At 34.2% G+C, this 71379-nt stretch overlaps 3 protein-coding genes, 1 long non-coding RNA gene and 1 pseudogene across 5 annotated transcripts in view; 2 read left to right on the forward strand and 3 right to left on the reverse strand.

The window, feature by feature from the left end:
• Positions 1–40293: 40293 nt before the first annotated feature.
• On the forward strand, positions 40294–45480 carry LOC131610437 (protein FAR1-RELATED SEQUENCE 5-like; annotated as a pseudogene).
• LOC131610439 (uncharacterized) lies at positions 43705–44595 on the forward strand. The gene is made up of 2 exons (XR_009286485.1): positions 43705–44108; positions 44199–44595. It is a non-coding gene; the product is annotated as an uncharacterized LOC131610439 (long non-coding RNA).
• A 155-nt stretch (positions 45481–45635) lies between the features above and the next one.
• LOC131610438 (uncharacterized) lies at positions 45636–49505 on the reverse strand. Its single transcript, XM_058882392.1, has 6 exons — positions 48440–49505; positions 47219–47861; positions 47046–47146; positions 46865–46954; positions 46656–46783; positions 45636–46171 (listed from the first exon to the last, which is right to left on the reverse strand). The coding sequence occupies exons 1-6, from the start codon at positions 49025–49027 to the stop codon at positions 46027–46029; spliced, it is 1695 nt and encodes a 564-aa protein (XP_058738375.1). The 5' UTR covers positions 49028–49505; the 3' UTR covers positions 45636–46026.
• Positions 49506–53677: 4172 nt separating this feature from the next.
• LOC131610440 (transcription elongation factor SPT6 homolog) lies at positions 53678–60295 on the reverse strand. The gene is made up of 15 exons (XM_058882393.1): positions 60197–60295; positions 60040–60108; positions 59831–59939; positions 59642–59699; positions 59435–59565; positions 59110–59356; positions 58826–59017; positions 58617–58742; positions 58127–58513; positions 57927–58031; positions 57069–57851; positions 56436–56580; positions 55178–56349; positions 54857–55066; positions 53678–54778 (listed from the first exon to the last, which is right to left on the reverse strand). The coding sequence occupies exons 5-15, from the start codon at positions 59494–59496 to the stop codon at positions 54017–54019; spliced, it is 4191 nt and encodes a 1396-aa protein (XP_058738376.1). The 5' UTR covers positions 59497–59565; positions 59642–59699; positions 59831–59939; positions 60040–60108; positions 60197–60295; the 3' UTR covers positions 53678–54016.
• Positions 60296–70769: 10474 nt separating this feature from the next.
• Positions 70770–71379, reverse strand: part of LOC131610441 (receptor-like cytoplasmic kinase 185) — a 5679-nt gene continuing 5069 nt past the window's right edge. For both annotated transcript variants that reach the window (XM_058882395.1, XM_058882394.1), the window contains exon 8: positions 70770–71327. In XM_058882395.1, the coding sequence (XP_058738378.1) occupies positions 70947–71327 (381 nt within the window). In that variant the 3' untranslated portion in view covers positions 70770–70946. The remainder of the gene's footprint in view (positions 71328–71379) is intronic.

The raw sequence follows: 71379 nt of genomic DNA on the forward strand, positions 1-71379 counted from the left end.
TTGTTTCATTCAATCGATAAACTCGGACACCTCCTATGTTTGGATAATACAACATGTCAACAAGTAAGAGTGTGTCTAACCATATATTTATGCCTAGATCAGTCAAGACCGTTAATTATGAAGTAACCCTTGAGTAAAGGTTTGCATTGCAGGTTCATTCTACGACATCTTGATAGTATCCTCAGTAAGATCAATTACGTAAACTTACCGCTTAAACACGCAAATATCCATCACACTAAGAAAGGTATCCATAATTGGAAATGGTATTGGAAAATTAACACCTCCACAGAGAAATGGCTTCCGACTAAACTTTGATAAGAAGACGGTTTTATCTGGGAAACTAGCCGCCCCAATTATTTGAGCAATGTCGATACCAACTTCATCCGTCATGAACACGCTGCCGGCTAGTGAAATAGTGAGTTTGCTAAAAGTAAACCAACAGGGCAAGGAATACAATAAATGATGGTTGAGAGTATCCACATGTCCATAAGAAATCACTAATCTAGGTAAGGCATTTGAACTTTCTTGAATTCTTATAATCCAAGGATTCTCTTATTGTGTCCCGGGCTTAACAAGGTAGTAGGTATGTTTACTAACCTTTAGAAAATCACCATTGGGATGAGTATGATCAGCTCCCTCCATAGGAGGTCCTTAAGGAACATGCGAATATCAAACGACAAAAAGATTGTCTGCCCGGTTAGTCGCTGGAAAGTCGCCTCTCCATTGCTGACATATGGAGCGGAAACAAATGGAGTCGGTTTTATCATAGAACCATTTCCATATGACATCTAAAACCTCCAAGGAAGTGCAGACCAGCATCTTGGCTTCATTGCAGCGAGAAACAAAAATCGGAATGTTGAATCCATGTTAGGGAACGAAGCCATATCGATTAGGGTTTAAAGATTTTGAAGGAGAGACAAAGGTTTTTCAAGAGAATTAGGGTTGAAATGGAAGGATCGGAGGATTTTGAAGATTTTAAACGAGTGTCGAAAGGTTGAAGGGTTTTGAACTTGCTATTTTCTTTTTAATTTTGACAAGCTTCAATTCAAATTTTACATACATTTAATCATATTATATCATACTAGCGTCTAAACGGGCACTCCCGTGCCCGTTTATCCGTTTTTTTTGTTTGCTCACGCGTCAAAACATAAACGCATAATTTTTGTGTAAACTTTGTGATATGCACTCATGTTTCTATTTGTCCATTTTTTTAGTGCGCACACCTAAGAAATTATAACTCTCTCACTACAATTATTAATGGAACGAAATATAATAAAATATGATCACTTCAACTACAAACGCCTTACATATATAAACCCAATAAAAAAGAGAAAATAAAATATAACAAAATAGAATAAAATATGATGTTTGTCAAAATAAACCTAAAATGAATAAATTTTAATTTACCTTTATTTTAAAAAGATGTCAGCTATAAAATCAATTTCCCGCGTTAAAGAGAGATTTTTTCTATTTTGTATAAGCAGAGTGAAATACAATATAATAAAGTAGAATAAAACAGAACAAAATAGAATAGAATATGATGTTTTTCATCTTTGTCCAAAATGAACAACTTGAAATATATATAGAGAGAGAAATATGACACTTTATGAAGAGAGAGATAAAGAGTGTATCTAAATAGATTTATTTTTAGTAGGACTGTATAAATTTTTTTCCAAAAGACATAAACGTTTTTGGCCAATAAAAAAAACGGAATGAGATATGTGGAGGGTGGGATAGAGTATAATGATAAAATATATTGAAATTAAACATTTATCATCTTAATTTTAATAAAACTAATTATGTTTAAATAATATTATTTTTAATGGGACGTATAACAAAAAATTGGATAAAAGAAGTGTTTTCTCAATAGAACTCTATTAGTTAAATACCAGAGAATAATAAGATTACTTTTAAAATATACATTTATCATCTTGATTTTAATTCTACTAGTTGCATCTAAATAATGTTATTCTTAAGGCACCGTACAATAAAAATCTCGTAAAAAGATATAAACTCAATAATTTTTCTGTGATGTGCGCATTAAAAGAAGCGGACAAACGTACACCGAAATGCCATTTTTTTCTGTAAGACAGGAGATCCCGGTTGAATACTAGTAAATATAATGTAAATAGATTAATTTTTTTAATAAGAAATCTGCGTGAATATTTAATTATGTAAAAATTTATTATTATAGATTAAAATGACTAAATTACTGCAAAAATATATATTTTAATTTTACAGAATTATACTACTTAAATGATCATATGATTCGATTATTTGGAAATACTTTTGTTTTATGTTTTTAATTGAATTAATATTTATAATTGTATCCCTTAAATGCACCGTCTAGACACACGTAGTGCAAACGACGTGTCATTCGCAGGAAGATAACCATATTTTAAGCGTCATAAATTTCCAACCATATCTTTTCTGTTTCATTCAATCGATAAACTCGAACACCTCTTATGTTTGGATAATACAACATGTCAACAAGTAAGAGTGTGTCTAACCATATATTTATGCCTAGATCAGTCAAGACCGTTAATTATGAAGAAACCATTGAGTAACAGTTTCCATTGCAGGTTCATTCTACGACACCTTGATAGTATCCTCAGTAAGATCAATTACGTAAACGGACCATTTAAACATGCAAATATCCATCACACTAAGAAAGGTATCCATAATAGGAAATGGTATTGGAAAATTAACACCTCCATAGAGAAATGCCTTCTGACTAAACTTTGATAAGAAGAAGGTTTTATCTGGGAAACTAGCCGCCCCAATTATTTGAGCAATGTCGATACCAACTTCATCCGTCATGAACACGCTGCCGGCTAGTTTCGAAATAGTGAGTTTGCTAAAATTAAACCAACAGGGCAAGGAATACAATAAATGATGGTCGAGAGTATCCACATGTCCATAAGAAATCACTAATCTAGGTAAGGCATTTGAACTTTCTTGAATTCTTATAATCCAAGGATTCTCTTATTGTGTCCCGGGCTTAACAAGGTAGTATGTATGTTTACTAACCTTTAGAAAATCACCATTGGGATGAGTATGATCAGCTCCCTCTATAGGAGGTCCTTAAGGAACATGCGAATATCAAACGACAAAAAGATTGTCTGCCCGGTTAGTCGCTGGGAAGTCGCCTCTCCATTGCTGACATATGGAGCGGAAACGAATGGAGTCTGTTTTATCATAGAACCATTTCCATATGACATCTAAAACCTCCCAAGGAAGTGCGGACCAGCATCTTGGCTTCATTGCAGCGAGAAACAAAAATCGGTGTAATACCCCGTATTAATTAAATGCTCTAATGTATTAACTGACACTGAGGTTTTATCAATTGATACGTTAGAGATACTTTTGGACATTAAGTTAGTAGTGTAACTTAAGATATTTTTCTTATATCCTTTCCTTTGGCTTTTCTTCTTCATTCTACATCAAAAAGAGAAAGATAGAGAGAAGAAGTAGAGAGAAGGAAGAGCAAAGGAGAAAGAGGAGAAAAGCTTGGATCTTCACCATTTCTCCGCCGAATCAACTCATCTTCGACATCAACGACTCTTAATCGAGGTGGGTTCTAGTTAGAAACTATAGCTTTGATTGTGGATGAGAAATCATAAGTTTTGATTTAGGGATTTTGTATAGAGGAAATCTAGGTTTTGGATCGAATTCATCTATGATTATGAATAAGTGTTTACAATCCATAAATATATCATCTATAGGTTGTATCTATGCCTTATTATGATCTGGAACAGGTGTGAATGGATTTAGATGGTTTTTGAACCATGGATCTGTGTATGAGGCAGAGCTGAGAACTGAGTTCTCGCGCGCTTCGCGGCGCGAACGGGGCTGCGCGGCGCGAACTATGCAGGTTTTTAGGGGTTTTGCTTCTGCCTTCAGTACGCGGCGCGTATTGGGTGTCGCGGCGCGAACAGTTTGGAAATCTTTAGAGTTTTGCTACTGCCAGAGGTTGGCGGCGCGTAGATTAGTTAGCGGCGCGAACATTGTTGGAAATTATGATGGTTTGCTTCTGCCAGAGGGTTCGCGGCGCGACCTAGTTGTTGCGCGGCGCGAACTGAAGCTTTCTTAACCAAATTTTCTTAGATTAATGAGCATTGTTTCAATCGTAACCTTTTAACCGTAAAACTGTTTTGACCGCCGTTCGAAGCAGTAATAGGCTAGGAGTGTGTACTTTGTAGTAGTGTAGATTGTGGAACCATGAGGACGTTATGCTCTTGGTATGATGCTTATGTACTCTATAATTGTTGTTTGAGTTCTATTGTTGGTGGATTTGGTAATACCTTGTTATATGTGTTTATATCGAGAGGGTTAAATAACTACATTGTTATGTGAATAAAGAATAAGTGAGGAAAACTAGGAATTGTTAGGTTGTGTAGCTTAACAAAGAAACCTAGGATGAGACATTATATGGAACATACGTGTTGGAATCTTATGAGGAAAGGCTAACAGGCCTAGTGGTTTGCGGAAGCGATCACCATTGTTGATGTATTAATCGGAACCGTTGTATTTTCTTTATTTCTTTATTTTTCCTTTGAATGCTAACAGGCATTCACCGTGCAGAGAGGCACAATAATCTTGGCAGGTTTGATTCCCGCTGTTGTGTACGAATGGAACCTACGGGTAGAGACTTGTGATGGTGTACGGGCCATGTGAAGTGACGATTCATGGGGAAAGGCTCATGAGTCCGAATCCATGTCGTATGTCAAGATTTTTCCAAAGGATCCATGACTCGTGCCACCTCCTAGACGTAGAAGGGGACGGGAATATGGGGATGCCTTGGTATTGGTTTCCGATTAGTAATCTTGCGTTGAGTTGTTGAACTCTAAGTATGATTCCATATAATGATAGTGTGAGGACTCAAGGTCTAGTTCTTCATGACTTGAGACTTATAGGTTAGAACCTTGCAAAGCCGAGAGGATCCATAGGATAGGGAACTCACTGGGATTTTATATCTCACCCCATTATATATTGATTTCAGGTACTACAGGTTCCGCGAAGGGTAAGTTCTGTGGACCTCCAATTTTTTTTAATTCCGGGCCATACCTCTGTTCTGTAGAGATACGTGAACTGACTCTTTTTTATCGCTTAATGCTTTCGCATTTTTGAAAATTCACAGAGTCGCCATCGACCTTTTATTTTATCCAATTAAGGAAAGGTTTATAAAAGAAACAGAAAAAAGACCTTTAAGAAATTCTGGGTAAGGGGGTAGGTTATACAAAGGGAAGGTGTTAGCACCCTTTGTATCCATGGTTATCCATGGGCTCTTAAGTTTGCTTAGCTCACTTGTTTTTCGATCACTTTTCAATTGCTTTAGAATGCTCATATGTGGTTTCAAATATCTTTGTAAATTGAATTTTGTAATGATCCGTGTGTGGATATATACAAAATGCTTGTTTATCTTTCGAAAGATGTTTTGAAAAGAACGTTAACTTTGTAATAATCCGTGTTTGGATGTATACAAAGTATTGTCTACGGTATGCGGGCAAAATTACCGATAATAACCCTGAAAATCATTTAATGCACAGAAATAGGAATATTTGACTGGCAGAAAACACACAAAATATTATCTTAGTAATTAAGCAATATTATGACAAATAGTACAACATTTAATACTGACAGTACAAATATCACATACTATATTGAACAGTACGACGAATAAACGGTACATTTAAGAAATAAGAAATACGGCAAATTTTAAGAATGACGATTAATGACCCATGCTATGAACAATAACATGTAGATGATTGGGAGTGCAACCATTGCAGGTCCACACTCTTCAGGACTATGCAGGCAGAAGAAAGTCATGATCACCGTAGCAATGGTGATGACTGTAAGAAACAGTGTCTCTATCCACTTTGCCATTCTTGTTAGGGAAGAAGAGAAAATAGATATGAGGTAGGAATTTGAAAGATGAGTTGGAATTTGATGTGAGATTTTATGGAAGAAAATGAGAGGTATTTATAGAATGGAAAGAAGGAAAGAGACGTTGGGGAATGATGTGATTCCGTACAAAAGGAAAATTTGAGTGGAAGTAAGATTTGAAAGAAAGTGTATGATAGTGTTGGAAAAAGGAGAGATTTGATTTTTGAAAAAGAGATTTGAAAAGATTTTTGCAAATAATGGAATATAGTACAAAAATTAGTGGGAAACAAAAGATAATAATAATCTACTTGTTACCAGTACAGTCTGAGTTTCCTGATTCTGCGCCTGCAAAAAGATTTAACTCTGTACCAATTGTGTCAGTACTATTTATCTGTAAATAAATAAATAGCATGTGTGAAGTAATAAACAGTATTTGGTGTTTGCGTAAGAATAAATTCAACTGCAAGCCAAATTACTGTATAAGAAAAATTCTAAAAACTAAGTATTTCATATGTCAGGATATTTGTTGAAATAAAAATCCATGATTATATGAGACCCTTAATTTTCAGATTGGAGTTTTCTTGAAAAATATGTGGGCAAATTTTGGGGTATAACAGTTGCCCCTATTCAATCTTCTTAAACCTGAAGAGATTGTCTGAAATCTGAAGGTAGAAGATGATTGAATATTTAGATGCCCTGAAAATTTGCACTTACCTTGATCAGAAGAGATGTTGGAAGTTGCATTTGAATGTCGTCTGCGAAATGTTGTTGGCAGATTGAAACATTACCTGAGATGGGCTTTCAGATGCCACCTGGTAAATGGGTTGAGGGTTTGTTCATCAGAATGAATCCATTGATTATATCTTGATGAAGGATTTGAAAGTCTTTGTGTTGACTGTTTCGGAACCGTCCAAGGTTACCGCTTTAAGTCTTGGAAGATAATCGTTACGGAACTTGTCCAAAGTTTTTCCGATTTAGATTTTGGAAGTTGATCATTGTGGAACCGTCTGAGGTATCGCTTTAGATCTGCAATGTTAGATCGTTCTGGAACCGTCTGAGGTATCGCTTTAGATCTGCAATGTTAGATCGTTCTGGAACCGTCTGAGGTATCGCTTTAGATCTGCAATGTTAGATCGTTTTGGAACCGTCTGAGGTATCGCTTTAGATCTGCAATGTTAGATCGTTCTGGAACCGTCTGAGGTATCGCTTTAGATCTGTGATGCTAGATCGTTTTGGAACCGTCTGAGGTATCGACTTTGATCTGTGATGCTTGTTTTTGAGTTGGTAAGTGATCAGAATGAATCTTCGGCTTGATTATATCTGAGAGAACCGTTCATGGAATTCAGGTGAACACGGCATGTGATTGAGAACATCTTTGTTGAAGATATCTGCCTACCTGAAAAATCAAGTTAGTGATATGCAATGTTTATGATGCATGTAAATGTGAGATATTCCCGGAGAAATATGCATGTTATGTTGTGCATGATGTATGATGTATGATGCATGATGTATGAATATGATGAATATGATGTATGAATGTATGAATGTGATGTCAAGCTTCTAATTGGAAAAATAAATTCCCACTAGTCAGCTGGACATGAATGTATTGTGATCGTTGATGATCTTTTGTCTTGCTTGAGTACCCTCGTCTGGGGAAATTCTTTGAGAACCCGGGTATCCCGTTGAAGGATCTTTGACTACTGCTTGGGGAACCAAAGGTAACTGGAAGTTCTGATGCCCTTTCAAATGGGAATGAGGAAGATGCATAATCCTCCGATGCACTATCTGACCAAGTCCGGGTGCGGGGATCACACCTTCTGAAGATAGTAATCTGGAACAAACCTGCTGGGGAATAAGACTTCTTTTGAAGAGAAAATCTTTTTGAGGAATTTGCTGAGAAATGCGTTTCTCTTGGTGATTTCCTTCTGATGGAATGATGTCCAGATGATCGGGACATTTCCTGAATGCCATTCCTGTTTTTCCTGGTAAACATCAATCATATTCAAATGCATATGTTCATTCAAAATTATCATTGGGATGCTTACGTATTTAAACAGAAGAAATGAAAATAGTGATTTTTGAAAGAGCTGCATTGAAAAGAGCCATGATAGGCGGGTTAGCACAGGGAGACAACAATCCTAGAAGTAGGAAACTGTCAGAAAGTTTTGAAAAATATTTATGAAGATAAATAGCTATGTGAAAATGATCCAGTCAAGTTTCAACTCTGCTATTGCCAATCTGTCTTCGAGCATCTCATCCCTCACTTGTTGGAAGAAAGTGATTAGACTGATCGGTGTCTTTGAGGTGTTGAATCTTGATGGTGAGTAGGCAGCTGAACGGAACACAGTTGTATGCTTCATTCCCTAACTTTTGCCTAGGCCGCCCTTTCAGGTTTTCAGCCTACCGGGATAGTATTTGTTTAGTCTCTAATTTTTGCCTGGACCGCCCTTTCGGGTTTTCAATCCACCGAGACGCTCATTTTTGCCTAAGTTGCCCTTTCAGGTTTTCAACTTAGCGAGCTGTTTTTTTTTTTTTTTTTTTTTTTTTAAGAGAAGTATTTTTTGACTATGTCAGCATTCACAGGGTGTGGGAAATCCTCGCCATCCATGGTGGTAAGCAACATGGCGCCGCCGGAGAATATTTTCTTGATTATGAATGGTCCCTCGTAGGTGGGAGTCCATTTGCCTCTGGGATCACCTTGTGGTAAGATGATGCGTTTGACAACCAAGCCACCAGTTTGGTATGCTTGACTTTTGACTTTTTTGTTGAAGGCTTTGATCATACGCTTTTGGTATAGCTGACCATGACAAATAGCTGCGAGCCTTTTCTCATCAATCAAGTTTATCTGGTCCAACCGTGTTTGAATCCAATCGTCTTCGTCTAGATTGGCTTCTTTCATAATCCTTAGGGAAGGAATCTGAATTTCAATTGGAAGAACTGCCTCCATACCATAGACTAAGGAAAATGGAGTTGCCCCTGTTGAAGTACGCGCAGATGTGCGATAACCATGAAGAGCAAAAGGTAACATCTCATGCCAGTCTTTGTAGGTTACTGTCATTTTTTGTATGATTTTCTTGATGTTCTTGTTGGCAGCTTCCACCGCGCCGTTCATCTTTGGTCGATATGGAGAAGAATTATGATGTTTGATCTTGAACTGTGTGCAAAGTTCAGTAATCATTCTGTTGTTTAGATTTGTGCCATTGTCCGTGATAATCCGTTCAGGGATGCCATACCGACAAATGAGATTGTATTTGATGAACCGGGCCACCACATTTTTGGTGACAGAAGCAAATGAAGCTGCTTCTACCCACTTTGTGAAGTAGTCAATAGCGACCAGGATAAAGCGATGTCCGTTGGAGGCAGTAGGTTTGATTTCTCCAATCATATCAATACCCCACATTGCAAAAGGCCAAGGAGCCGTCAGGACGCTTAATGGAACTGGAGGTACATGTACTTTGTCAGCGTATATCTGGCATTTGTGACATGTTCGGGAGTGATGATGGCAGTCTGTTTCCATGGTAGACCAGTAATAACCTGCTCTAAGGATCTTTTTAGCCATTGTATGTCCACTGGAATGAGTACCAAAGGCACCATTGTGTATTTCTTCCATGATCTGTTCTGCTTCCTTCTTGTTTACACAGCGAAGTAAAGTCGAGTCATGGTTGCGTTTGTATAGGGTTCCATTGCTTAGAAAGAATTTGGCAGCAAATCTCCTTAGAAACTTTCTGTCATTAATGGATGCCCCTTCAGGGTACTCCTGAGCTTCGAGATATCTTTTTACCTCATGGAACCATGGTTTTTCCTCGGTTCCTTCGGTATTGATCTCATTGCAATAGGATGGTTCATCTTGCCTGTAGATGGTGATCATAGGCGCCTCGTTGTCCCACCTGACTTTGAACATGGATGACATGGTAGCTAAAGCATCAGCTAGTTGATTTTCCTCGCGTGGGATGTGTTCGAAAGTGATTTCTTCGAAGTAAAGAATCAAACTCAGCACATATTCTTTGTAAGGAATTAGATTTGGGTGCTTCGTGTCCCATTCCCCTTTGACTTGGTAGATTACCAAGGCCGAGTCTCCGTAGACTTCCAGGAATTTGATTCTTAGATCGATTGCAGCTTTGAGACCCAGAATACATGCTTCGTATTCGGCTATATTGTTAGTGCAATTGAAGCATAACCTGGCAGTGAATGGTGTATAACCTCCTGCGGGGGAAATGATCACAGCTCCGATGCCATTGCCAAGTGCATTAGAAGCTCCGTCAAAAACCATAGTCCACCGGGATCCTGGCCCGGGTCCTTCTTCTGGTCCTGGTTGTTTGTAGTCATTGACTAGCATAATGTCTTCGTCTGGGAAGTCAAAGTTCAATGCTTGATAATCATCCACTGCTTGATGAGCCAGATGATCAGCTACCACACTTCCTTTGATTGCTTTTTGTGAAGTGTATTGAATGTCATATTCTGTTAAGATCATTTGCCATCTCGCTATTCTTCCAGAGAGAGCAGGTTTTTCGAACACGTATTTGATGGGATCCATCTTGGAGATTAGGAAAGTGGTGTGATTTAGCATGTACTGTCTTAGTCGGCGAGCTGCCCAAGCTAAGGCACAACAAGTTTTTTCGAGTAGTGAGTATCTTGTTTCACAATCGGTAAACTTTTTGCTAAGATAGTAGATTGCGTGCTCCTTTCGGCCGGATTCGTCATGTTGTCCTAGTACACACCCCATTGAGTCTTCTAACACAGTTAGGTACATTATCAGAGGTCTGCCTTCCACAGGTGGCAACAAGATTGGAGGTTTTTGGAGATATTCTTTGATTTTGTCAAAGGCTAACTGGCATTTGTCATTCCACCTTTCCACTTGATCTTTCTTCAACAGTTTGAAGATCGGCACACAAGTAGTAGTCATGTGGGCAATAAATCGGGCGATGTAATTCAGACGTCCCAAGAATCCTCTGACTTGTTTCTCGGTACGAGGTATAGGCATTTCTTGAATGGCTTTAACCTTGGCGGGATCAACCTCAATACCTTTGCTGCTGACGATGAAACCTAAGAGTTTGCCGGATCTTACTCCAAAGGTACACTTATTTGGGTTCAGTCGCAACTTGTATTTCTTGAGTCTGTCAAACAACTTGTGTAAATGACCCAAATGTTCTTCCTCGGTGTTGGATTTTGCAATCATGTCATCGACATACACCTCTATTTCTTGATGAATCATATCATGAAATAGCGCTACCATTGCACGTTGATAGGTTGCTCCTGCGTTTTTCAGACCAAAGGGCATTACTTTGTAACAAAAGGTTCCCCAGGGTGTTGTGAAGGTTGTTTTTTCCATGTCTTCGGGTGCCATCTTGATTTGATTGTACCCTGAGAATCCGTCCATAAAGGAGAATACCTTGCATTGTGCGGTATTGTCAACCAGTACATCGATGTGTGGTAAAGGGAAATCATCTTTGGGACTTGCCCGGTTCAGATCTCTGTAGTCCACGCACATTCTGACTTTCCCGTCTTTTTTAGGTACAGGGACGATGTTAGCTATCCAAGGAGGATAACTTACAACTTTTAGGAATCCGGCATTGAACTGTTTTTCAACCTCGTCTTTGATCTTTTTTGACATATCAGGCCTACTCCTTCGTAGTTTCTGTTTGACTGGAGTGCTACCTTCTTTGATTGGTAGGCGATGAACTACGATGTCCGTGTCAAGGCCTGGCATATCCTCATAGGACCAGGCGAATATCTCGACGTAGTCTCGCAGCATTTGAATCAGTCTTTGCTTGACGCTGTGTTCTAAATCAGCCCCTATTTTGACTTCTTTCTTTTCTTCGTTGCTGCCCAAGTTGATGACCTCAATTGGCTCCTCGTGAGGCTGTATGGCCTTGTCTTCTTGTTCTAGCAGCCTTGCAAGTTCTCTTGGCACTTCACAATCTTCCTCACTTTCGTCCTCAGTTTGGTAGATCGGATTTTCAAAGTCATGACGGGCAATAGCAGAATCGTTGTTGACTGGATCCAGAGTGTATGTGAATCTGCAAGTTAATTATGTGAGTGTGTGTGAAGAAAAAACATAGCTATTAGAAGGCGAAGAAAGAAGGAAAAAGGATCACAAAATTTAAATATGCAAGCGTCCCATGATTTTATTGAATGCACATGATCATGATATGATAAGCCCTTATAGAAGGACCAGTGTGCTAAGGCACACGGCTTTCAAGCTCATGGTTCGATTGTTCAGGAACCACTTTTATCTTTGCACAATATACACAAAGAAAACAGGAAATGGCATTTACTCCTGGTCAAAGGAGATCACATCCTCAGCTTTCCAGTTGTTCAATCCACTGTTGTGAGCAGGGGGTACCCAGCTGTTCCAGTTGCAGTTGTCTTTTTCATCTCCCACAGCATTGATTTCATTAGTGGGAAAATGAGCCGGTGATCCTTCGGGATAAGGGATATACTCTGCTGGATACGAGAGCCCAGGCTGAGATATCTCTGTCGGCTGAGCGAGATGCTCGATAAGGCCGTCCCATGAAGTCGGGATGATGTCTTGAATAGAGACTTGTGCATCTTGGTGAGGAGTGTATGCTGACAGAAAGCAACCCTCGTTATTTGGTATTTCCCTGGCTTTTTCAAGAGCGAAATTGTCATCGTAATGTTCATCCCATCCAGTTGGGACAATGTCCTCCATGGCAATTTGTGAGCTCGGAGGAGCGGAATATTTCACCATATAGTCATATTTGCCGCTGGGTTCTCCTAGCGTGTCCCATACTTCTTTGGGTGGATTTTGATATTGCTCAGTGGCGGGACTTGTGAAAATTTGATCATTTCCAACTTCATCACCCCATCCAGTCGGGGTAAGGTCCTCCATAGCAATATAAGAATTCTGAGGTTCGGCATACTGATAATTATACCCGCCGTTTGGTTCTCCCACAGCATCCCACATTCCCATGGAAATGGGTGGAATTTCATCTGGATATGGCTGAATGATATGGTTCAAGAACACTCCTTCATCTTCAATAGCGTTTACTTCTTGGCTGACGAAGTGTGACATTAATCCTCCAGAACGAGGACTTTGATCATTCTTTTGATTTTCACTATCATAGCCCAGACCTAGCTTGTCAGACTTGTAGGGTATATCGGGAAGCTGTCCCCATACTGTGCAATCACCCTGTTCAATCATGGCTTTGGCATCTTTGAGAGAAGCCATAGTTGTAGTTGGAGTAGCAGGAATATGCTTGGTGGTAGAGACATCTGGAGAGACCACCTCAAATGATTGGCATGGAGTTTCGATGAATTCGTCCTCCAACTCGACATATTTGGAATTGCTTAGGTGACTAACCACATATTCCTCTTCGCCATAGACTGTGACAATCTTTCCTTTTACTGGATATTTTAACTTCTGATGCAGGGTAGAAGTTACAGCGTTTGCCCCATGTATCCAAGGGCGTCCAAGTAAACAGGAGTAGGCTGGGTGAATTTCCATTACGTAAAAGATAGAATCAAAGATTTGAGAACCCACTCTGATTGGGAGATTCACTTTTCCGTATACCGTTCTGGTTGACCCGTCAAAGGCTCTTACCACAACATCACTTGGTTGTAACACAATTCCTTCGAAGTCAAGCTTTTCTAGTACTGTTTTCGGTAACACGTTCAGAGAAGAACCGTTATCTACTAGCACATGAGATAGAGTGGTGCCATTACATTCAATGGAGATATGTAAGGCTTTGTTGTGATTTTTCCCAGCAGGGGTTAGATCCACATCAGAGAAACCGAGACCATTGCTCACGGTTAGATTGGCAACACAATTCTCAAATTGGTCGACTGAGATCTCTTGAGGCACATGCGCAGCTTTTAGGAACTTCATCAGAGCTTTGGCATGAGCTTCTGAATATTTTAGCAGAGATAGCATTGAGATTTTTGAAGCAGTGTGCCCCAGTTGCTCAACAATATTGTAATCACTCTTGCAGATGATTTTCAATATTTCCTCCATTTCTTGCTTTGATGGATCCTCAGCAGTGATCTCCACCGGGGTTTGAATTTGTTCAACTTGTGGCTCTTTGCCTCGAGCGTTGACATTTTGATTAGGAACTGGGACTCGGACTGGACCAGCAGCAACATTTGGAGAAATTTCTGGTGAAAAGATTCTTCCACTTCTCGTGATCTTGCTGGTACCCACAATATTACCCACAGTTGGAGTAGTTAACTTTGCGGTCTCTTCAGTCGAGGTACCCTGCTTAACTCCATGAATGTAAACATTAGTGTCATATCCCCATGGGACAGCTTTGTCTGAGGAGTATGGAAATGGAGTTGGACTAGCAATGACTACTGATGCCACTTTGAGTGTAGCAGAAATTTTGAATGGAGCCTTGGCAGAGATTTTGAATGGTAAGCTGGAGATCACTGAGGCATCCTCTATTCTTATCCCGTTTGCAAAGACTTCGCACAGCACGTCCATAGAAGGGAGCCTCTCAAACATAATGATACGGCGATCCATCCATTTTTGAATTCCCATCCTCAGATTTTCACAACCATTGGGCAGGCAGGAGCAGTAAAAGCAGTCGGGGTCACACCCTGGAAAGTAACCAGCTCGGATTAGCTTTCCTTTGACTTCGCAGAGTGGAGTTGATAATTCGTTCACATCATAGATGTAAACAGTGTCCAGGATAGCGTTAACAGTTTTGTCATGCTTTGGCATAGGTGCAGTGATGACATTTGGAGTTTCTGGAGGATCGAACTCAATTTCACCAGCATCTATCATATCTTGTATTTTATTTTTCAGGGCCCAGCAGTGATCTGCGTCATGTCCTGGACAGTTTGAGTGATAGGCACATGTCGCATCAGGGCGATAATTCGGAGAGGAAGTGTTGACATTCCTTGGAGGACCTCTTAAGGTGATCAGATCTGCTTTTAGCAAGTGCTGCAATGCCTGAGAAATTGGCATGTTGATTTTGGTGAAATTTCTTCTTGGTGCATCTGGTCGATGCGTATATTTTGGCTGTTGATCTTTTTGAGGTGCAGATGCGGAGATCAGAACTGCCCCTACAGATTGATGCTGCTCACTTTTGCGACTTTTCTGAATTTGTGTTGCATTGACCTCATTTCTCCCGCTGATGGGCCTTTTTGTAGTACCAGAGGTGGAACCTATTTGAATTTTTCCATTTTGAATGCCACTTTCGACACGTTCTCCGGTCAGTATCAGGTCAGTGAAACCTGATGATGAGCTTCCCAGCAAATGGCTATAGAAAGGGCCAGTTAAAGTGCCCATGAACATGTCAACTAGTTCGCGATCAGATAAGGGTGGTTGAACCCTTCCAGCCATATCTCTCCACTTTTGTGCATATCCTTTGAAACTTTCTTTTGGTCCCATAGACATGCCCCTTAGTTGAGTACGGGTTGGCGCAAGATCAGCATTGTATTGGTACTGTTTGTAAAAAGCAGCAGCTAATTCTTCCCAAGTATGAACCTTGGTATTTTCCAGCTGATAGTACCACTCGAGTTGTGTACCCGACAGACTTTCTTGGAAGAAGTGAATCCACAATTTGTTATCCGTTGTATGAGGTTGTATCTTCCTCACATAGGATCTCAGATGTAGTTTCGGGCAAGAAACTCCATCATATTTTGCAAAGACAGGAACTTTGAATTTTGGAGGGATAACAACATCCGAGATGAGCCCCAGATCATTGAAATCTAAGCCAGGTATTTTTTGTATCTCCATAGCTTTCATACGGTCTTCCAGCTGTTGGTATTTTTCATCATCCGGTTCGTCCCCAGAATGATCATTTTCTTCATTTGAAGAGAGAGAGGGTTTAGCAGAACCCTGGTTGCTTTGATTGTCTTCTTGTTCATCATCACCGACTGTTTCAGGGATCGGTGGCTTTTTGAACTTTTTGACTGGGATTTTGATCTTCCTTTTCAGGTGACTCACGCCTACAGATCCTTTGGGCTTCTTTTTCTTCTTGATTATCAGGGCTTTCAGTTCTTGCTGCCCCTTTGCCAGTTCCAGAATTGCCACTTGAACTTGGGCATTCTGTGCTTCGAGATTCTTGATGCTCATTTCGGATTCCATCTCTTCTGACTGAAATAAACAGCGAGAAGATGAGAAATCCGTCATGTGAACCTGTTATGCAATGTGTATGACTGGATGCCATGTGTATGCAATGTATGAAATGTATATGCAATGTATATGAATGCATGAAGTGAAATGTGTGTGCAATGTTTCAAGGATCTTAGAGTTTAGATTTGTTAAAGAAGAAACAAACGTTAGTTAATCAATTTATTTCTTTTTTTTTTTTTGCTTCTTTTTTCTTTGCCTCATTTGGGCTTACAAGACAGAAATAAAATAAATGATCCTTCAGGTCTCCCGTGGACGCTTTCTCTTTGCCCCCAGGAATGTGTTGATCTGCTGTTCTTCTTGAAGCTGTCCGGTGAGCTCCAATATCCTTCTCTCATAGTCTTGACAGTATGATTTGAAGGTGTCTCTTTCCTCTTTGAGTTGAACCCAAGATTTTTGCAACTCTTCTAGGTCAGTTGGCATGTCCGGGTGTAGAATAACTTGAGGTTCATATCCTTCGACCTCTGGTTCAATAGTCACAGGTAGAACAGCAGGATATGGCATAAGGAGTTTCTGAGCATGAGTACGGACCCATCTGAGGTAGGGTTCCATAGGAATAGAATTCCATTGCCCCAGAGTTTTGCTTTCTATTCTATAGACACTGCCCCATGCATGTATGAACCTTCGTCGGTGTCTATGAGAATCATTCTCGTAATCAAACACAATGCCATGGATAATCATGTCATGAGGACCGTTGCTCCTTGCATATCCGAATTGGCGTAGAGCTAAAGAGGGATTGTAAGTGATGCCTCCTTTGATGCCAAGGAGTGGCACATTAGGGTACTCTCCACAATGATCAATGATAGTAATGTCTCTTTGAAAGAAGTTGTTCCACCGGATATCTGAATGAGACAAAGACATAATCCTGCGAGACCAATGCATTCTTTGTTCATTTCTCAACACTGATCGGGGAAGATGAAATGTAAACCACCTAGCCAGTAGTGGTATACAGCACATGAGAGTTCCTCGTTTCTTCATGGTACGAGTGTGTAGAGAATGTAGAATGTCTCCCAGCAATGTTGGTACCGGGTTACGGATTAGGAAAAGGTTGATGATGTGTACACTTATGAACTGGTCGGGATTAGGGAATAAAACCAACCCATAGATCAAAAGTGCCATAACTTCCTCAAAAGCTGGATAACTTTTGTTTTCTAGCAGTAGTCGAGCCTTTTCCAATAAGAACTTGGCAAGTAAACCCTTAACTCCACTCTTTGTTTCCCAATTGGACTCGATTTCTGATTTCCGCAGATGTAAAGCAGCAGCAATGACTTCAGGTTTTGGAATCCTTTCTAAACCAGTGAAAGGTAATTGATTTCGAACAGGCAATCCCATTAGTTCAGAGAATTCTTCCAAAGTGGGTACCAACTGGTAATCAGGAAAGGTAAAGCAATGATGTTCAGGGTCAAAGAACTGGAACAGGACCCGTATCATGTCTTCTTCAAATTTTGAGGTAACCAAATGGAGTAGGTGACCATGCTTTTCAGTGAATTGAACATTCCTGGGGAATTCTGACACTAAGTCTTTTAGTTCAGATGGTACCGTTGAGATGTTGATTCGGATGTAATCTTTGGTGGCGGGAGCCATTACCTGCAAAAACAAAGGTAAACTCTTTGATCCTTGAAGTGTTTGGTGCAAAAAATGATATGCTTATGATGCAAACATGTGGCACACAAAAACAAATCAAACAATAGCCTTAGGTTTAAAGGCTTGCATGGAGCTGATAGGTGATACCCTCCCCACTGAAGTTGAGTTGGTTAAAACCTGTCCTAGAATTGGATTCGGGTTCTATGATCCTTGGAAGTAACATCTCAATACGGCGCTCGAGCGGCCGATCAAAATATTCCTCGAGGATAACTAACTTCGATCAATTTCAAAGCTAGCCACTTAAAAGGCCACAAGTCAAGTTCAACTAAAAAGGTTCTAAGACAAATTAGTGTTTAATGACATTTCGGAAGCCTAATATACTCCTTGATCGTTTTCAAGGGACATCAGTATAAACCAAAGTATCGCACTAACGATGACTACCAGATCAACCGTATCGGTACATGCCGTACAGTTTCCTTGGTCTATTGTCATATACTTAAGGTATCTCGAGATTCGGGTTAGAATCTTTCACACAAGCAAAATACCCAAACAAACCTTTGAAAAATAGAGCAATCAAGTCAATCAATTGAAAACATCGAAGTGATCTATTCTCTTAAGGTAACCCCTTTTGAAAACATTTTGTTTTTGAAAGTATCTCCCCAGCAGAGTCGCCAGTTCTGTGGACCTCCGATTTTTTTTAATTCCGGGCCATACCTCTGTTCTGTAGAGATACGTGAACTGACTCTTTTTTATCGCTTAATGCTTTCGCATTTTTGAAAATTCACAGAGTCGCCACCGACCTTTTATTTTATCCAATTAAGGAAAGGTTTATAAAAGAAACAGAAAAAAGACCTTTAAGAAATTCTGGGTAAGGGGGTAGGTTATACAAAGGGAAGGTGTTAGCACCCTTTGTATCCATGGTTATCCATGGGCTCTTAAGTTTGCTTAGCTCACTTGTTTTTCGATCACTTTTCAATTGCTTTAGAATGCTCATATGTGGTTTCAAATATCTTTGTAAATTGAATTTTGTAATGATCCGTGTGTGGATATATACAAAATGCTTGTTTATCTTTCGAAAGATGTTTTGAAAAGAACGTTAACTTTGTAATAATCCGTGTTTGGATGTATACAAAGTATTGTCTTTTTGAAAGTTTTGTTTTGAAAAACAACAGTGTATGAGAATTTTGTTTTATGTGAAAAATGAAAGTTTATTTACATGACTTGTTAAAAAAACATAGACATAATAAATAACTAATATTTACGGTATGCGGGCAAAATTACCGATAATAACCCTGAAAATCATTTAATGCACAGAAATAGGAATATTTGACTGGCAGAAAACACACAAAATATTATCTTAGTAATTAAGCAATATTATGACAAATAGTACAACATTTAATACTGACAGTACAAATATCACATACTATATTGAACAGTACGACGAATAAACGGTACATTTAAGAAATAAGAAATACGGCAAATTTTAAGAATGACGATTAATGACCCATGCTATAAACAATAACATGTAGATGATTGGGAGTGCAACCATTGCAGGTCCACACTCTTCAAGACTATGCAGGCAGAAGAAAGTCATGATCACCGTAGCAATGGTGATGACTGTAAGAAACAGTGTCTCTATCCACTTTGCCATTCTTGTTAGGGAAGAAGAGAAAATAGATATGAGGTAGGAATTTGAAAGATTAGTTGGAATTTGATGTGAGATTTTATGGAAGAAAATGAGAGGTATTTATAGAATGGAAAGAAGGAAAGAGACGTTGGGGAATGATGTGATTCCGTACAAAAGGAAAATTTGAGTGGAAGTAAGATTTGAAAGAAAGTGTATGATAGTGTTGGAAAAAGGAGAGATTTGATTTTTGAAAAAGAGATTTGAAAAGATTTTTGAAAATAAGGGAATATAGTACAAAAATTAGTGGGAAACAAAAGATAATAATAATCTACTTGTTACCAGTACAGTCTGAGTTTCCTGATTCTGCGCCTGCAAAAAGATTTAACTCTGTACCAATTGTGTCAGTACTATTTATCTGTAAATAAATAAATAGCATGTGTGAAGTAATAAACAGTATTTGGTGTTTGCGTAAGAATAAATTCAACTGCAAGCCAAATTACTGTATAAGAAAGATTCTAAAAACTAAGTATTTCATATGTCAGGATATTTGTTGAAATAAAAATCCATGATTATATGAGACCCTTAATTTTCAGATTGGAGTTTTCTTGAAAAATATGTGGGCAAATTTTGGGGTATAACAGGTAAGGAGAAAGAAGTTTGATTTCCTTATTCCTTGTACTTATTTTGGATATGGCGAAGCTTCCGTTGTGGAGTTCTTTTGAGATCATTGTTTGATCTAGTTCTTAGTATTTTACTTTTGAACATCTTGTATGTATTATGCCATTGTGTAGGACTTTTGTATTTGGGCACTAATATGTATAATGTGTTGACTAGGAACTTATTGGTATTTCAGTACCAAATACTTGGATTCATGTATATTTATATGATTTGATGCATGTAATTATATATGGGTGTTACAATCGGGATGTTGAATCCATGTTAGGGAACGAAGCCATATCTATTAGGGTTTAAAGATTTGGAAGGAGAGACAAAGGTTTTTCAAGAGAATTAGGGTTGAAATGGAAGGATCGGAGGATTTTGAATATTTTAAATGAGTGTCGAAAGGTTGAAGGGTTTTGAACTTGCTATTTTCTTTTTAATTTTGACAAGCTTCAATTCAAATTTTACATACATTTAATCATATTATATCATACTAGCGTCTAAACGGGCACTGTTTATCCGTTTTTTTTGTTTCCTCACGCGTCAAAACATAAACGCATAATTTTTGTGTAAAATGTGATATGCACTCATGTTTCTATTTGTCCATTTTTTTAGCGTACACACCTAAGAAATTATAACTCTCTCACTCCAATTATTAATGGAACGAAATATAATAAAATATGATCACTTCAACTACAAACGCCTAACATATATAAACCCAATAAAAAAGAGAGAATAAAATATAACAAAATAGAATAAAATATGATGTTTGTCAAAATAAACCTAAAATGAATAAATTTTAATTTACCTTTATTTTAAAAAGATGTCAGCTATAAAATCAATTTCCCACGTTAAAGAGAGATTTTTTCTATTTTGTATAAGCAGAGTGAAATAGAATATAATAAAGTAGAATAAAACAGAACGAAATAGAATAGAATATGATGTTTGTCATCTTTGTACAAAATGAACAACTTGAAATATATATATATAGAGAGAGAAATATGACACTTTATGAAGAGAGAGATAAAGAGTGTGTCTAAATAGATTTATTTTTAGTAAGACTATAAAAAAATTTCTAAAAGACATAAACGTGTTTGGGCAATAAAAAAAACGGAATGAGACATGTGGAGGGTGGGATAGAGTATAATGATAAAATATATTGAAATTAAACATTTATCATCTTAATTTTAATAAAACTAATTATGTTTAAATAATAATATTTTTAATGGGACGTATAACAAAAAAATTTTGATAAAAGAAGTGTTTTCTCAATAGAACTCAATTAGTTAAATACAAGAGAATAATAAGATTACTTTTAAAATATACATTTATCATCTTGATTTTAATTCTACTAATTGCATCTAAGTAATGTTATTCTTAAGGCACCGTACAATAAAAATTTCGTAAAAAGAAATAAACGCAATAATTTTTCTGTGTTGTGCGCATTAAAAGAAGCGGACAAACGTACACCGAAATGCCATTTTTTTTCTGTAAGACAGGAGATCCCGGTTGAATGCTAGTAAATATAGTGTAAATAGATTAATTTGTCAGAATTATACTACTTAAATGATCAAATGATTCAATTATTTTGAAATATTTTTGTTTTATGTTTTTAATTGAATTAATATTTATAGGGGTATCCCTTAAATGCACCGTCCATAAGGATGAAAGTTTAGACACACGTAGTGAAAACGACGTGTCATTCGCAGGAAGATAACCATATTTTAAGCGTCATAAACTTCCAACCATATCTTTTGTGTTTCATTCAATCGATAAACTCGGACACTTCCTATGTTTGGATAATACAACATGTCAACAAGTAAGAGTGTGTCTAACCATATATTTATGCCTAGATCAGTCAAGACCGTTAATTATGAAGAAACCCTTGAGTAACGGTTTCCATTGCAGGTTCATTCTACGACATCTTGATAGTATCCTCAGTAAGATCAATTACGTAAATGGACGCTTAAACATGCAAATATCCATCACACTAAGAAAGGTATCCATAATTGGAAATGGTATTGGAAAATTAACACCTCCATAGAGAAATGGCTTCTGACTAAACTTCGATAAGAAGAGGGTCTTATCTGGGAAACTAGCCGCCCCAATTATTTGAGCAATGTCGATACCAACTTCATCCGTCATGAACACGCTGCCGGCTAGTTTCGAAATAGTGAGTTTGCTAAAATTAAACCAACAGGGCAAGGAATACAATAAATGATGGTCGAGAGTATCCACATGTCCATAAAAAATCACTAATCTAGGTAAGGCATTTGAACTTTCTTGAATTCTTATAATCCAAGGATTCTCTTATTGTGTCCCGGGATTAACAAGGTAGTAGGTATGTTTACTAAAAATCACCATTGGGATGAGTATGATCAGCTCCCTCCATAGGAGGTCCTTAAGGAACATGCGAATATCAAATGACAAAAAGATTGTCTTCCCGGTTAGTCGCTGGGAAGTCGCCTCTCCATTGCTGACATATGGAGCGGAAACGAATGGAGTCGGTTTTATCATAGAACCATTTCCATATGACATCTAAAACCTCCCAAGGAAGTGCGGACCGGCATCTTGGCTTCATTGCAGCGAGAAACAAAAATCGGGATGTTGAATCCATGTTAGGGAACGAAGCCATATCGATTAGGGTTTAAAGATTTTGAAGGAGAGACAAAGGTTTTTCAAGAGAATTAGGGTTGAAATGGAAGGATCGAAGGATTTTGAATATTTTAAATGAGTGTCGAAAGGTTGAAGGGTTTTGAACTTGCTATTTTCTTTTTAATTTTGACAAGCTTCAATTCAAATTTTACATACATTTAATCATATTATATCATACTAGCGTCTAAACGGGCATTGTTTATCCGTTTTTTTTGTTTCCTCACGCGTCAAAACATAAACGCATAATTTTTGTGTAAACTTTGTGATATGCACTCATGTTTCTATTTGTCCATTTTTTTAGCGTACACACCTAAGAAATTATAACTCTCTCACTCCAATTATTAATGGAACGAAATATAATAAAATATGATCACTTCAACTACAAACGCCTAACATATATAAACCCAATAAAAAAGAGAGAATAAAATATAACAAAATAGAATAAAATATGATGTTTGTCAAAATAAACCTAAAATGAATAAATTTTAATTTACCTTTATTTTGAAAAGATGTCAGCTATAAAATCAATTTCCCGCGTTAAAGAGAGATTTTTTCTATTTTGTATAAGCAGAGTGAAATAGAATATAATAAAGTAGAATAAAACAGAATAAATAGAATAGAATATGATGTTTGTCATCTTTGTACAAAATGAACAACGTGAAATATATATATATAGAGAGAGAAATATGACACTTTATGAAGAGAGAGATAAAGAGTGTGTCTAAATAGATTTATTTTTAGTAGGACTGTATAAAAAAATTTCTAAAAGACATAAACGTGTTTGGGCAATCAAAAAAACGGAATGAGACATGTGGAGGGTGGGATAGAGTATAATGATAAAATATATTGAAATTAAACATTTATCATCTTAATTTTAATAAAATAATTATGTTTAAATAATAATATTTTTAATGGGACGTATAACAAAAAAATTAGATAAAAGAAGTGTTTTCTCAATAGAACTCTATTAGTTAAATACCAGAGAATAATAAGATTACTTTTAAAATATACATTTATCATCTTGATTTTAATTCTACTAATTGCATCTAAATAATGTTATTCTTAAGGCACCATACAATAAAAATCTCGTAAAAAGGTATAAACGCAATAATTTTTCTGTGTTGTGCGCATTAAAAGAAGCGGACAAACGTACACCGAAATGCCATTTTTTTCTGTAAGACAGGAGATCCCGGTTGAATGCTAGTAAATATAGTGTAAATAGATTAATTTGTTAGAATTATACTACTTAAATGATCAAATGATTCAATTATTTTGAAATATTTTTGTTTTATGTTTTTAATTGAATTAATATTTATAGGGGTGTCCCTTAAATGCACCGTCCATAAGGATGAAAGTTTAGACACATGTAGTGCAAACGTCGTGTCATTCGCAGGAAGATAACCATATTTTAAGCGTCATAAATTTCCAACCATATCTTTTATGTTTCATTCAATCGATAAACTCGGACACCTCTTATGTTTGGATAATACAACATGTCAACAAGTAAGAGTGTGTCTAACCATATATTTATGCCTAGATCAGTCAAGACCGTTAATTATGAAGAAACCTTGAGTAACGGTTTCCATTGCAGGTTCATTCTAAGACATCTTGATAGTATCCTCAGTATTATCAATTACGTAAACGGACCGCTTAAACATGCAAATATCCATCACACTAAGAAAGGTATCCTTAATTGGAAATGGTATTGGAAAATTAACACCTCCATATAGAAATGGCTTCTGACTAAACTTTGACTAAACTTTGATAAGAAGAGGGTTTTATCTGGGAAACTAGCCGCCCCAATTATTTGAGCAATGTCGATACCAACTTCATCCGTCATGAACACGCTGCCGGCTAGTTTCGAAATAGTGAGTTTGCTAAATTTAAACCAACAGGGCAAGGAATACAATAAATGATGGTCGAGAGTATCCACATGTCCATAAAAAATCACTAATCTAGGTAAGGCATTTGAACTTTCTTCAATTCTTATAATCCAAGAATTCTCTTATTGTGTCCCGGGATTAACAAGGTAGTAGGTATGTTTACTAAAAATCACCATTGGGATGAGTATGATCAGCTCCCTCCATAGGAGGTCCTTAAGGAACATGCGAATATCAAATGACAAAAAGATTGTCTGCCCGGTTAGTCGCTGGGAAGTCGCCTCTCCATTGCTGACATATGGAGCGGAAACGAATGGAGTCGGTTTTATCATAGAACCATTTCCATATGACATCTAAAACCTCCCAAGGAAGTGCGGACCGGCATCTTGGCTTCATTGCAGCGAGAAACAAAAATCGGGATGTTGAATCCATGTTAGGGAACGAAGCCATATCGATTAGGGTTTAAAGATTTTGAAGGAGAGACAAAGGTTTTTCAAGAGAATTAGGGTTGAAATGGAAGGATCGGAGGATTTTGAATATTTTAAATGAGTGTCGAAAGGTTGAAGGCTTTTGAACTTGCTATTTTCTTTTTAATTTTGACAAGCTTCAATTCAAATTTTACATACATTTAATCATATTATATCATACTAGCGTCTAAACGGGCACTCCCGTGTCCGTTTATCCGTTTTTTTTTGTTTGCTCACGCGTCAAAACATAAACGCATAATTTTTGTGTAAACTTTGTGATATGCACTCATGTTTCTATTTATCCATTTTTTAGCGTGCACACCTAAGAAATTATAACTCTCTCACTCCAATTATTAATGGAACGAAATATAATAAAATATGATCACTTCAACTACAAACGCCTAACATATATAAACCCAATAAAAAAGAGAGAATAAAATATAACAAAATAGAATAATATATGATGTTTGTCAAAATAAACCTAAAATGAATAAATTTTAATTTACCTTTATTTTAAAAAGATGTCAGCTATAAAATCAATTTCCCGCGTTAAAGAGAGATTTTTTCTATTTTGTATAAGCAGAGTGAAATAGAATATAATAAAGTAGAATAAAACAGAACGAAATAGAATAGAATATGATGTTTGTCATCTTTGTACAAAATGAACAACTTGAAATATATAAATAGAGAGAAATATGACACTTTATGAAGAGAGAGATAAAGAGTGTGTCTAAATAGATTTATTTTTAGTAGGACTGTATAAAATTTTTCCTAAAAGACATAAACGTGTTTGGGCAATAAAAAAAACGGAATGAGACATGTGGAGGGTGGGATAGAGTATAATGATAAAATATATTGAAATTAAACATTTATCATCTTAATTTTAATAAAACTATTTATGTTTAAATAATAATATTTTTAATGGGACGTATAACAAAAAAATTGGATAAAAGAAGTGTTTTCTCAATAGAACTCAATTAGTTAAATACCAGAGAATAATAAGATTACTTTTAAAATATACATTTATCATCTTGATTTTAATTCTACTAATTGCATCTAAGCAATGTTATTCTTAAGGCACCGTACAATAAAAATCTCGTAAAAAGATATAAACGCAATAATTTTTCTTTGTTGTGCGCATTAAAAGAAGCGGACAAACGTACACCGAAATGCCATTTTTTTCTGTAAGACAGGAGATCCCGGTTGAATGCTAGTAAATATAGTGTAAATAGATTAATTTGTCAGAATTATACAACTTAAATGATCAAATGATTCAATTATTTTGAAATATTTTTGTTTTATGTTTTTAATTGAATTAATATTTATAGGGGTATCCCTTAAATGCACCGTCCATAAGGATGAAAGTTTAGACACACGTAGTGCAAACGACGTGTCATTCGTAGGAAGATAACCATATTTTAAGCGTCATAAATTTCCAACCATATCTTTTCTGTTTCATTCAATCGATAAACTCGGACACCTCCTATGTTTGGATAATACAACATGTGAACAAGTAAGAGTGTGTCTAACCATATATTTATGCCTAGATCAGTCAAGACCGTTAATTATGAAGAAATCCTTGAGTAAAGGTTTCCATTGCAGGTTCATTCTACGACATCTCGATAGTATCCTCAGTAAGATCAATTACGTAAACTTACCGCTTAAACACGCAAATATCCATCACACTAAGAAAGGTATCCATAATTGGAAATGGTATTGGAAAATTAACACCTCCACAGAGAAATGGCTTCCGACTAAACTTTGATAAGAAGACGGTTTTATCTGGGAAACTAGCCGCCCCAATTATTTGAGCAATGTCGATACCAACTTCATCCGTCATGAACACGCTGCCGGCTAGTGAAATAGTGAGTTTGCTAAAAGTAAACCAACAGGGCAAGGAATACAATAAATGATGGTTGAGAGTATCCACATGTCCATAAGAAATCACTAATCTAGGTAAGGCATTTGAACTTTCTTGAATTCTTATAATCCAAGGATTCTCTTATTGTGTCCCGGGCTTAACAAGGTAGTAGGTATGTTTACTAACCTTTAGAAAATCACCATTGGGATGAGTATGATCAGCTCCCTCCATAGGAGGTCCTTAAGGAACATGCGAATATCAAACGACAAAAAGATTGTCTGCCCGGTTAGTCGCTGGAAAGTCGCCTCTCCATTGCTGACATATGGAGCGGAAACAAATGGAGTCGGTTTTATCATAGAACCATTTCCATATGACATCTAAAACCTCCCAAGGAAGTGCAGACCAGCATCTTGGCTTCATTGCAGCGAGAAACAAAAATCGGGATGTTGAATCCATGTTAGGGAACGAAGCCATATCGATTAGGGTTTAAAGATTTTGAAGGAGAGACAAAGGTTTTTCAAGAGAATTAGGGTTGAAATGGAAGGATCGGAGGATTTTGAAGATTTTAAACGAGTGTCGAAAGGTTGAAGGGTTTTGAACTTGCTATTTTCTTTTTAATTTTGACAAGCTTCAATTCAAATTTTACATACATTTAATCATATTATATCATACTAGCGTCTAAACGGGCACTCCCGTGCCCGTTTATCCGTTTTTTTTGTTTGCTCACGCGTCAAAACATAAACGCATAATTTTTGTGTAAACTTTGTGATATGCACTCATGTTTCTATTTGTCCATTTTTTTAGTGCGCACACCTAAGAAATTATAACTCTCTCACTCCAATTATTAATGGAACGAAATATAATAAAATATGATCACTTCAACTACAAACGCCTTACATATATAAACCCAATAAAAAAGAGAGAATAAAATATAACAAAATAGAATAAAATATGATGTTTGTCAAAATAAACCTAAAATGAATAAATTTTAATTTACCTTTATTTTAAAAAGATGTCAGCTATAAAATCAATTTCCCGCGTTAAAGAGAGATTTTTTCTATTTTGTATAAGCAGAGTGAAATACAATATAATAAAGTAGAATAAAACAGAACAAAATAGAATAGAATATGATGTTTTTCATCTTTGTTCAAAATGAACAACTTGAAATATATATAGAGAGAGAAATATGACACTTTATGAAGAGAGAGATAAAGAGTGTATCTAAATAGATTTATTTTTAGTAGGACTGTATAAATTTTTTTCCAAAAGACATAAACGTTTTTGGCCAATAAAAAAAACGGAATGAGATATGTGGAGGGTGGGATAGAGTATAATGATAAAATATATTGAAATTAAACATTTATCATCTTAATTTTAATAAAACTAATTATGTTTAAATAATATTATTTTTAATGGGACGTATAACAAAAAATTGGATAAAAGAAGTGTTTTCTCAATAGAACTCTATTAGTTAAATACCAGAGAATAATAAGATTACTTTTAAAATATACATTTATCATCTTGATTTTAATTCTACTAGTTGCATCTAAATAATGTTATTCTTAAGGCACCGTACAATAAAAATCTCGTAAAAAGATATAAACGCAATAATTTTTCTGTGATGTGCGCATTAAAAGAAGCGGACAAACGTACACCGAAATGCCATTTATTTTTCTGTAAGCCAGGAGATCCCGGTTGAATACTAGTAAATATAATGTAAATAGATTAATTTTTTTAATAAGAAATCTGCGTGAATATTTAATTATGTAAACATTTATTATTATAGATTAAAATGACTAAATTACTGCAAAAATATATATATTTTAATTTGTCAGAATTATACTACTTAAATGATCATATGATTCGATTATTTGGAAATACTTTTGTTTTATGTTTTTAATTGAATTAATATTTATAATTGTATCCCTTAAATGCACCGTCTAGACACACGTAGTGCAAACGACGTGTCATTCGCAGGAAGATAACCATATTTTAAGCGTCATAAATTTCCAACCATATCTTTTCTGTTTCATTCAATCGATAAACTCGAACACCTCTTATGTTTGGATAATACAACATGTCAACAAGTAAGAGTGTGTCTAACCATATATTTATGCCTAGATCAGTCAAGACCGTTAATTATGAAGAAACCATTGAGTAACGGTTTCCACTGCAGGTTCATTCTACGACACCTTGATAGTATCCTCAGTAAGATCAATTGCGTAAACGGACCATTTAAACATGCAAATATCCATCACACTAAGAAAGGTATCCATAATAGGAAATGGTATTGGAAAATTAACACCTCCATAGAGAAATGCCTTCTGACTAAACTTTGATAAGAAGAAGGTTTTATCTGGGAAACTAGCCGCCCCAATTATTTGAGCAATGTCGATACCAACTTCATCCGTCATGAACACGCTGCCGGCTAGTTTCGAAATAGTGAGTTTGCTAAAATTAAACCAACAGGGCAAGGAATACAATAAATGATGGTCGAGAGTATCCACATGTCCATAAGAAATCACTAATCTAGGTAAGGCAATTGAACTTTCTTGAATTCTTATAATCCAAGGATTCTCTTATTGTGTCCCGGGCTTAACAAGGTAGTAGGTATGTTTACTAACCTTTAGAAAATCACCATTGGGATGAGTATGATCAGCTCCCTCCATAGGAGGTCCTTAAGGAACATGCGAATATCAAACGACAAAAAGATTGTCTGCCCGGTTAGTCGCTGGGAAGTCGACTCTCCATTGCTGACATATGGAGCGGAAACGAATGGAGTCGGTTTTATCATCGAACCATTTCCATATGACATCTAAAACCTCCCAAGGAAGTGCGGACCAGGATCTTGGCTTTATTGCAGCGAGAAACAAAAATCGGATGTTGAATCCATGTTAGGGAACGAAGCCATATCGATTAGGGTTTAAAGATTTTGAAGGAGAGACAAAGGTTTTTCAAGAGAATTAGGGTTGAAATGGAAGGATCGGAGGATTTTGAAGATTTTAAATGAGTGTCGAAAGGTTGAAGGGTTTTGAACTTGCTATTTTCTTTTTAATTTTGACAAGCTTCAATTCAAATTTTACATACATTCAATCATATTATATCATACTAGCGTCTAAACGGGCACTCCCGTGCCCGTTTATCCGTTTTTTTTGTTTGCTCACGCGTCAAAACATAAACGCATAATTTTTGTGTAAACTTTGTGATATGCACTCATGTTTCTATTTGTCCATTTTTTTAGCGTGCACACCTAAGAAATTATAACTCTCTCACTCCAATTATTAATGGAACGAAATATAATAAAATATGATCACTTCAACTACAAACGCCTAACATATATAAACCCAATAAAAAGAGAGAATAAAATATAACAAAATAGAATAAAATATGATGTTTGTCAAAATAAACCTAAAATGAATAAATTTTAATTTACCTTTATTTTAAAAAGATGTCAGCTATAAAATCAATTTCCCGCGTTAAAGAGAGATTTTTTCTATTTTGTATAAGCAGAGTGAAATAGAATATAATAAAGTAGAATAAAACAGAACGAAGCAGAATAGAATATGATGTTTGTCATCTTTGTACAAAATGAACAACTTGAAATATATATATAGAGAGAAATATGACACTTTATGAAGAGAGAGATAAAGAGTGTGTCTAAATAGATTTATTTTTAGTAGGACTGTATAAAAAAATTTTAAAAGACATAAACGTGTTTGGCCAATAAAAAAAACGGAATGAGACATGTGGAGGGTGGGATAGAGTATAATGATAAAATATATTGAAACTAAACATTTATCATCTTGATTTTAATAAAACTAATTATGTTTAAATAATAATATTTTTAATGGGACGTATAACAAAAAAATTGGATAAAAGAAGTGTTTTCTCAATAGAACTCTATTAGTTAAATACCAGAGAATAATAAGATTACTTTTAAAATATACATTTATCATCTTGATTTTAATTCTACTAATTGCATCTAAATAATGTTATTCTTAAGGCACCGTACAATAAAAATCTCGTAAAAAGATATAAACGCAATAATTTTTCTGTGTTGTGCGCATTAAAAGAAGCGGACAAACGTACACCAAAATGCCATTTTTTTCTGTAAGACAGGAGATCCCGGTTGAATGCTAGTAAATATAGTGTAAGTAGATTAATTTGTCAGAATTATACTACTTAAATGATCAAATGATTCAATTATTTTGAAATATTTTTTTTTTTATGTTTTTAATTGAATTAATATTTATGGGGGTATCCCTTAAATGCACCGTCCATAAGGATGAAAGTTTAGACACACGTAGTGCAAACGACGTGTCATTCGCAGGAAGATAACCATATTTTAAGCGTCATAAATTTCCAACCATATCTTTTCTGTTTCATTCCATCGATAAATTCAATCGATAAACTCGGACACCTCTTATGTTTGGATAATATAACATGTCAACAAGTAAGAGTGTGTCTAACCATATATTTATGCCTAGATCAGTCAAGACCGTTAATTATGAAGAAACCATTGAGTAACAGTTTCCATTGCAGGTTCATTCTACGACACCTTGATAGTATCCTCAGTAAGATCAATTACGTAAACGGACCGCTTAAACATGCAAATATCCATCATACTAAGAAAGGTATCCATAATTGGAAATGGTATTGGAAAATTAACACCTCCATAGAGAAATGGCTTCTGACTAAACTTTGATAAGAAGAAGGTTTTATCTGGGAAACTAGCCGCCCCAATCATTTGAGCAATGTCGATACCAACTTCATCCGTCATGAACACGCTGCGGCTAACTTCGAAATAGTGAGTTTGCTAAAATTATAATAAAATATGATCACTTCAACTACAAACGCCTAACATATATAAACCCAATAAAAAAGAGAATAAAATATAACAAAATTGAATAAAATATGATGTTTGTCAAAATAAACCTAAAATTAATAAGTTTTAATTTACTTTTATTTTAAAAAGATGTTAGCTATAAAATCAATTTCACGCGTTAAAGAGAGATTTTTTCTATTTTGTATAAAAAGAGCGAAATAGACTAGAATATGATGTTTGTCAGCTTTGTTCAAAATGAAAAACTTGATATATAGAGTGTTTCTAAATAGATTTGCTTTGTTCAAAATGAAAAACTTGATATATAGAGTGTTTCTAAATAGTATTTTTAGTAGGATTATATAAAAAATTTCCTAAAAGACATAAACGTGTTAATCCAATAAAAAACAAAATCACATATGTGGAGGGTGAGATAGGGTACAATGATAAAATATATTGAAATTAAATATTTATTATCTTAATTTTAATTAAACTAATTATGTTTAAATAATAATATTATTAATGAGAGGTATAACAAAAAAATTGGATAAAAGAAGTGTTTTCTCAATAGAACTCTATTAGTTAAAAACTAGAGAATAATAAAATTATTTTTAAAATATACATTTATCTTTTTGATTTTAATTCTACTAATTGCATCTAAATAATATTATTCTTAAGGCGTCGTATAATAAAAATCTCGTAAAAAAGATATAAACGCAATAATTGTTCTCTGTTGTGCGCATTAAAAATAGCAGACAAACATACACTAGAGTGTCAATTGTTTTTGTAAGACAAGATTTCCGTTTGAATGCTAGTAGATATAATGTAAATAGATTAAATTTTTTTTAATATGAAATCTGCTTGAAAATTTAATGATGTAAACATTTATTATTATAGGTTAAAATGACTAATTTACTGCAAATAGATTTTTTTTTAATTTTTCAAAATTTTATTAATTAAATGACCAAATGATTCGATTATTTTGAAATACATTTGTTTTATGTTTTTAATTGAATTAATATTTATCTTTTAATAGGATTACTAAAAAAATATTAGACTTTATTTACTTAATAAAGAAAAATAATTTATAATAAAATTGACAAAAATAAACCAAATACTTTTGCTTTATGTATTTTAATTAATCATTTTAAACCAATTAAACTAATCTTGGTTTCAAGTTTTTTGGTATTTTTTGTTTATTTTAAAACCAACTATTACCATGATTGAAGAAAGGTTTAAATGCACCTTTGGTCCCTGTAAGTTAGCGAGTTTTGATTTTCGTCCTTGTAAGTTTTTTTGTTGGTATGAGTCCCTATATTTTACTTTCGCATTTGTTTTAGTCCCTAAAATCAAAATCCGTAGGAAAATTCGCAGCAAAACCTGCAGATTTTCCTGCGGATTTTGGCTTTAGGGACTAAACCGCAAGCAAAAAGTAAAATATAGGGACTCATACCAACAAAAAAAACTTACAGGGACGAAAATCAAAAACTCGCTAACTTACAGGAACCAAAGGTGCATTTAAGCCTTGAATAAATTAGACTTTGCATAATAACTAAAAAAACAACTCTAGATTTTGTCTCTCTGTTTTTTAAATTTGATAATTTGTATAATATATAAGTAGTTAATAAGTTGTAATAACATTATACAAAACATAGTCATGTACACAATAAATGATTAAATAAAAAATAAAAAAGAGAGGATAGAATACCGAAATTTATGTATGTACATTAAGTTATGCATAGTCATGCAGATTAATTTATTCTGCTGCTTAGCTTACATACATTGTTACAATTTAAAGGAATTATTAACTCAAACAAAATAAATTTAAAATGTAAAAATTTTAATTTATCTTTATTTTAAAAAGATGTTAGCTATAAAATCAATTTACACGCGTTAATGAATTTTTCTATTTTGTAAATGCAGAGCGAAATAAAATAGAATGAAGTAGAATTAAACAGAACAAAATAGAATATAATATGGTGTTTGTCAAAATAAACCTAAAATGTATAAATTTTAATTTACTTTTATTTTAAAAAGATGTTAGCTATAAAGTCAATTTACACACATTAAAAGGGAGAATTTTTCTATTTTGTATAAACAAAGCAAAATAGAATAGGATAGAACCGAATAAAATAGAACTAAATATAATAGAATATGATGATTGTAATTGATCCGCTATCGCACACGGATCAAAAACGAGTTTTTGTAAAAACTGTAGTAACGGTAACGACAACTCGAATATCGTTCTCACAAGGATTCTTGATTTTATTAACTAACACTAAAAACGATAATGGGGGTTTGTTTTAGAATCAATTTATAAAGCAGAGTAAATTAAGTGATTATTAAAATAAGCTAAACGACTAATCCTACTGATTCGGGTTCCGACTTATCATCGGTTATAATAACACCAATCCCTAAACGGCTTCAATCCTATTCGATTATGAGATTAATCAGACAAGCGCTTATCAAAATCATACGAGTTATGTTCCTGTTTACCGAATTAAGCAAACGGTTAAGAATATGACGAGTTAACGAATTAAGCAAACGATAACACGCAATTAAATTTAGGAACATGCATACAATCGAATTTAATCAATTCTATTCTATGAACAACAATCGAATTAAGCAAACAATTGTAATCAAATTAAGCAAATGATTTCATAGAAAAGAATTGAACAGAAATCGAATTTAAATTAGTATTAGAATAACCTCAAAGCAATGGAACCCATAAGCAGTAGGATTTGCCTTCGGGAATTAGTTCTTCATTCTAATCATGAAACTAAAAGTAAAATTTGTGGCAAAAAAAAGGTCTTCCGTATTCTAGCGGCTTCCAACCCTTATAAAACAAAATAAGGTTTTCTTCTCTGCTAACTCAAACTGGGTCAAAAACATAACCCAAGCCCATAAACTAATGACCCAAAAACAAATTATTCTAATGACTGAAACTTCAACGAAATTCTGGGAACTATGCATTTCGAATTTGCCTTTTACTCCAACATGAAAGATGTAGCTCTTTCTCTTAGATTTCCGGCGATTATTAGAACGCGTCGATCGGATTCCCGAAGCTCCAGTTATGATCAATTTAGTGCAGACTGCTAATGCTGAAAATAGATTGCGAAAATCAAATAAGTGCAAAAATAAACTGATTTATAAAAACACATTAAAATAGAAAAATAAACAAGGTAAAGTAAAGAAATGCCTAAGTAAAAATATAGGAGAATGTGCATAAATATGCACTGATCAAATTCCCCCACACTTGAACTTTTGCACTCCGAGCAAAATAAAATCAAAATAAAGTAAGCACAAACACATCAACAGTTACTCATTTCAGGCTAAAAGTCTTCTTCGGTTAAGTTTGCATCAATAGGTACTAATCTTGCACACTAAGGATATCGTAGGAACACTAATCCACAACTGTGCAGACATAAGCCTCCTAAATACACAAACGAATTCAAATCATATTATTATACCATAGCCTAACTTACTCATCCTTTTTGCTCTTTTTCATTCAGGCGCAATCACATTAAGCCCGTTATCTCCACACACTTATAGCAAGACGACCGGTTAGTGACTTTGATCCTTTTCTGCATGGGGTTCTGGTACTTACGTGGCATAACCCTTTGCTTACTCAGTTTTAGTTGCGGGGGATCGGACCGTGATCCGCCTCACCAAGTTCAGCACCAGAAACCACTGAACCAACTAACAAAGAGTCTTATTTTTAACTTTTTTTTAAGGTTCCACAACCGTTGGGTTAAGTGACCGGGTGAGGGTCACCAAACTTAGAAGGTGCATTCCCTTTTTCTTCTTTTTTTTTTCCGGAACACTCACTTATATTCATCGGCTTTCCTGCGTAAAGTGTGTGAGAGATGGTGCCGACTGCTGAAATAAACTACTCAAGAGCTGTCAGAGAATGAGAATTTAAGGCTAAAACATAATAAAAAATTCAAATCAATTTCCATATGCAGGAGACTTACGGTGTTAAAACGATATCGATCTTGTGAATTTTTCCCAAGTCTCCGCAAACTCGACTCAAATCAGTCTATAGCCTAAAACTTTCAAGAAGATGCATTTTTTTATTGACGAAAATTAAACAAAATACTAACAAAAACAAAGAAAACGCATGATTCCCTCTCCCACACTTAAACTAAGCATTGCCCTCAATGAAAGGACATAAATATAAAATAAGAGTCAGAGAAAGGAAAGAACACACCCGAGGGGTTAAGGTGGAATGTAGCTTTCATGTCTGGTGGTTTTGGTGGAGGTCTTTCTGCATTACGAACACATGAAATAGGAAAAAGTAAATAGCAAGTGAACTTGGATATTAGTAAAAAAATCTGGTGGCTTAGGAGGAATAGTCTGCACATATGGTAAACCTGCAATAACAAAAGTATGAAAAATAGAAAATCCACATTTAGCTTGTGAGTCAGATAAAATAGGTGGAAGAGATGCACAAATGGTGAAAGATAACACCATGTTGTTTGGCTTAATTAGAGTTTCCACCAAAAAAAATTCTGCTATGGACAATGGTTGCTTATGACAAAAATCCACATTCTTTTTGTCAAATTCAAGAGTTGTTGAATTTGCTAGAATTTCTGCACAAGTGGTTGTCGGTATCAAACTATCTTCACCTAAAATGGCTGCACTGATCTCAAGACAAATATTACAAACACCACATTCACAAGCAAAAATTTCAAGAGAGTTATCTACTTCAAGAGAAGTATATAATTCATCCAAATCAGATTTCAAGAAATTTTGTGGCATAATCTCTTTCATGCATTCACTTGAATTTTTGTTTCTTACTATGAGTTCATCATATGAAACAAACACGGTTTTAATGGGCTCACCTGGAAATTCATCAAGGCTGGTATCACATCGTGTTAACTCTAATGATGCAACAGGTTGTACATCATCATGAAACATCACGTTCTCTTGAATTTGATGGACACTTGAGATTATTTGTTCACCTTGGACTTTTTTAACTGGAAACATAGATTGCATATGTTGTTGAAATTGCAAATTATTTTCAGTCATTCGCTTATTATTTTCAGCCATTTGCTTGATAATTTCTTCCAAATATGATTGTGTGTCAGCTTTCAATGATGCATTTTGTTGAAATTGTTGATATGGCCAAATAGGCTGCTCTTTAATGTATGAGTATTGTCCTTGAAGATCACCTACCATTTGGGCCTCACCATAAAAATTAGTATCTAACAACATAGGACATGCATCATTACCATGAAAATTTGAAGAACAAATATTGCAAATCGCAAGTGGAATATGATTTTGATAGCACGATTGATGTTCTCTTGCTTCCATCAAATTAATAAGATAAGCCAACTGATCCAATGAGTCTCCCATTTTTTTTTTACACGAAAAAACAAATATGATTAAAATGAATTCAAAAAAATACAAAAGCACGAAATTTAATCTAATGAAGACAAATAAAAATTTTGAGAATTTTTTTGGAATTTTTTGACACTATGAAAACAGTAAATAATTCATAAAAAATAGAAAAACAACGAATTTGAGATTTTAAGGGTCAAATTCCTTTAGAATTCTATTCTAAAGGAGTACTGTTCGTCGATTTTTTCCTGACTTTGCGATTTTAAGGGTCAAATTCCTTTAGAATCGTTCTCACAAGGATTCTTGATTTTATTAACTAACACTAAAAACGATAATGGGGGTTTGTTTTAGAATCAATTTATAAAGCAGAGTAAATTAAGTGATTATTAAAATAAGCTAAACGACTAATCCTACTGATTCGGGTTCCGACTTATCATCGGTTATAATAACACCAATCCCTAAACGGCTTCAATCCTATTCGATTATGAGATTAATCAGACAAGCGCTTATCAAAATCATACGAGTTATGTTCCTGTTTACCGAATTAAGCAAACGGTTAAGAATATGACGAGTTAACGAATTAAGCAAACGATAACACGCAATTAAATTTAGGAACATGCATACAATCGAATTTAATCAATTCTATTCTATGAACAACAATCGAATTAAGCAAACAATTGTAATCAAATTAAGCAAATGATTTCATAGAAAAGAATTGAACAGAAATCGAATTTAAATTAGTATTAGAATAACCTCAAAGCAATGGAACCCATAAGCAGTAGGATTTGCCTTCGGGAATTAGTTCTTCATTCTAATCATGAAACTAAAAGTAAAATTTGTGGCAAAAAAAAGGTCTTCCGTATTCTAGCGGCTTCCAACCCTTATAAAATAAAATAAGGTTTTCTTCTCTACTAACTCAAACTGGGTCAAAAACATAACCCAAGCCCATAAACTAATGACCCAAAAACAAATTATTCTAATGACTGAAACTTCAACGAAATTCTGGGAACTATGCATTTCGAATTTGCCTTTTACTCCAACATGAAAGATGTAGCTCTTTCTCTTAGATTTCCGGCGATTATTAGAACGCGTCGATCGGATTCCCGAAGCTCCAGTTATGATCAATTTAGTGCAGACTGCTAATGCTGAAAATAGATTGCGAAAATCAAATAAGTGCAAAAATAAACTGATTTATAAAAACACATTAAAATAGAAAAATAAACAAGGTAAAGTAAAGAAATGCCTAAGTAAAAATATAGGAGAATGTGCATAAATATGCACTGATCAGTAATCTTTGCTCAAAATGAGCAACTTGAGAGGGGATATGAGACTTTATGAAGAAAAAGGTATACGGTAGACATGGTAGAATAATATATGAACTACTCTTGTTCACTAAACAAAATTCAAAGAATAGAATCATATTTAATGCGCGCAACAGAGAAAAATTATTGTGTTTATATCTTTTTACGAGATTTTTATTGTATGGCGCCTTAAGAATAATATTATTTAGACGCAATTAGTAGAATTAAAATCAAGATGATAAATATATGTTTTAAAAGTAATTTTATTATTCTCTGATATTAAACTTATAGAGTTCTATTCAGAGAGCAGATCTTTTATCCGATTTTTTGTTATACGTCCATTAATAATAATATTATTTAAACATGATTAGTTTAATTAAAATTAACGTCATAAATGTTTAATTTCAATATGTTTTAGCATTCTACCCTATCCCTCCCTCTATATATGTCATTTCACTTTTTTATTGGGCTAAGACATATCATATACGTCATACTAAAAATAAATCTATTTAGACACATACACACTCTCTTTCCATAAAGTGTCATATCTCTCTCTCAAGTTGTTCATTTTGAATAAAGATGACAAACATCATATTCTATTCTACTTCGTTCTATTTTATTCTACTCTATTCTATTCTACTTCGCTCTGTTTATATAAAATAGAAAAATTCTCTCTTTAACGCATGTAAATTGATTTTATAGCTAACATCTTTTTAGAATAAAGGTAAATCAAAATTTATATATTTTATTTTGACAAACATCATATTCTATTCTATTTCGTTATGTTTTATTCTCTTTTTTTATTGGGTTTATATTTGTAAGGTGTTTGTAGTTGGAGTGATCATATTCTATTCAATTTGTTCCATTAATAATTGGAGTGAAAGAGTTATAATTTTTTGGGTGTGCGCGCTAAAAAAAACTGACGAGTAAACAAACTGATGAGTAAAAAAACTGATGAGTGCATATCACAAAGTTTTTACAAAAATTATCCGTTTATCTTTTGACGAGTAAACAAACTAAAAAAGCGGATAAATGCGTTTAGACGCTAGTATGATATAATATGATTGAATGTATGTAAAATTTGAATTGAAGCTTATCAAAATTAAAAAGAAAATATCAAGTTAAAAACCCTTCAACACTCCAAAATCTTCAAAACCCTTTGACCCTTCGACACTCCTTCAAAATCTTCAAAACCCTTTGACCCTTCGTCCCTTCCATTTCAACCCTAATTCTCTTCAAAATCCTTCGACCTTCCTTCAAAATTTTCAAACCCTAATCGACTTGGTTTCGTTCTCTAACATGGATTCAACATTCCGATTTTCGTTTCACGCTGCAATGAAGCCAAGATCCTAGTTCAAACTTCCTATGGAGGTTTTAAATGTTATATGGAAGCGACTCGATGATAAAATCAACCTTTCCGCTCCGTCTTCCAGCAATGGAAAGGCATCTTCCTGGCGGCTAATTGGGCAAACGATCTTTTTCCGTTCGATATTTGCAGGTTCCTTCGGGGACCTCCTATAGAGGAGCTGATCATCCTCATCCCTTCCTATGGATGAGCTGATCATCCTCATCCCTATGGTGATTTTCTAAAGGTTAGTAAACATAAATACTAACTTGTTAAGCCCGTGACACAAGAAGAGAATCTTTGAATTATAAGAAATCAAGAAAGTTCAAATGCTTTACCTAGATTAGTGAGTTCTTATGGATCATATAAGTTGTGCATTCTCATATGATAGATTTTATATAAGAGAAGTTGAGAGACGCGTCCCCTTTTGTCTCCTTTAACCGTGTACTGTACGTATGTCGCCTCAACTTCCTCTTTTTCTAAATGGTATTACTTTTACAATTTGTTGATTCATCTTCTCACATTTGTTTATTCATTCACATTCTGACCATACTTCTTCTTTTACTTTTTTTTTCTATATTCATTCCTTTTTTTAATTCATTCATCATCACACGTACAAACATGTTAAAATCATATAAACTGCACTCTTTAATACTATTTTTTTCAATTGCAAATCACAAATTTCACATTTTAATTTTTTAATTGTTAATTTATTTAATTACTTTTTGTTTATTTTGTTGTGTTTATTTCTAGGAATATTTTTATAGAGATGAATGAGAATAATGTTAATTTAGTCTCACCAACCAAAGATGTAAATGATCAAGCAAATAAATTGGAGGATTGGATTCCAGTCTGCGATGGTAAACTCAAACCTGTGATTGGCAAGATATTTGATACTTTAGTAGAAGGAGAATTTTTTTATAAAAAGTATGCACATGTTGTTGGTTTTAGTGTGCGTAGTTTGACTGAAACAAAAGATAAAAATGGTGTCAAGTGGAAGTATTTTCTTTGCTCAACAGAAGGTTTTAAAGCAAAAAAAAGGATAGTGTTACCCGAGTTGCTTATCAGTGAAAATAGTTTGCTAAAAATAGAAATAGAAAATTGACACAAGAGGGATGCCATGCAAGAATTATTTTCAAGAGAACTATTGACAGTAAATATGAAGTCTCAAAATTTTATGAAAGTCGTTCACATGGATTAGTCACACATAGAAAGAAAAAATTCTTAAGATCAGTAAAGATTGTGAATAATGTTCATAAAAAAAATATTATTTTCATGAAATAGATCTAATGTGGGGACTTGAAAAGTTTATCAAATACTAAAGGAGCTGATTGGAAGTTATGAAAACATAGGATGTACACAGAGAGATTTCAAAATTATTCAAGAAACTTAAAAAATTGATCAAAGACTCTGATACAAATATGTTTATTAATAATTTTAAAAGAAAACGTGAGATGAACCCGTCATTTTTCTATGACCCGTCATTTTTCTATGATTATGAGATTGATAATGAAGGGAAGTTAAAATGTGTGTTATGGGCTGATGGAATCTGTCGCAAAAATTACTCTTTATTTGGAGAAGTAATTTCATTTGACACAACCTACGGTACAAACAAGTATTCCATGATTTTTGCCCCATTTACTGACATAAATCATTATCGTCAAAGCATAACCTTTGGGGCTGCATTATTAAGCGATGAAAAATACAAATGATTTGTATGGTTGTTTGAGGTAGTTTTGAAAGCAATGGGGGGACATAAACCTATTGTGATAATAACAGATCAAGACCAGGCTATGAAGAATGCAGTGGAAGAGGTTTTTAATGAGTCGTCTCATAGGTTCTGTATGTCACACATTCTAAAAAAACTTTCTGAAAAATTGGGTGGTTCCTTAAATTCGAATACATGATTTAATAATCGTCTCAAGTCATGTGTTTGGAATTCAGAGTCCTCAGAAGAATTTGAATTAAAATGGAAGAATACTATTAGTGATTTCAATTTGGAAGAGAATGGTTGACTTTCTAAAATGTATGATCTTAGAAGCATGTGGATACCTGCTTATTTTAAAGATATGTTTATGGCTGGAGTTTTGAGAACTTCAAGATTAGAGAGTGAGAATTCATTATTTGGACTACTTGAACAAGAACCTTACTTTAGTGGAATTTTGGATGCGATTTGATTCCGCGTTAGAAGCACAAAGGCACAAAGAACTACTTGCAGATAATGACACACTTCACTCTAATCCAGAGTTGAAGATGAACATGGATTTGGAAAAGCACGACAAAGAGGTTTATACTCATGAATTTTTTTAAATATTTCATATGAAGCTATGGAGTTCATGTGTGGATTGTGGAGTTGAAGAAATAAAAAATGAAGGTGAGAATTTAATATTTTCTATACTTGATAATGTTGTGGTTAATGACACCAAAGTGGGCAAATATAGAAAAGTTATGTATCATCTTTCTAATCACATTGTTTGTTGTTCATTCAGAATATTTGACTATGAAGGCATGTCATGCCAACATATACTTTTTGTATTAAAGGGGAAAGATTTTAATGAAATTTCAATTTATTACATCGTTAATAAATGGACAAAACTAGCAACAAGTAAACACGTTTTTGATTGTGATGTAAATGTATTGGAGGAATGTTTTAAATTCGACAACGAGAGGACATTAGTTTCAAAAGCATGAGCACAATTTTTTAAATGCATGCATATGGCTGGTTCAGATAAAAAGAAATTGTTCCTCATTTTCAATGAAGGTTATAGTATCGAATTGAAAATGACTAATATGAAGAGTAAAATTTTACCAAGACCTTTAGATGAGTTGGAGGCTTTTATTGGTTCCAATTAACTATCTACCTAAGAATGAAAGATGCTAATGATCTACCTATATATCTTTCAACTTAAATTTCATTTACACTACAAAATACTATTTTTCGTAATTGACTAAATAAAATAGTACTAACCAATTAAATGCTTCCTTTCATCCAAGTGGCACCTAATATTTTCAAAAAGTTTTTTCCCTATCACTCTCTTTCTTCCCTATTTCCCTCACCTTTCCTATTTTCTTAACTCACTTGTCCACATCATTAAAGTATTTTTTCCTCTCTACACTAATTTCAAATTTCTCAATTTTTCTTTTTTATCTTCTCTCCCTCTTTGTCTTCTTATTTTTACTTCATGTTCTCTCAAGTTCTCATTTTTGTCTCCATTTTTTTAATCGCTAATTTTTTACTGTTTCACATAATATCTATTTTAAAATGTTCTATGTTAGGGATTCTTATCACCACAAAATCTTCTTTTTTTTCACATCGACAAAATACTTATTTTATTCTAATTAACAATTTTTTATATTTGAGACATAAAATTCTCATTTTTAAATGTAAAAGTTTTTTTTTTCTTATGAGTCAGTATCAACAACATATTTATTTTAATTTTAATTAATAAGTATCTTTATTTGAGGCTCAAAATTCTTATTTTCATATGTAATTTTTTTTCTTTTTCTCACAGGCCATTATAAAAAAAATATTTATTTTATTTTAATAAATTATTTTTATTTGAGACACAAAATTCTTATTTTTAAATGTCAAATTTTTTATTTTTTCCTTTCTCCATTCACAAGCCCCCCTTTTTTTTATGATTATTTAAAACAGTTGAGTTTATATTATTATTATTGTTATTATTATTATTATTATTATTATTATTATTATTTATGTTATAATTAAAAAATCATTTCAAATTTAAATATGCATATATCTAAATAAATTTTATAAAATATTAAGTAAATTTACCCGTGCGATTACATATGTCTTCAATGTCCTATATATGAATCAAATATTTTATAAATGAAACTCACTATTTTCGCGGATTACTATCTCCACAATCTTTTTTAATTTAATAAACAAAATATTTGCTCACTTTATTTTGTTGCAAATAAAATTTTATGAATTTTGCTAATTTTTACATTTTTACATGTATATTTGAATTGTCTCTTAATAAATCCTTTAATTTAATTTCAATTTTCACTTTAGTCCGTTATTTAATAAAGATTCGTTTTAAGACCTTTAAATTAAATTCCGTTGGTTATATTAGTCCCTTCCGTTAAATTTTATTAAAATCTGTTAAATTTGACATACGTGCCATTCTAGCTGGCACTAATTTAGCTGACTTGAAATTGTTTTAATTGTTTTTACAATATAACAAGCAACCTTCTTCTTTCTTCCAACAAAAACCTTAGCCGTCACACACCCCTCTCTTCTTCTCTCTCTGTTTCTCTTTTCTCTTCTTTCTCTCATTGTTATTTTTTACGTTAGATTGATTTGTGTAGAGATCCTTTTTTCTTACAACTCGTGGTAATGACTTGTTTTATTGAATGTGTTCACAGTAACATTTTTTGCAAATATGATTTGTTTGCTGTGTTTCAGATTATAAAAATTTGGGTAAAGCAGCTTACTGCATCTTTGTTGTTGTGTATGGTTCACTTATGCCATTTTTCTTTGGTTATGTTATAACGTAGGTTCATGGCCCTTTTTCTTTTGTTGTTGTGTATGGTTCACTTGAGCCATCCTATGTGAACCGAGAGGTAGATTGCGAGCAGTCATGTTTTTCCCGATATACACATCATCAAAATCATTTTCAATTTTCACATCTGATCTTTCATATTTTTTATCAGCATGATTTTTTCTACACATTGCATGAGATCCTAGCTGTTGTGGATGAAGTTAATGAGCTGCAACCAATTTCGGACGCTCATGTCCCAGTTATGAGGTTCAAGTTTGATGGAATAGTTGGAGAAAAACCAGTTGAAGTTAGTACCGAGTGAATTTTTTTTTATGGTGTATAATTGTCTTTTTCTGCTCTAAATGGGACAAGTTTCAAGGGACATGAGTAGGGAGAAGAACAAGAATGTGGATTCAATGGTTTTCCATGTGTTTGTTGTAATTAGATGTGAGGAACAAAATTTTAAATGATTTTGAAGAGTCTTGTTTATATATACTGTATAGATTAGATGTGTAGTTAATAATGTTTTGGGTTGATTTAGAATGATATTTTCTCTTGGGTTGTTTGTACGTAACAATTGTTATATATTTTTTTTTACGTATTTTAACAATTTAAATAAAATACTAATTTTTTTTTTAGTACATATGCTAATTCAGTCATGTTTTGCTGAACCTAGTTAGTTAATAAGTCTAATAATTTTTAGTGTGATTCTTAATTTGTTACATTGATTGATCTATTCATTTGACCAGTTCGTGTAATTATTAATTTATCTATTTCTAAAACAATATTTTTTTTAAATAAGATTAATCTTTAAGCATCTATAAAAGTTAGTGATTTATTGTATTTCGTAAGATTACCATTATTGATAACATATGTAAATAAGTCATAAAACATAAGTATAATTTTAATTTGATTTAAAATTACATTTTCATCAAATAACTTTATTTATGAATGAACTTACCCGTTCAGACCCACGTGTCTTTGACCGGTGTATTTAAAAAAAAATTGATGTTGTTCCACCTGAGCCTTCACATACTAAAGGTTGTGGAAAAAGAATTAAAGGGGGAAAGAGAAGGCAATGGAAAAACAACAAAAGGGAACAAGAAGAATGGTGATTGAGAGAGAGAAATAAAAGAAGAAAAAATGATGTCATTAATTTAAGGGAAGACACTCATGTTCATTTAAAAATATGACTTAAATACATTTTAATCTCCATACATATAAAATTTAAATTAATGACTCAGATTCACCTTTAACTTCCTATATTCTTTTTCCGAGTTCTCCCTTCACCTCTCTTCCTATACTCTTAAACTGGTCCTTAAAAGACCTTAAAATCATTCGCTCCTTTTTCCACCTAGCTATGAAAACAAATCCATCTCTCTGCAAATAACAAATCCACCTAAGGAATTTCTTATTACTAATACCATTCAACATGGAATCCATTCCTGTCCCCAACTCAGACCACCAGTTATCCCTCCACAAATCTCAAGCACGAAATTGAGCAATAGATGATACATAATTGCTCTATTTTAGAACTGCTGCTACCTTAATATTTAAACACAGATGGTGCCATTTCACTAAATACGCCACCAACATTGACATAGAGCACTGGAACAATCAAACTAACAACTCTTTTTAAAGTCATCCATTCAAATAAAATTATACAAGTACCTTTCACCATCCATATTTCAAGCTATAGCCAAAATGACTTCTATTTGGCAATAGCATTGCCACTAAAAAAAGCTAGGATAAGAAACGGAACAAGATAGGTCTGTGCATGATGTATCCGTTTCCACTTCACTGTATGCTATTATCAATATCACAAAATCTCTTATACCAACATTAAATAAAACATCATAGAGCAATGAATAATCCGCAATTAAAACCCTCTACCAAACGCTCAACGCGTAATTGCTCTAGCATAAAGCAGTAAAGCCTGTATCATTGATAAAAATACTAACATATAACTGGCAGAAGCCAGGAAAGGAGTATCGACAAAATTAGCAGATTGTTTCAGCTGTAGTTTTCTCCTGAACAGCCTTGTAGCATTGGAGACTGCAAAGAGGAAGCTTGGTTTTTGAATCCCGGTATTTGTATGGATTTGTACATGATGGACCAGCACACTTCTCACGAGGTGGAGGATAACTGAAACAATATTCAATGATATCATTAGCAGAGAAGGAACGTTTTGATGTGTTTTTTCAGACGAACTTAACATTTAATCAGTCTTCATCAGGGTCAAAATCAAGGAATCAGCTTAGATAAGGCACTGACATTTTTTAATGAACAGCACAATTATTAAAATAAATTTTTATCCCTTCTAATTTTATTCACCAAACATATTAAAAAGAATTCTGAAGAAGACAGTCAAACAGGTTCCAACATCAAATTACCAAAAGCACAATACATGCACGGGTATCTAACTTCTTCTCATAGATTGTTGACAAAATCATGGAAAGAGCTAAAGCCAGAGACACACACTGAGATTTATATTTTGGTAAATAGCACGAAATTCTACCAGTTTTCATCATTCCCATTTTCTTTCTTCTAATTTGCCAAACATACATAAACAAGTTACCAGGAAGATAGTTTAACAGGTCAGATGCATCAAATTAGCATAGCTAGATACCTGATGGGTTTAGAGTTTAAAATCGGAGGGATCCCCATTTCATCAGGAAAAGTCAATGTTGTTCCAGTAGGACTCATCACATATCTGATGGTATTTGAAGCAAGTTTTTCTGCGTTGGCTGCCTTTTCCTGCAAAAAACAATTTTATAAGAACTGAAAGCTACCAAAACAAAAAACAGAATGTAGAAAACTCATTTAACACTGCCAAACCTGTGCCAGTTCTTCTTGGCGCTTCTTTATTTTATCCTCTCGCTTTTTTCTGCTGGAGTCTTGCCCAAGAATTTTTCTGATAGCTTCAGCCTGGAAAACAAATTTAAATGGATATGCCTTCCAATGAAAAATTGTAATTTATAGAGAAAAAAACTGTAATTTAGATTGAACAAACACAAACCTCAGATTCCCTCGCAGCCTTCTCAACTTGCATTTTACGTCTATTGGCAGCCTCAGTTTTCTTTGATAGCAGCTCCTCTTCCGTAGGCTTCTCTTTTTGCTCTGTAGTCAAGCAACATGGTTAATGATTCTGGTATAAAATTGATAAAAGAAAATAGTACAATTAATACTCACTTCTAGGCGGGGCAGGAGGTAATCCGTTGGGAAACTCAATTAAACTCGCATTAGATGTAGAAGTATCTTTGCTTGATTGAAGGGCCCGTTGACGCGTTGTAAGAGTCATTTCTCTCTTAGTGTCCATCAATACATCAACAGATTCTTTCCTCTGCTTTTTCTTTTTCTTATCCTCGAGCTCTCCATCAGACCCTGACTCCTCTTCACCCTCATAATCTGTATCTACAAGCATTTTATCAGATCTAGACCTTTTCTTTCCATCTTTGCCTGACCTTGTTGAGGCGGAGTTGTCCATATTAGAGACGCTAGAGAGTCTTCGATGTTTCTTGCTTAATTCTTCTTCATCTTTGTATACTGCAGAAACTTTTGATATTTTCAGCTTTTCCAAGTACCGAATCTCATCATCAGCATCGTCGTCATCATCGAATTCCCCATCCAGGACACGTCTCTTGGGTACTCTCTTGCTCTTACGAACAGGTTCAGACTTGTCTGCTTGCTTGCTAGACGTGTTCTTTCCAGATATCTTCCCCATCGAAGATTCCTCCTTCCCAAGACCAAAACCACCCCTTTTGAAATCCTTCCACGGAAGGCCTTGGAGGCTGCGCCTCTTATCAGACGGAGAAATATTATCGTCTGAATTACTCTGTAATAACGCAATTTGATGAATGCAATCAAACGAGATTATAAGTTAAAAAAGAAAACGGAAAGTATTACATATATAGACAAGATATCAAGACCAAATATATTTTCCATAAAAGTAAAATCTAAATACCCCTGCCGTTCTCACAGACACGTCGGATGTGATACGCCTTTGATATTCTCGTGAAACAAAATTACATTTGATAAGAAGCTAACTAATGAATAGTTGAGAAACACCAAATATCGTATGGCCAATATCCGTATAAGTAAACTAAGCTTTTAGGCAGAGGTCGTTAATATATAAATCCCCCCTCACGTAAAAGCTCTTTGGGCATGAAGCATGTGATCAATGTGCATGCCTACTCTATATTGTTAATTACATTTAAATGAAGAACTGCAACAACTCAGATCAAATTTGTAACTACTTGGCCATTGAGCTATGATAATATGTCTAGGATCAAATCTCCAATAGTGTAAAGATTTATTATTTATGTGAAAACACTTAAACGGCATTATATCTCTAACATAATGAATAACTTATAAATGATATATATCCTACGTTTACATCGAAAACAGAACTACCTGTTGCTTTTGGCGCGGTCTGGAGGCGTCCGATAAACGAGAGCTTTTTGAAGTTGATCCACTTCCGGAAGCACTATTAGAAGCAGAGTTAGCTTGTATAGTACGCGTCACACCACCAACCTTGAGTTTAACCTTCTTAACCCTATTCTCGTTCCCTAATCCATCCTGAGAAACACCAAACTGACCCAAACTACTCCCCTCAGTATTCCTCCCACCATATACATCAGCATTTTTCGACTCTGAATCAAGCCCATCCTTGAATTTACTACTCGAGCCTTTCCAATTAGCGGGAGCAAGAACACCTTCACTACTCCGTCTATTATGCAAACCACCCCGTCCAACAGCCGGCGAGGGCTGAGTAACACAATGGTTGAGATTAAATTCTTTCCTCTTGGAACCAGTATTAACATAACCATCATTCTCATCGCTAGACGCCTTGTCAGGACTGTCTGAAGGAGGTGTTGATGAAGGAGTCAAATCATCAACAACAGGCTGCGAATCAGGCCGCGGCCTGCGCGAAGTTTGGCTTCTCTTCCTCCTCACAGCATTGCTGATACCATCAAACCGGGTAGATCCTAAATCTTCCATCAAAATCTAATTTTTATTCAAACTATTCAATTATGAAACCTTTTTACATCAAAATCAGATTCTTTACAAAAATTTCACACAATCAAATGTATACATGAATGAATTACCATAAAAAACTCGTTATTATACACAACAATTTTACAGATTTCTCGTAATCATTCAATTCAACTACTACTGAAGAAAAAAAATCACCAACAGTAATATTTTAACCTAAGTTATCAATCGCGGCGGTTTAGCGTATAATTGGGGAATCACGGTGAGGAGTGGATATCTGATGCAACGGAATTATCTGGAATTGAGGGTGTGAATTGTATCGGTGAAAATTTGGAAGAAAAAAATTGAAGGAAAACCTGAAGGAGTTTTTCACTGTTAGTGGCGGCGGCGAGAAACTCCGTCTCCGTTTACCGGCCAGTTGAGTTCAGTTCGACACATCAACTTGTTTATGATGGTACAACAAGCTGACGAGTTTAATTTGGTTTCATGTTTTAATCGTTAAAATAAAATGTGTTTATTTTTTGTTTTAATGAATCATGGGCCTCTTCAAAATCAAATAGATTGGGCTTGGACCAGAAAAGAGAGAGGATTTAACCTATCACCTCTATAGTTAAGGAGCTTCTTAATACATTTTTATAGGTTTTTAAAGGTCTTTGGTAAAATTTCTATAATACTCCTTTAATCGGATATGCATATCCGAATTCATCATATTTTAATTTTTTATCGAATAGATTTGGAGATGCATATTTGAAACCACCAAGTAGTAGCTTTTAGACACACATATTCGAAATAAACACTGACTATCAAACAAAATCCAAAGCAACTTAACATAGATAGTCGAAATTACATAGATAGTTGAACAGAAATTTAACATTGCATATTATTGTAAACGGATAGTTGAGGATGTTGCAACATTTTGATAACATCTTATACTGATCTTTGAAGTTTCACATCCACTTCCATTGGACCCTTAGTAGAGTATCAGTGAAAAGTACTCCACATAACCTTTCAATCGCCATCCATCTTCAGTGAAAACTGGGTGGACTTTATCTCTTCTTCAGTGTCAAGTAGGAGTGAAAGATATTCAAGCTTGACCATCTTTTAATTTTCTAGATATTGCAGGAGAAAATCCAGTATGGTAATCAGCTCGATGAGAGGCGTGTCCTCGGAGAACCTAAATTGAAGTGGCAACATCTCATCATTGAAGTAGACAAAAAAAAGGTGTGGATATGTTTGGCTCATCTCTATTTATGTTGAAGAAATGGTTTAGAGACCCTATTTATAAAAAGATTTAGGGTAATTTGGACCCAAATTTTTTTATCCTGCCACCGGAACATGTTTCGGATATTAACCTCTAAATTCACCATTTCTTGAGTTAGGCGACTAATAATAACACTTATATTTAAAAATACACATAATTAAATAAATACAATAAATAATATTAACGGTGATATAATATAAGCAAATAAATATAACATATAATAAAATATTTAAAATATACATTTATTTCTTTGTAAAACTTTATCTACATCTTTTATCCCTAACAATGTTTTTAAACTAAAATACAAAAATATAAATGTATAAAAAATGAAATTGAAGAAATGAGTGTGTGAACTATAAAAAAGTGAGAATTAGTATTATCAATGCCGCCATAAATTAAAGCAACATAAAACATGGACATAATATAAATCATCCTTTAAAATTTAAAAATTTCCATTTAATATACTCAAATAATTTTTTTCACAATGAAACACTTTTAAAAAAATTATTACAAAAAATAAATAATTGAATTATTTTCATTCAAAATATTTGTTAAAATTTTTATATCTAAACATATAGGATTTACGAATTAGTAATGTATCGTTGTTATATTTTTTCATCTAATTTTTAGTTCACTTATGCAAAAGATTTCTATATATTTTAGGCTTATCAAATGGATTTAATCATGTCACATTTTCATAACTTTGACACGTATGTATATAGTAGAGTTAGTAGGATCGATTTAATCATGTGCCCCACACGAAATTCTAAAACTACTCATGAAAATCATAAATGTATTTTTGGAACGCACCAAAAGCTTGAAAACCTGGGTTTCATGTACGAGACCTGAGTAAAACAGTTGTCAACTAATCGAAAATACAACTACGAGTAAGAACCAGAAATACATTTTCGGAAGCGCCCCAAATTCATAAGAATTTTTAAGACTGGGGAAGTCAAGCTAACACGCAGATACAAATCGAAAATGCATTTACGAAAGGAAACCAGAGATGCATTTTCGATTCATGTTGGCACTTAAACGCGCGCTATCTCTTCCCCTTCCTCATTTCAAAAACATTTTCAAAACACAAAACACTCAAACCCTCTCAACCCCCATTGCGTCAAAATCATCCTATTTTGTAAAAAGTTCATCAAGAATCATCAAGCATCTGACAAAGTTCAATGTTCAACCAGATTGAAGCAAGAAAAATCATCACTTGTAAGTTGTTTTTGAGCTTTTTGGAGTTTATGTAATTTTACCTAAAAATCATGTTTTATGGTCTAAAATTCAAGCTTTTTTTAGTGTTTGCAAGCTTAGAAGCCATAATACACGTTTTACTTAAGTTGTTTTTACGATTAATGATTGTTTTATTGAGGAGACGTTGGAGTTGTTGGTAGAGAGATTGGGAGTTGACCTTGAGAGTGCTTTGGCTGAGATGGACGTCACCCATGGTGCTCATGTCATAATTATCTTTTTGAAAAAGGTGTTTGATGATGAGCTTCTGCGTGCATAGCAAGCTCGTGGTGATCCCGAGCAGGTCGCCCATCATAGAGCATATGCTATAAGAGCATACCTGTTATATCTGGCTGGAACTGCCATTTTTGTGGACACTAGTGTGACTTACACTGATGTGATGTACCTGCGGTTCTTTGATGATTTTGAGCGGATCCATGAGTGGAACTGAGGACAGCTTGTTTGGTGTACTTGTACCATAAGTTGTCTGAAGGCTGCAAGTGAAGGACGAGGCAGATGACCGGCAGCATCACACTCATGACGGTAAAATTTATTGGTCTTATATTGTGATTCCATTTTGTTAATTATTGTGATTTCGTTACTAACTAATAATCCTTATGATTTTAGGCTTAGATCCTACAACCTTTTCCCCGCATCTCGGGTTGGTCACTTGTCGCAGGTTATATTGAAGACCGTTCGCGGACCACTGCATTCGACCTGCTCAGAGGGAACCAGACGACAGAGCCATTCATAGTCTATATTGATCGGTTGGTTTTTGATAATATCCACTTTCAGACACTCCGACCACCGTGTCACGATTCCATTTGATGATGTTTCTCTGTTTTCAGGATGGTTGGTTTGCAGCCTTTGTATTTAATTTGTTGCAGCCTGTAGAAAATCTGGAAATGTATTTCTAAGTCTCTTTCAAAAATATATCTCTAAAATTAACTGAAGTTTAACAACAAAAAAAGATACGTTCTGAAAATACATTTTTGGTAACACAAAGGCAAAATGGAATTTCCATAGAGTGCTTTTGATGAAATAAAAATTTCCTTTACTTTATTGATAAAATAATATTATTTAACATATAATATGGAGTCAACAAATAGACTCATTAGATGTCAAAGAGTATGTAAACATGACAGCAGTATTATTTATCAAGTATTATTTAACACACCGTGATCTTCAATTACACATTGGCGCCAGTAAATATGGCACCTTCCCTTTTTGCAAACAATGCATGCGCCATTCCTATTGGCGCATTAGTAGTGAATGCATATAGACTCTGGCGTTTATGTTTAATTCTTTTTTTTTTCTTTTCGAAACATGGTTATATAATGAATTACTGACCTAATATCCTTATTGATTTGACAATCAATATGATTTTTAAAACATTCATATTAAGCAAACCATCTCTATCAATCATATTCATCAAAAACATACTTTTTTTTCTTATTCTTTTTCTAAGCTCTTCACCTGTTATGCATTTTCTTAATCCTCCATTACATCAACTGCTCTTCCACATGCTTTGTAATTTCTTCATCCTCCATTTTATTTCATCAACTGTAAATCCATCCTCTTTTGTTTCACCTTTCATACTTATTTTCCGCCGATTATTTCTTCATGGACTTTGATGCTTTTTCAAATTGCATAGTTTTTATTTATAAATTTAGGAAAATCAAATCAATTATAAAATTATATTCTTAAAATGAAACTATTTATCCTTTTTTTTTCACATTTTATTACTCTCCAATCAAAAAAAATATTTCATCACTAACAAAAAATTATTAGATAAGATATCAATTCTGAATCCGAACTCTATTCTTTTATAATCTAATGATCACATCTTAAAAAGAATAGTTCCTAAATTTAAATATATAGAGAGCTTCTTACCCCACCCTTTGGGATTATTAAGCATCGTGCGCACTTCCAAAAATACTTTTATATTCCGTAGATATAGTTACAGAAAAAACCAAATTTTGACAAAAAAAAAAGGTATTCCCTGATATATATCTTTGAAAGCAGTGACATAAATAAACAAAGGTGGATTAAAAAATTGTCACTATATATTAGATGTCCAAAATAGAACAACTAACCCAAAATAAGATTCAATCTCAAATTAAAAGATGTTGTGTAGCAATTTATGTTGAAACTTGAAATGCTGCAGTTTTAAGTATGTTTATGGCGTGTGATCACACAAGATCTTAAACTTTTTGGGGCACCAAAACCAAAAGAGATGTTATTTTGACACTTTATTATATGAGTAAAACTATGTGTAAATCAAAGATGAAATATCATTAAACAAAGGTATGAGAATTATATTTTATTTTGACATAATAATAAATTCTCTTTCAAATTTTTTATCTCAACTAAGATTGTACTAAAACAATTTATAAAGCACTTTTTGTGTGTATATATAGGCATATGACCCTAAATTATGAGTTTTCTGTACATAAACTAAGATCAAGTAAACATGTAAATACAAAAATTAAAAATCATTTTATCTATGTAATAATGAAAGGTCCACTAAATGTTCTTGTGAGAAAGAAATTCATATCATTTGATCCAGTTTCGAGAGCATCCACTTTCAACAGCTTTCTTGAGTCCAGTTCCCCAACCACCAGGGGAATTTTGAACCTTAGCCCTGGGAAGTTGCTTAAACTATCATCCCTGTCTTTTATAGCAGATCCCCACCTGGTCGCGCCATGATTGCTGTGTCCTCTACTGCTACTGTTATAAGAACCACAACCATATGGACGAGGCATTCCACTAGGGCGTTCATCTCGATTCCCATTGTTTCTGTAATCAGGTCGTCCTGTTCTGGAACCACACTTGCTGTTTGAACCACCCCAGCCACTCCCCACGGATGCCCCTGATGAGCAACCAGTTGCAGAGCTTCGGATTGGTACCATTGCAGCTACAGATTTAACGGAAGCTACTGAATCATTTTTTCGATCATCAACGTGCCTTTGAAAATATGCCACAAGCCGGTCAATATCCTTGAACATCTTTTTGCGGAACATGAATCCTTTGGGGTAAAGACCAATGTACTCGTGGTGTGGATTAGTACTTCTAATGTAAGTCAATATAAATGTGCCTGGATGTTTAAGAGAGATGCCAAAACTATAAACTATGCGCATGGGATATTCCGCCTTTTCGATCCTCAAAAGCTCCTCAACTTTTGTTTCTGTGCCCGTCCTGAACTTGCGATAATTTAACATTGTTTTTAAGTGAGTCACCAAGGGATCAATATATCGGTCTATAACCTGAGCAATTATGAATAGGAAAGAGTAAGTCATATTGTCACAAGAAAGGTATCCAAAAAGCAAGAGGAAGTACCTTACCTCATCTAAATCCTCAAAAGTGTCATCTTCAATTTTAAGTGTATTTCCTATTCGAAGTAAGCTTGTGATGTCCTTCAGTTTCTTCCCACCTTCAACTATATCTTTGTGAGCATATACTCCATCGTGAATTTTAAGAGTCAAAGTAAGGTATGAAGGACCCAGTGAACTAGGATGGAAAATACTTTCACCAGGATCTTTGTCTGACAAGAACTGCATAAAGACATGTGAATATGCAGAATTAAAAAAAGATCACAACTTATTATGATTTAAAAATGGTTACTATAACAAACACAATAACATGAAGTTACTAAAAAAACAAACCTTGGTTGCTTCATCAGCAGTAAGGTTATGAAATCGTGGATGAACAATCATCCTTGCGTTGAAATGTTTTTTTGCATCCTTTTGTTTCTGAGTTTTGTCTTGCTCACTCGGCAAGGAGCTCTGTTCTTCATGGTAATAGGGATCAAAATTGTGGTTGTTATGCACCCGATCACTTCTCATTCCACTTTCTTTAAAAAGAAGGAAGGCTTGATACCTGTTCTTTTGGATTGACTTGATTTTACAAGTGAGTATGTCACCTTCATGTAGCCTATTAGATAATTCAATTATATCTCTCCAGTCATCTGCAAAGTCTTCTTTCATAAGGATTCCAGTCATTCCAGATTCAAGCCTACATATTGCTTTCTCGGCTTGAACTCGGTGAACTGTAACCTGGACCACTTTACCTTCAGCAAGAGTCTCTTCTGTCTCACCTGATATCATATAAAACTCCTCATCCTGACTTGGTTCTTCATATTGCTTACGCCAATCCTGAAACCCTTGAATCAATTCTCTCTTTATATCATAGAAAGTTTTAATTTTGTCTTGACGAAGTTTTCCAACAGCATATTCCTCAACGTCGAGGTTTTTCAAATAACTAGGTCGATCTCTCACGTGTTCTATGGCCACCTCTAGGGCATCATCGTCATCAGTTGCATCACCTGTGCCATCTTCCTTATACAAATCTTTGGCCAGCTCCTGAGCAAGAATATACGATTCTGGATGAATTCGTGTATCATCCAGCAAATCAAAAAATTGGCTGCTAGAGGCGGCCAATCCACTTTGCCGGACACGCAAGAAACCAACCGAATTGACAAATACTTTTTTACCAAGTTGGTGTTCTGTCAAAAAGTTCTTCCGGGTATAAACTGAGCCGGCTCTAACCAGCGATCTCTGCAAGGATGCAGCCTTCCGGGGACCAAGCCCCGAAATAAATTGTAACGGAGCAAATAACCATTCGTGACTTGTTGCTAAATTAATGTCTAAGCCAACCTGATTGGTCACATCTACCATAACCTGCTCAACCATCCCAATTTTATCATCCAGGTTGAGAAAACTCTCCAAAGGGCTCAGCTTCCATGACAATATTTCCTTCCTGGGCCCACATAGTGTCGCAACCATTGCCAACGGGTTCTGGAGATATCTTCCAAGAGCAACAGCCCGCCTCACTATACCTGTCAAAGCAACAAAAACAGGATAAGCTGTAGGATTCATTAGATGATGATGATGATGGGCAGCATATACCAAAAACAATAAGCACCTAGTTGCTGCGAAGGAAGTTGTTCAGAAGAAATTAGAGAATTTTCATAAAGACGAGGCAGAGATTCATCGCCATACACAATGCTGAGCCTGTCCATTTCATGCCCAACATCTCTAGGATTTTCCTCGACCATCTTAAAAATAACCTGATAGAAAAAGCAGAAACCAACATATGAGACCCACAATACAACACAGCAACAGAAGTCTTTTTCAGCGGAGACGGGGGCAAAAAATAAGACATGTCTGTATACAAAAAATAATCATAATTCCGACTGAGGACACCGTGAGTATTCCATTTTCAACAGCTTAACAGTAACCGTGAGAATGATTTTATTTATCAAATAAGTTTACACTAACTATTACTAACCAAAAAAGTCATTTTAAAATTCAATATGGAAGTGTTTGGGAATATTCAGTTTGTTATGTAAACCAACCTACTTAATGAAACATAGATTGGAGGGAAGGGAACAGATGTAAACCAACCTACTTAATGAAAGATGGATTTGGGAATATCCATGTTCGGTAAGGTGATTGAAATTAGAACAAAAATAAGCATTACTAGTATTATCGGTACAGGAATTCCTTCACAAAATTTACCAAAATATATATGTAAACATAGAAACCAAGATCTAACCTCATATATGTCTTCTTTCAAGCGAGGGCAAGACAAGTTAGCGGCTCCTAATACCACAACATGAGGTTGGTGATCTGTCATGAACTTCAACACACGTTTCTCGTCACTCTTTTTCCTTTGTTGGTCATGGACATTCTGTGACCTTTGAGTAAGCGACCCAGTGTGTAGCACATCTTGAACTTCTCCAGATGAATCTAACATAACAAAAGTAGTCTGTGGCTTTCCAGGGCCCCAAGAGCATGCCATAACCCTAGGAGCAGCCACATCATCCAAGGTAAGATCATTTTCCTTCTGTTGTTGATAAGGCCCCACAGAAACCTTATTCCACAAGGCCTTCCCATACTCCATAAGCACCCAATGCTTTGCTTTGTTTGCTAGGACGACTCTTGCTTCTTTTTCCATTGATGGTAAAAGAAATTGAAAAATTGCATCATGCAGTATGAGCTTCCTCTGTTCATTCCACATTTGAGCAGATCTGCTAACACTATCACTAACATAATACTCTTTGAATTGGTCTATTAACTTATTAAGATACTCATCGGGAAGCTTAATAGTAACTTGTATGAGTTTGTCTTCTTCTGCCTTCTGTATAAGGAGCCATTGGGCATCCTCAAATTTAAACAAAGGCTTTTCTCGCAGCCACTTCACCCCAGAAAACTGATGGAACGAATCTATGGTCATATTTCCATCGGCAGTAGGAGAGGTTGACACCACAGCATGGTCAATAAAGCATCTACGAACATGTTTCTTTATGCTAGGCTCACAAGTTATCTCAACAGCTGCCTGGAACCAAATAAACAAATGATCAAACAAAGGAGACATTATAATGATTATCAACAAAGTTAGAGAGATACATACCATATGCCTAGCACATTTAAGTACTTTTTCAGGTGTATCATACATTGCACTAGTGAAGTTAGAAGCCAACTCTTGTGGTGTTTCCTTTGGATCTTCCAACTCATGCTGTAGAAGAGGGCAGACATAACAAAGCCTTTAGTTTATGTTAAAACAAGTTTATGGTCAAAACAAAGAGCAGTTCTAAACTTGAGCATACTTACCAGCTGAACTACAGATAAACATAACCCGATTTGCTCAGAGCTACACCCAAACCTACTTGCAACCTCCCCCAGACCCGCCTTACTGAAAGTGCTATACATTGACTTCCGTTTTGGCCTTCTGTACTGTCCTTCATCAACACTGGCTTCACCAGGTGGGAAATGCAAGTTGAACATGGAAACAGCATCATCAACCTCCCTCTTAGATTCCGCCTCTTTCAGTGATCTCATAACTGAATCAAACAATTTCCTATTCAAGTTCAGTCTTGTTTCATCATATACACAACGTGACTCTTCGCCAAACCGTTTATTGTAGTATAATTGGAGGGCACTCTTCCGCTTCTGAAGACACAACCACTTCTTGTCCAGGTCCTGTAGAGCCCAAAGTATCTAAGAAATGCACAAGGAATCAATTTGAAATGTTCTTATCATGTTATCGGTATCAAACAACATAGTAACAAAGCAAAAGGTACAAAAATAAATTATAACAGACCTTGTGCCATTTTAGAGTAGGTGTCTTGTTATTCATATCAAAATTATCATCACCAGCTTCAAGTTGCTCTAGGTCTTTCAATAAGCTTAAACACTTCTCCTTTCGATACATGGCAATAAAAGGAATCTAAAACACAAAAAAAATCCATATTAAGAAACTAAGGTGATGTAAACTACAAATGCAAATATCAAACGGCAAATAATACTGACATCTAATTTTTGCACATGATGCAGTTCCAAAAATCTGACGATATCATCCTTGTCAATCGGTAGCTCCTCTCTTGAATCTTTCTTGTGAATCCAAGGGACTTCCCCATTTTTAAGTTGAGTAACTATCCACCGACCCTCTTCATCTATACTGCTTCCATCAAGTGAAGGAGCACCGGTACTCTCCTCAGATATCTACGAGGGAAAAAAAAAAACTCAAGTTACAAGAATGCATCTAATTAACTTGGAACTTTTTTTCTTATTTCATAGAAGTCTTAGAAAAACACCTGCATTCTCTCAGGAATGTCGAGGTCCCTAATGCGGTGATCGTTCTCAGTCATATATTTGTCAGAGAGAACAATAGGCTCAAACTCATCTTCAAGTCTAGTCTCTTTATAATCATTTGATCCTCGAATATGATTGCGAGCCAAAAGAAGTTCATCGACATCGCCAAATAATTCATGAGCCTCTTGTAAAGAGGAGGAGGAGACTCCTGGTGCCATAGGCCTTCTTACACCCTTTGGCTTCTTAGTCCTACATAGAGAACAACATTAGATCAAATAATAATAATAATAATGTTATGGAAAAAGAATAAAGGCTGCATTAAAATACCTCTCAGGGGCTCCGTTCTCATCAACTTCTTCTTCTTCTTCGTCCACAATGAAGTGGGACATTTCATCTTCTTCGGCATCCTCCTCCTCTTCCCTGTGGCCCTTTTTAAGTCGCTTGAACGTTTTGCTTTCCTGGTAATTTTAGAGTATTATTATCAACCCAACAGTCATAAAAAAACAAAAAATATATATAGAAAAGTTGGAAAACCTTGTTATTGTCGTGGAGCAACTAAATATCATCTTCATCAAGGACATACTCCTCCCTGCTGAAATAGTAGGAATAAAGATTTAGATTAATTAAGAAAGTATATGGATATTATGAAGCATTGTTGTTAGTTTTATAAATATATGTTAATTAACATATGAAGCATAAGCATATAAAGGATAAAGAATCAACATTTTCTTCCTCTTTTTCTTCTTCTGAAGCTCTTGCTCACTTTCATCTTCATCTTCCTCGTCTTCTTCAATGTCATCAACTATGAATCCATCTTGTTCATATTCATTTTCTGAAGAAAAATTATATCAGCACGCTAAGACACAACCATCAAAACCTAAGTTCATCATCTTAGTATTTCCCTAACTCAAACAAACAATGCATAATAATACCTAGTTCATCATCATCTTCGTCATGAATATCCATATACTCCTCCAAATCTTCAACATCAATAACCTCATCTGCAACCATTGAATTACGGTTAGAAATAGCATTGTTCAATCAATTCTGAATTAGGGTTAGTAGAAACTGCCGGTTTCTGCGATTTACCTTTGGCCATGGTGATCAGAAGAAGATTGAAGGATGAAGATGAATGGTTTTAGCGTCAGTGAGTTTCCACAAAAAGGTTTTTTTGTAACACTCACGAACTTTTTGTGCGGGTAACATTTCAATTTCTTACTTAAACTAGTAATAAACCCGTGCGTCCGCACGGGTTCTCGTACGGGACGCGCATTTATTTCAGCTATATATTTTTTAATAATAAAATGTCTAGTACCCGTGAAAAAATAATAATTAAATGTATAATTAATAAAAATATTTTGATCAGTAATTTCATATTCCTGTTAGTAATCAATATTTTGATCAATAACTTCATGATCTCGTGTACAAATAATTGTGGATTAATTAGTATCATAATTATTTATTTTATTTATAAATATGAATTTAAATTTTATTTTGTTATAAAATAATTTATCTTTTAATCGCATTTACAAATATAACTTAATTGTCATTTAAAAAAAGATTTTATAGGCTAATATAATCAATGATATAAATAATTTTATGCAACTCCAACAATGTTATAACTCTCTATCAGTATTCAACTCCAACAATGTTAATAAATTGCAGACTCTAGACGATGATATGATGAAACCCTCAAAGAATCCTGACTTCCTTTAAGACTGTTGGTGCAAGAGATTGCTAACAAAGAATTCAGCTTGGTTCAGTGTTGAATTATTAATCAGATAAATTTCGTATTAATTAAAAATCAAAAAGTATTTAATGTAAAATGAATTGTATATATCTTTTTTCAATTGGATGGGATTAATAGATAATTGATCAAATAACAATAAAATAACAATGTTCAATGAAATATATAACTTGTCAACCATAAATATATAAGTTAATCAAATATAAATATTTAAATAAAATACATATTTTTAAAGAAAGACAACAATAATATATATTTCAATTATTTATATATTATCTTAAAGATTATTGTATTTTAAATTAAAAATAATTTCAAAATAAAAATGTTAGATACATAAATAATTAAAAACAACACATTTTTATCGTGTTTGAATTTATACATTATTTTAAATATTTTTTATATAAATTTTTTAATTGTACAAAAAATGTAATAATTTGTGGTTCCACACAAATTTTAGCTTGCTTACCCGTGTGTTCACACGGGTACTGATCTGATACACACGCTTTTGTTTTTAAAATGTAATAAAATTATAAATAAAAACACAAAATAGAGTAGTTCACTATTTTTAAAAGAAATACATATTTTTAAAATAAAAACTACATTATATCAGTATTTTATTTTTTAAAAGAAAGATATGAAATATATATTTCAATTATTCATATATTATTTAAAAGAAAGACAAGAAATATATATTTTCATTAATAATATATTATTTTAAAAATTATTGTATTTTAAAAAAATAAAAATAAAAATATTAGACACATAAATAATTAAAAAACAACAAATTTTTATCTTATTTTGATTCATACGAATTTTTCTAAGTAATAACTCGTGCGTTCACACAGATTTTGATCTGATTACCCGTGCATTCACACGGATACTGATCTGTTACCGTGCGCTCACGGATTTTGGTCTCGTTACCCGTGAGTTCACACGATACTGATATGTTACCCGTATGTTCACGCGAATTTTGGCATATTTACCCGTGCGCTCACACCGTACTGGTGTATTACCCGTGTATTTGCACAAATTTTAGTATGGTTATCTGTGCGTTCACATCCGTGCGTCCGCACGGGTACTGGTATGGACCGCACAGGTATTGGTGTGCACCGCTTGATTTGTCACCAGTTTGTTTTTGAAATTCAAATAAAATAAAATAAATATTTACCAAGAGATTGAAAATAATAAATGGTCAAGATGTGGAGTAATTTATAATAACTTACTCTTGGAGTAAATATATTTCTCCTTTTATATATATATATATATATATATATATATATATATATATATATATATATATATATATATATATATATATATATATATATATATATATATATATATATATATATATATATATATATCGATTAATAATGTGTAATGTTAAAAAATATTGAATATTAAATAAAAAATAACCTAATAACTTAAAAAGTTGTCAATAAATGTATTTAATATTTTTTTCAATCATTCACCATAACTTAATTACTTTGCTTTGCAGCCTTTAATTAACCTGGAATAGTCATTGAGATTGCTATAAATTCTAAAAATACAACTTCATTCTTTTAGCTAGTAAATAGTAACTTGGTCAATATAAAATAAATAAAATAAAAAGTGTTTTTTTTCTTTCTTTCTATTTAGTTATTTGATTGTGATAATACTTGTCTAACTTTTTATGTAAAAATCATTTAAATACATTTATATCCCTCTCGTTTTTTCCATACATTTGTATCCCTTTTATTTAAATTAAATACACTTTGAACTTCAAATTAAAAATAAATAATTAGAGTCATTGATTTGAAAATTGATAGTTGAAATTAAATAATTTCATGATTTATCATACATGTTCGCGATAGTAAAGTAAAATAAAAATAGATCTGTGCGTATATCATTGATTTCTGCTATGGTGCTTACTAACAGCGTCAAGAATATTACATTTCCAAAATGTAATGTACAAAAATAATTCTCCTTTTTTTTCCATCTTTTCTATTCTCCAGTTTTAAGTAACCAATCATATATGATGGAGCTCAACATTTAGATCAATTAGTTGGATTGAATCATTGATTAGTTGAGGGAGAGCTGTGAACATTGCATAAAAGTAGTCTGTTTTACTTGCATTTGGACTATCTGAAAGGCGTAAAATGAGAAAAGATTTTGGCACAATGACAGTGAGGGTGGAGAAATTAGTAGTAAGGGCAAAAATATTATTATGGAGAAATTAGTAACTTATGTCTCGTGAAATCGATGAGCAATGTTTTTGTTGCTTCAGCGAGTAGAAACCGAACATGAGTACCATGATGTTGAAAGTGATGATTTGAGTGTGAGATTGAGAGAACCGGTCGAGAGTTGAGAACCACTTGGCACCAGCATCGCCGACGTTTGTCCAAACAGGTTCAGAAACAGCTTCGCAATGTCATTTGCAGAAACAATACAATAAAAAAATGAAACAGAATATTAACCACTACCGTCGTTGTCACGGAGGTTTTCGCGATCGTGGACCTTTTTCAAAACCTCATAATCGCAAAAAGTAAAACCTATACATATGTTAAAATTGAAACTCACACAAATTGAAATTCATTAACTGCGGAAAACCATATCAGAAGAAACTACTCTAATCAAAGCAAGAGAGTGTAAAAACTCTTTGACAAATTCAAGTTGTTTCCTTAATACTTCAACCTGCATAGATATTTTAATGTATTAGAAACCAAAAATGTAGCTAACATTCTCAGCAAGAAAGCACTGACTTCACTCTCAAACCAATACCAACAATTTTAAAACCAATAAGAATTATTACCTCCTTCAAATATGAAACCAAAATTTTTAAAACCAATATCAAATTCACATATGAAAACAGGACCATACCATCCTTCACCAATTTTGAGACATCCAAATGGCTAAAGAATTTTCTAAAACTTTCTCAATGTATTGTTGCCCCATTGACAGCAAGATCATTGTCACCTAAAATTATATAACACAAAAAAATATAAGACATACATAGGTTGAGATAGAAATTCAAACTGAACTTATTCTATAACAGAAAAACTTGTCTTGACCTGGCTCTCTATCAAGCCTAACAATTGTCTTGGCTTTTTGAAACTTGTTGTTCCAAAAATTTCTTGCCGCAATATATGACAATAGTTTTAAAAACCGAGCCGAACTGACTGATCAAACCCGTTCATTCGGGAACCTGACACATAAATGGTTCGGTCAAGGATGTATACCGCTTGTGCAATTGACCAGACAAAATATGTTTACAGGAAAAGTACCTTAGTTTGGTGACAGATAGGTTAAAGAAGATTCGTGCACAGCCTTAGAAGACAATTGAAGTAAAAAAATCACTATCCCTTATGCCTTAGTTGAATTCTCTTCTTTACATTTTAAAATATTTTACATATGCTTTCTATAATGTTTCTTGCCGCAAAATTTTCTTGCTGCAATATGTAAATTAACCTACAGTAAACTATAAAGAAAACAAAAGTTGCAGTCCTAACTCAGATGGTTCCGATTCCCTATAAATTTCAAAAAGTAAATGAATTCACTGCAGCAATACATATTAGGCAGTTTTATATTTAGAGAACACCAAGTATACCTTGGTCTGTCATATTTTGCAAGATGTTTAAACATTATAGATTTCCCAGATCATATAATACTACAACTGTTTCACAACCTACTTGTCAAAGTTATTATCATCCTTGACAATAACCCTCAATTCCTTGCTTAATATATTATTAAAATCAAGGGTAATAAAACACGTTATAAACTTAAATACCTGTTGCATTAATCAATAAGTTTCCATTAATTTTCTATACCATCTAAGGCAGAATCATTCAACAAAAATACTTGTTTTAAACTTAGCCAATTGTCAAAACAAAACCAACAACAGTCAGTTCAAATTTCAGTTTCAAATCTATTTCTCTAATGAAGGCAGAATGTTCAACTCGAATACTTGTTTTAACAGTTGACACCAATTTTCAAACAGGGCTTTGATAAAAAGTGCGAGAAAATACTTATCTTCCAATGGCGATATCAGCAGTATCAACACTGTGATTCACGTCTCATGTTGAATCACCGAGCTGTAATAAAAGGTCTTATAACTGGTATCGGCGTTGTGTTGGCATGGTGGTTCTGTAACATGGTGATAATTTAACAAAATTCTCTTATTATTCAAGTGAGCATGTCAATTTTGTTTGTGAAATCCTCAACCTACAAAAACAACATTGAACATACTGTCATATTTCATAAAACTATTTAAACATGAAGTTTGAGGCCACCAAACATTTATGTAGTCAAATACAGATTATGAAAAAATTTCACACAACCTTGCTATCATAAAAGATGAGGATTTTTGAAGCCACATAGCCTTGTGGAGATGTTTTCCGCACCATAGCCTTGTCGTTTCTTTTGGTTTCTTCTTCCTTTATTTGGTTGAAATGAAATACAAAGAAATGGGTATTATTGCATAGCCATATCATGTCCCGGATTCGTTCAAACTCACAGATTTGAAGAATTCATAACTTGAGTGCATAACTCTAACCTGGCTGTTTTACTTAAACCATCATAAGATCTTCTCGTTGTCATAGAAAATCCAGAACTCTTAGGAAAAATAGGACCAAATTTAACAAAATCAGGAACTGACCGACTCAACTCATGCAAAAGAGTGATCGGTGGCTCGACAATTGGCAACATAGGAACAACCTTCTTGCTTGAGGTAGAATTAGTGTTCATACAACCATTATAATACTTTGCATATAACCTTGTGTTCTCATCTAAAGACTCTCCATAAAGCTGCTCAAGTTTCTGCAATTTCTCAAGCTGTTTCGGCCTCATTGAAAACTCAATCAAAATTACCTGTATAAGAAAAACCATAACTTTCAGGCATCACTTCGATCATAAGCTTGTGTTTCTCCTGCGAATACCACCCTACAATCGAACTCATAGGCGGAAGAAACAGGTTTTTCCATAACTCAGGCGCGAAATCAATCCAAGAGAAAAACAGATCAACAACAAACAAAGAATCGCATCAATTCAATATTTTCTAACAAAAAAAGATAGTTGATAGAAATTGGGACCGAAAATAATTTGCATTTCTTAAACTCCACCAAACTTCATCACCTTTCTCCTCATCCTTCTTCTTCTCCCTCTCCCGGTAACGGATCATAAGCTTGTGTTTCTCCTGTGAATACCACCCTACAATCGAACTCATAGGCGGAAGAAACAGGTTTTTCCATAACTCAGGCGCGAAATCAATCCAAGAGAAAAACAGATCAACAACAAACAAAGAATCGCATCAATTCAATATTTTCTAACAAAAAAAGATAGCTGATAGAAATTGGGACCGAAAATAATTTGCATTTCTTAAACTCTACCAAACTTCATCACATTTCTCCTCCTTCTTCTTCTCCCTCTCCCGGTAACGCCGATAATGGCAAATGCAAAGTGTCGTATATTACCTTCACGCACCTGCTACACGAATCCAATCCGTAGCCAGAATTATGCACCTGCAATTGATGTTCGAACACACAGTCATTTGATACTCAACACAATGAGTTGAATTTGAAACAACAGCAACAACGCGCAACGAATCGAACACACCTGTAACACAACAACAAAGAAGTGGAACACAATTGTAGCAGAACAACATGAAACTTCCATCAGCTAGTAGCGAACTCACGAATTCCATCTATAAACTAATTTTCCAACAGATTAGCTAGTATGCAAAGAAAAACCAAATTTTTTCTTGATTCAATGAGAGTACATACTTACAAATATTTCAATTTACTTAACTTAGAAAGCCCAGATAACAATGCTCTAGTGAATCCATTTGAGAATACCCATCAGCAGCTTGCTTATATCCTAAAAAAATAACCACAAAATCATCAAATCAACTAAAAAGTCCTAAACACAAAATCAAAACCCTAACTTTCTAAGAAAACCAAAAAAACAAAATAAAGGTGATAAAGCAAGGAGGGTCTTATTCCACGTGAAATCATATTTAAACCGAGTCGCACTGTACCAAACCCTAAAAGAGATACTAAAACCAACTCCCTCTATCCATCCGATGCACTAACGTAAAACCGAGCACGAAGAAAACAGTCTGAACAAATGAAATATGTGGAAAAAAGGAAAAGGATGTCTCAGCATAATCTGTAGAAAGATAGATAAAAATAAAGAAGAAATAGAAAGAGAAGGAAGAAGACGAAAGACCGAGTCGCATTGTACCAAACCCTAAAAGAGATACTAAAACCGACTCCCTCTATCCATCCGATGCACCAACGTAAAACCGAGCACGAAGAAAACAGTCTGAACAAACGAAATCTGTGGAAAAAAGGAAAAGGATGTCTCAGCATAATCTGTAAAAAGATAGATAAAAATAAAGAAGAAATAGAAAGAGAAGGAAGAAGACGAAAGAAAGAGAAGGAAGAAAAGAGGAAATAAGAGGAAGAAGAGGGGGAATGAGGAAGAAGAGAAAGAGGGAGAAGAGAACCAGATGTGTGAGAGAGAAAGAGATAACGAAAATGAGAGAAAGAGGGAGAGATAGATAGGAAAAGGAATCAGAGACAGATAGCAAAAGCAATAAGCAAAGAAATGCAAAGGAGGTAGCCACGTGGCTCTCTAACAAAGCAAAAGGGCAGTTAGGTCTTTTCCAGAACATTTAACTTTCTTATATTGTAGATACTATTTTCAAAAAATATTTGATTTGATTTGATTTTAATCAAAAATTAAATCAAATCAATTTTTTTTTATCATGTATTCTTTTATTTTTTTGGTTTAATCATTATAAAATTATATTTTATGTTTATTACATTTTTTTATTACTTATTTTTTAGATTAAATTTAAAATATATTATTATGATGCTTACTTTTAAGTTTCAACTTTTATTAAAATTCAATAACATAATATAGGTGGCATATAAATATTCTAATAAAGTTCTCTTTAATAAGATTAATTATAATCAAATCAAATTGATTCAAATCAACACAATAGACACGAATATCTCATATTTTTATTTAGTTTAATAAAAGTTTATTTTTGTTTACTTTATCAAAATAAAAAGTTTATTTTCATTTTACTTATTTGTAATCAATTTATTATTATTAAATATAAATTGAGACGAGAATTCTAAAGGACACAAGAACATTAGAGACAATTGTAAGCACCTCCGCTTCTCTTTAGGCATCAATGCACTATATTCATTCTGTTGGAAAATAAATGAGTTCAAAGTTCCACATTGATTAGAAAGGTAAAGCTTAAGCACTTTATAAATGAGATGACTGAAACACTCATCACCGTAAGGTTTTTGGTGAATATGTGGTGTCTCTCTCATTTGTTAGGATGAGTCTTTATCTTAAGGTGAATCTTTGACCCAATGTTAATGCTTCCCCTCATGATGACTCATCACATTAAACTTTTGAAATTGTTTTAAAACTTCTTAATGCAGCCGCCACAAATTTAATTGAACTTATGTATCTCTATTTTACGGATGATATAGTCATATTAGAAGAGTTAAAAAGGGATTTAAATGAGAGGTTGAAGACAATTTAAATATTTTGGGTTTGTAATGTTGGGTGACAATATGGACACAAAGAGATCTAGAAGGGAGGTTTAATAGACTTTTTTCCCTTTAAGACAATTTTAAAAATATTTTACGTCTCATGTACGAAATCAGAGATTTTAAAAAGCGTGGAAACAAAACACAAAAACGAGAGAGTTTGGAAGCATCTCAGTGAATTAAGACATATTAAATAATACATATGTTCACTATACATTTGATTGCTTCTAATGCAAGTCAATCATAAGTCAACTCAAGTAGCTTTAAGCAAAGCTATTTCAAAACTCTTAGCATATATGTTCTATCAAGACACAATTGAATTCATTATACTTCAATAAAATTGATACATCGTAGACCTAAGCTTATACATTAAATCTCTATAAGCAAAGTCTAACTTATGTAGCATACAATCAATGTAACGATGCAATAATGTGATAATAAAACTATGAATACTGGAATATTAAAAGAGGTAAGAGAAGAAGAAAAGATACACAAAGATATATAGTGGTTCGACATTCGTCCTTGCATTTCCTACTTCACTCTTCAACGGTGTTGAAAACCATTGAAAAATAATCACGATCTTCCACTATTTTGATAAGTTTGTTTACAAGCATTTTAGTTACAACGAACTATCAAACGATAATTCCCTCTGTTGATGCAGAAAATCAACTGCTAACAAAAACAAGATCTCTAAAGGATCTTGATCCAATAACCTTGTTATCCATAATAATTCTGCTCCAAGTATTCGTATGTGGCAATCCACCTAATTCCACTGATCTCTTGTATGAGTGATTGCCATATTCAACCGTTGATTGGACAACCCCCAACTTTGTCTGCGAGCAATCTTTCTCCAACCCCACAAAAGATGGAAAACTTCTATCCCTACCTTACAGACAGTCGATACTAAATCTCGCTAAAATTTTCCTTGGAGTATAATTAAAACTCTATTCTTGATGAATAAAAACAAACACCAAACAAAATTCTAGAAACGATATTTGCACCTGTTACAAATAACAAACTTCACACTAAAACAGTAGATACCCTAAAGTACCACTAGCATCCCTCAACATCCAATTTATTTAGTCTCCCTTTTTTTTTTTGGCAAATTTGAGATATTATTGTTGATCAATTATTCAAGGTAGGGAACTTTCTGTGGAAGTTTAGATGCATGATTGCCTCGAGTAAAGGTTATATATATAATTGCCTCAAGGGGCGGCAAGGATCCTTCCATGAAGGTCCATCATATAATTGCCACGAGGGGCGGCAAGGATCCTTTCGTGAATGTCCAGCATATAATTTTCACAAAGGGTGACAAAGATCCATCTCTGAAGGTCCATCATATAATTGTCACGAGGTGCGCCAAGGATCCTTTCATGAAGGTCCAACATGTAATTTCCTCAAGGGACAGAAAAGATCCTTTCGTGAAGATCTAACACATAATTGCCATAAGGGACGGTAAGGATCCTTCCGTTAAAGTCCAACATATAATTTCTACAAGGGACGACAAGGATCCTTCCGTTAATATCATATATTACACCGGTTGTATACTTAAATGAGAGGAAAACTCACATATATTCCCTCGATTAGACTTCCCAATCGAGAGTAAAACTCCTAGTTACATTGCTTTACAAAATATAATGATAACTATTAACTCTCATTCACGTTTGTATTTCACGTAAATTTGTTGAACTTTAACTAACAAAGCATATTATTCATGTTCTACACCTAACGAACGAAACACCATCTTTCATAAACTCGAAAACACTATTTTTCACCTTCTCCACTAAAATTTATCTTCTCCCCCTCACAAACATTCCTAGAAAATAATATATCTCTGGTTTTAAGAGTTAGGCATATATCTATTTCTGATAAACTTTTTTTCTCTCTGTTATTCAACAAATGATTCTAATTAAATATTTAAATAAAAATAATAATGATCGAAACTATACTTCAATGATTTGAATATAGAAAAAAAAAATCTGTAAACTTTTTAATAGTATAAAAATAGAGAAAGATCTATAAAAACAGTGCAACTATTAAACTATTAGATATTAATTTGATAGAATTATAGTATTTGATAAAATATTACTGTTTAATTCATATATCCAATCCTATTTAATGAAATAAATTTTGATTTAAATTTTTACATGGGGAGAATTTAATTATTTTATTAGAACTCAAATAATAAAAACTAAACTGGCTATTTTTATGGTATTTACAAAAACTATATTTTTTAACGAAAGTTTTGTATACGAACTACAGATATCGATTTAAAACTAGTCAAGTCTTCATTTCTTTTTCTTTTTTTTTTCCGTTAACATAATCTGCTTGTGTAAAAATATGTACTAATATGATAACACCTAAAAAAAAAACACAATCTGCTAACTACACTTTTTACTCATTAATTAAAATCTTGTCACCCAAACCACTTACCAATAGCTAAAAGTTTCAATCACGTTGGAAAATTTGGCGGCTTATGATTCAACCTTTAGCCAAGGAATTAAATGGGTCTAATTACAAGGTTACATACGAGTTTTTTCGGTATTCATCGTCCTTCATGAAGATCCTCGGAGAAAACCACTGTCCTAGAAATGTTGTCATTGTCAAAGGCGGCACTTAGACCAGAGTAAGGGCCTGAAGAAAACACGGACGATGCTCCGTCAAACTCAAAAGTGCTAGATGACTGTCTCAGATTGGTCTGTGTATTGGATGAGGCTAGCACTGAATCATGGTATTCTGTGATTCGCTGCACCATTTTAAGTGACTGTACCACTTCACCCATTGTCGGTCGTTGGTTTGCTTCAGGAGCAACACACGCTGCTGCAATAGTGCACACGCGTACAAAATCTTCGTTTGGATACTTTCCCCCGAGCTTTGGATCAGCAATCTCATCCAATCGGTCCTTATCTCTAAGGATCGGTCTGGCCTGAATGGAATACAAAATTTTCAGACTGCTCATTAGTGAAACTGAAAACTTC

This window comes from Vicia villosa, linkage group LG6, assembly GCF_029867415.1.
Source record: "Vicia villosa cultivar HV-30 ecotype Madison, WI linkage group LG6, Vvil1.0, whole genome shotgun sequence".
Taxonomy (NCBI): domain Eukaryota; kingdom Viridiplantae; phylum Streptophyta; class Magnoliopsida; order Fabales; family Fabaceae; genus Vicia; species Vicia villosa.

Bases quoted from the DNA above. Each gene is read 5' to 3' on its own strand.
- LOC131610440 (XM_058882393.1), bottom strand. From the start codon at position 59,496: ATGTCCCACTTCATTGTGGACGAAGAAGAAGAAGAAGTTGATGAGAAC. The intron at 59,357-59,434 runs GTATTTTAATGC...TTCTCTATGTAG, and splicing joins GAGAACGGAGCCCCTGAGAG to GACTAAGAAGCCAAAGGGTG. The intron at 55,067-55,177 runs GTTTGTTTTTTT...GTCTTTATGCAG, and splicing joins CTGCTGATGAAGCAACCAAG to TTCTTGTCAGACAAAGATCC.
- LOC131610438 (XM_058882392.1), bottom strand. From the start codon at position 49,027: ATGGAAGATTTAGGATCTACCCGGTTTGATGGTATCAGCAATGCTGTG. The intron at 47,862-48,439 runs GTAGTTCTGTTT...GCGTTATTACAG, and splicing joins GACCGCGCCAAAAGCAACAG to AGTAATTCAGACGATAATAT. The intron at 46,784-46,864 runs GTTTGGCAGTGT...TGTTTTTTGCAG, and splicing joins GCCAAGAAGAACTGGCACAG to GAAAAGGCAGCCAACGCAGA.